The sequence below is a fragment of the Cynocephalus volans genome, chromosome 4 (assembly GCF_027409185.1).
Source record: "Cynocephalus volans isolate mCynVol1 chromosome 4, mCynVol1.pri, whole genome shotgun sequence".
Classification (NCBI taxonomy): domain Eukaryota; kingdom Metazoa; phylum Chordata; class Mammalia; order Dermoptera; family Cynocephalidae; genus Cynocephalus; species Cynocephalus volans.
This window is the reverse complement of record NC_084463.1, coordinates 149,017,618-149,089,706: the sequence shown is the minus strand read 5'-3', so window position 1 is coordinate 149,089,706 and position 72,089 is coordinate 149,017,618. Positions and strand designations below refer to the sequence as shown.

Below are 72,089 nucleotides of genomic sequence, written 5' to 3'. Positions count from 1 at the left end.
CATGACACTATTCACCAAGTAATATCAAGCATTTGAGTGTACCAGAGTTTACATGACTAAGTCCTCCACTTTCAGATATGTAGTTAATTTTCAAATTTGTGTAGTTATATGGAATGATGAGATAAAGATATTGGTTAATTGTCTGTTTATGTTCATTGGTCTATAAGTTCCCTGAAGTCAGGGAAGTTTACTGAATTATCTTTGTGCTCTCTGTTCCTTGTCCTATGACTGGGCATGGAATCCACTCCATAAACTTTGTCAGTTACTCATGTCCTTTAATTCTTGATGTATTGCAATCAGAATTTTTTCTGGTCAATTTTGATGAACTCTTTCTGTATTAAATATGTATATACCACTATTCTTTGATATTTGCCATAATTATTTACCTTATTTTTCATTTTAGTTATAATTCTGGGTGTTTCTATTACAGATATTTTATCTTAGTAATCTTTTACTTTTTAGTATTTCTTCTATCATGTCACACTTGGGAAACTTCCATTTCCCTGCAGTGATTTTACAAATTTTAATATCTTGTTTATTTAATAACATTTCAAAAAATTTGTTTTCTAACCTAACCCATGAATAATTTATTTTTGTTTTTTATAAGGAAATATCTAAGCCTATTTTCCCCAAACAGGTAAAATAATCTGTCGATGTAATTTATTAATTATTAATTATATTTGGTAATAATGTGAAATTTATCATGTGGCTTGTCTTGATTTATAAAATTTCTTTACATATTCTAGACATGAGGAAAAAAAATGTTGGCAAGGATGTGAAGGAAAGGGAACATTTGCACACTATTGGTGAGAGTGTAAACTAGTACAGCCTACATATACGTATTGCAAGTATTCCTTCATAGATTTAAAAAAAATTTTTATTTTTATTTTTTATTATACATACATGTGGGGTACAGCATTGATTTTCAATAATTGTGTAGAATATGTGGTGGTTAGATCAGTGTAGTTACCTTATTTATCATTACAATACACAATCAGTCGCTGTGTCTGTTGACCAAATCCTCATTAGCCCCCCCCTCCCTCTTCCCCTCCCCTCTCCTTAAGGTTTTTATTTTGATGAAGTCCAATTTATCAATTGCTTTGTTTTTGTATCCTGAGAAATTTTTGTCAACTCAAATTTGCAAAGATTTTTTAATGTTTTCTTATGGAAGCTTTTAAATAAATGTTAGTTTTTATTTTAGGTCTATGATTAATCTTGAATTACTTCTTGTGAATGATATGAGGTTGGGAATGTGATTCATTTTTTTCCATATGAAAATCTAGTTATTCCAGCACCTTTTTGTTAAAGACTTTTCTTCCTCTAATAAATTACATTAGAAACTTTGTTGAAAAAGATTAACATATATGTGTGGGTCTATTTCTGATATCTGTATTCTATTTTGTTCAACTATTTATCTAACTTTTCAACAGCACCACAGCCTTGATTATAATAGCTTTATAATAAATCTTAAAACCATGTAGTATGATCCTACAATATTTTTTCAAGATTATTTTAGCAGTTGTAGGAGCCTTTCATTTTTTAAAATTAATTTATTTTCATTGATGCATTGTAATTGTACATATTTATGTGGTGAAATCTATGTTTTGATACATGTATATGTTGTATAGCGATCTGGTCTGGGTAATTAGTGTATCCATCACCTCAAGTATTTATTATTTCTTTGTGGTGAGAACATTCAAAAGCCTCTTCTCTAGCTATTATGTAATATACAAACTTAACTGTTAACCATAGTCACCTTATTGTACAATAGAACACCAGAACTTATTCATCTATCTAATTGTAATTTTGTACCTGTTGACCAACATATCCTTGTTTTTTCTTCTCTTTTCTTTCCCTCCCCAGTCTTTGGGAATCACTGTTCTATTCTCTGCCTCTATAATACCAACTTTTTTTTTTTTTTTAATTTCACATATGAGTGAGATCATGTGGTATTTGTCTTTCTGTGCCTGGCTTACGTCACTTATCATAATGTCCTCCAGGTCCATCTATGTTGCAACAAATGACAGGATTTCATATTTTTTATGGCTGAATAGTATACCATTGTGCATATAAACCATATATTTTTTTCATCTGTTGTTGGACACAGGTTGATTCTATACCTTGCTTAGTGTAAATAGTGCTGCACTAAACATGGGAGTGCAGATATCTCTTTGACATACTGATATCATTTCCTTTGGGTTTATACCCAGTAGTGGGATTGCTGAATCTTATGGTCGTTCTGTTTTTAATTTTTTGAGGAACCTCTATTCTGTTCTTCATGATGGCTGTACTAGTTTACACTCTCACCAATAGTGTGCAAATGTTCCCTTTCCTTCACATCCTTGCCAACATTTGTTTTCCTTTGTCTTTTTGATAATAGACATTCTAACTGTAGTGAGGTGGTATCTTATCGTTGTTTTGATTTGCATTTTCTTAATGATTAATGATTTTGAAGATTTTTCCATATGCCTGTTGCCCATTTGTATATCATCTTTTGAGAAACATCTATTAAGATCTTTTGCCATTTCTTACTTGGGTTGTTGGATCTTTTCATTTTAAAATGATTTTAGAATCAGTTTGCCATTTCTCTTGTTCCTGTTATGTATTGGTGCATAACAAACGATCTCAAATCTAAGTACCTTAAAATAACCAGTATTTTATTACATCTTATAGTTTTTTGTGTTAGACATTTTGGCAGAAATTGAACCATTCTGCTCTGAATGGCATGGACTGAGGTCACTCTCTGGTATTCAGCTGATGGCTGGGCTTTTATGGAGGGTCCAAGATAATTTCACATAAATGATGCTTTGGCAGGGATGGATAGAAAGCTGGGCTCTGCTGGATCCCTTTTCCTCTCTATGTGGAAACAGAGGTATGTACACAAAGTCTTTCTAGTGAGTTTGCCAGACTTTTAAATGACAATTCAGGGATCCCAGAGTGGGGAGGCAAAATTTAGAAGCTTGCAGGCCAGTTAAGATCTTATCTCATTATGACATCAGTTTGAAGTCCAGGCTGCCTCCCATAACATGTTTCTGTATATACTATTTCCATTTTGTTAAAAGACTTTCTTGTGCTGCTCCGTTTTTTTGTGAATGGCCCTCTGACATCACCCACAACAAAGACGGCACTCCTGATGGCATTAAGTTGTGTCTCTGTGAAAGTCCAATAATTTCTCAGTAGTTTTCTTTCAAATGTGCTTTATCTGGTCAATGAGTCAGGGAGTTATTGAATCCCAAATCATAGAGTTCATCACAGGGTGGCAGTATTAGATTTCTGCCATTCTCCATTGTGCATATCTTCATATTGCGGTTGCTTCTGAAAACACCTAGACTTATTGGGTTCTGATAGCATTGCATGGTATGTTCCTAATATAAGTTTCCTACAGCCAGTGTCATTTCTGTCTTGTAACTAGGATGTGAAAGAAATAGTGGTATATTTGGTAAAGTTTGTGGAGTGTCCCTAATAGTCATGAGCCATGTTATTTCCAGAAACTTGCCTGATTGGTCCAGGCTCTGTACTTTGGCTAGATTATCAGCCATCCTTGACCAATAATATTTCCTGTAGCTCCCATATTCTTTCAAGCTTCTTTTTCTCAGGAAAAAACTATTACAATGTTATCAATGTAATGAGTTAACTTCCTTTGAGTATGGTCATGTCTACATTTCATTTCACCAAATTATGGCAGTATACTAAGCATATATTCTTGGGAAAAATGGTAAACATATGTTGTATTCCTTTCCACATAAATGTAAACTATTCCTGATATTCCTTTGATTGTTAATCTGGAAGATAAAGATATTGAAATTGCAATTAAAATTTAAAAGAATAATGAGCCATTTTGGATAAGATGGATTATAATGTCACAATGACTAAAATAATGTCCTATGTGTTCAAATACACACACGTGCACACACACACACATATATACACAAGGGTTACTTCAAAAAGTTCATGGAAAAATAGAATTGAAAGATAATACAAATCTGTCCATGAACTATTTGAAATACCCTCTTGCACATATATGGAAATGAAGAAAAATACTTATAAATTAATGTAATTTCATATATTTAAAATGAGGGTGTTTCAGTTAGGATGTTTTTGGTGCAAATGACAGAAAACTCAATTCAAAGTAATTTGAAATATAAGAATATTTATTGATTGGTTAACATAAGTGTAAACTTGAATGTTATGACAAGTTTCAGGAGTAGTTGATAAAATGGACCAATTATCTTATAAAGGACCCTTTTTCTTTGTTCACTGTGTCCCATTTGTTACAGTGTTGGATTTCTCTTAAATCTGGTTCTCCTATCACTAGAAGTACCGCTACCTATAGCAACTGGGAGAGGGCTGGTATCTCTAGTGAACTGTACCATATTAGGGAGTCAACAATGGGCTTGGCAAATGGCATTTTGGACAGACAGTGAGCAGTGACAGTAGCCTGATCAGGCTTGGTGAAAGGTAGATCATGTTGTTCATTGAGGCCATATAGAGCATTCATCTCTGTTAGTGACTACAGGGGTGACTGGGGAATGAGGCTGACTCATACCCAAAATACAGTGCATCTTGTTCAGATTTTTGAAAGCTTCCTCTGCAGTAGATTCTGTCTGATAGGCATTTATGTGGGCAGCTAACATTGTTGCATTTGGTGTCCATTCTGAAAGATTCATCTACATACTACTCTGCATGCTTAGTCATCATTTTTCCATCTTTTTATTTTTAATTCCCTCAATAGCTTATCAAATCTGTCAGCCACTGTCCATGAATCTGTATAGATACATAACTCATGCCATTTCTCCTTCCACCTGAAGTGGAAAAGCAGATGTTTTGCTCAAAATACTGCACACTGACGGGCCCAAGGCATTGACCGTGTGTCTGCATCAGAACTAATTTTTTGTCCTTTGCTTGCTTACTTCTAAAATTGGGGAACTTCCTATGGGGTCCAGTACATGAACTGTGTGGTTGAGCTAAATTGCTGATTTGCTGCTGATTCCCTAGGGAAGGCTTTTTGTGCAGCTCAGGTTTTAGTGGTTGACCTTGTAGGTACTTCTGGCTCTCCAGAGACCAGATGCATCTGTGCTGTGTAGAAACTTTGATCTGGGCCTGAGTCTTTTCATCAAACTTCACCCCATGTAGTTCTATATTCCTGACCAGTCTCCTCTGAGTGGTCCTTCACTGATTGGGATGCTGGTCAGCTGTCCTTGCTGTGCACAGTGTTCCCCCAGTGGACCTGTCTTCCCCACTGCCCGTGCTGCAAACACTTCCCATGGGATGGGATGTGCACTGGTCCCTTATGATGACTCACCAGCTTCTGAATGGCTCCTTTTTTTTAGTTGTTGTGGATCCTTGCTCCTATGTGGGTCCACAGGAGCCATATTAGTGGTTCTTGCTGGCCTAGGGACCACCAAGCTCTCTTCTCTGCTGCTGCTTCGAAGCAACTTCATCCAAAGGGCACAGCTGCAGTTTTTGCCAGCTCCTGTTCCATGCACTCAGCAGCTCCAGCCTTAAAGCGGCCATGGCATAAAATGGTTCTTCATTCCTTGTCAGTTTTTTAAAGCATTCAAGCACATGCATTTTACATTTTCTAGTTCTTTTTGTTGTTCTTATTTGGAGATTTGTTGCAAAACAAGCCATTTTTGCTTTTTTATAGGATAAATACATATTATAGCTCTAAATTTCTAGTTTGGCAATGTATATGGGTTATAGGGAATTACTGTAGACTGTGGAATATTTTGAGGCAACCTCTACAAGAGTTAATATTTTCAATGTATTTTTCTTATTGGAGCAAATAAATTTAGATTCTTGGCTGCTGTAGGTATCATCTGATCTAGCAAATACTTTTTCTGTATTTGGATAAGCAGGAACCATTAGTAGTTCTTTGAACTCAGCTGGAAGGGACATAGAGAATTATGCCTTATGCATATATTAGTGCTGCATCTTGGAGTAATAACTTAATCCACAGTAGCTTTGATCATATCAGCTAGTACTTCTGAATTAAAGATGATTGCGCATCTTTTACCACTAATCAGTAAGAAAGGCACCAGGCTTAGACATATTCTTTACATTTTAGAAGTAATATACATCACATTTGGGTTTCCTGGATTTAAACCATTTATTAGCTAAATTGAAAGTGCCAAATTTTAGTGGAGCTCATTACACCTTAAAGATCTACAGCTGGTTCAGATAAGTATTTATGTGACTCTTCATCTAAAGCCCTTTTGACATGGAAGATTCAGTATTAACTGAATATACGCCAACGAGATAAAGATGCTCAATGGAGCTGATGGAAAACCAAGTTAAAGAAATAACAGTGGAAGCCTTTAAACACTGTTCCCATGTTGGAAAATAACAAATTTTCCTTGTAGAAACTGTTTTTCAAGTTGTTATTGAACTAAAATTAAGGGATTGAATTAATGGACTAAAGATCATTATGGTTAATCTGATGCAGATTCACGCCTTGATAAAAACCCTCCACTCCAACCAAAACTGCAGAACTATAATTACCCATCTTTTCAAGAATTAGAATGGTAACTTCAATAATCTCCCAAGTTCCAAGGCTCTACATTTCTGAACCTTAGGGTTTTTTGGGCAGAGACTCTCTAGCAGTCCGAGTAAGGCCTTTTTTGCTAGGGATGTGGTTGGTTAAGGAAACCAGGGGCTGCTGCCTCTTCATTCTAGTTTAAATATTATTTGCCTTAAGTAAACATAATTATAATGTGAAACTCATAATTCATTACTCAATTTACTTTAGAATTGTTCTTTTGACATTAAAGGCTTTTCACATTACTTGCATTTATCTATTCTTTCTTGGCAAGACCTGAGTCTTTTTCCTCTAGGGATTGTTCTAGGGCAGAAAACTGTTGAGAGTTTACTTCATTTGAATTTATTCCAAGTATTCTAATAAACGTATCTATAATGATCTTACACTCTCTTTCATTTAAAATAGTGATGATACTAAAAGTCACAGACTGTGTCTGCACCTATAAATGGAAGAATTCCTGTCCAGATAGAATGACTCAAGAAATTTCTGAAAACTCAAAATTCTGCCCAAGCTGGTGTATGTCTTTAGTTGGGATCTAGTCCTCTGGGTGTGATGTTTTCTTGTTATACCCATCATTGCTTGTACAAATTTGTGGAAGATCTCAATTTACTGAGTTGAGATTGGGATGAAATAGGTACATGCTTTTAATGGGGAAAGAGGCAGTCTTAGGGATATGCTATTTGAATGACTAAATGAAGAGATCTGCTTCTACCTATGAGAAAGCTCTGTCATTGACTTTTCCATGAAATTAAATTCTTGCATTTGCCTTGTTAGGTACAGAGCTTAATAGCAAGGGGCATGAATGTGATAATAAATTCTCAAGGTAAAGTACTTTCTGTTTGCTTCACCATGTTGACTGAGAAGAGAAAAATTTCGGTAAATAATTTTAGTGTTCTTAAATTTTCAGTATGCTTATTTGTGCCACCAAATAATGGGTTTGGCCAGGTTAACTTTCATTAATTAGGTCACTTTTTACATAGTCATGCAAACATAACATGTATGTTTTTCTGTGAAGAAATTTTCTCAGCAGGTGGGAATATTCAACTACCTTGCATTACATTATTTTTAAAAAAAAATATTTTAGCCATCCATTTTGGATACTTCTACACTCCTCTGAAAGACTGAGATGATTGGAAACCTATGTGGAAATATGGACACTGTAGCCAATTGGAACTATTTTTAGATCCACTGATTGGTCATATATTATCATGTGTTCTATGATCACACATGGACACATGAGGTATCTACAGTTACCCTCGGTAAAAGAAGCATTGATTTTCTGGACAAAGGACAAGACCCAAAATGTGAGTTCTTGAAACAACTGACAAGAAGTACTTATTAAAAATTCCTTTAATATATTGATATATAGCTGTTTTAAATATCACGTATTTTTATTGGAAGCATCTGTACATGGAAAACTAAGTTCACACAACAGAGAAATAATCAGAATATGCAAAGTATATCTGGTTTTAGTATAAAGCCTGATGGATGTTTATTTCCATTTTGCCAAATAAGAGGAGGAACATATGGCATGTTACATGTATAACAGTAAAACAAAGTTTCTGGGATATTACATTTTATATGATATGTTAATAAAGATGTGTAACTACTTTTACGTATATTTGAATTAGAGAATTTAAAAGAAGTGAGTATATTACCAAGCGGAAAGTTACATGTCAAGTGGTAAAGCTGGTATCGCAACAGGCAGTGTGGTTGCAGGGGCCACGTTATTCACCACTGTTCTGTGCTCTTTCTTCATGAATGTCTTGGATTTTAAATAGGTACACACTGAATGAGAAACTAATACTCATTATTTGCTCGGTGTAATTTTTAAATATCATATATCACTGCCTACGATTTTTTCTTTTCTTTTCTTTTCTTTTTGGTCTTATTTGTGACTGGTAAGGGGATCGCACCCCTTGGCTTGGTGTCGCCCACACCACGCTCAGCCAGTGAGCACCGGCCATCCCTATATAGGATCCGAACCCGTGGCCGGAGCGCCGCTGAGCTCCCAGCGCTGCACTCTACCGAGTGAGCCACGGGGTTGGCCCACTGCCTACCATTTTTCAAGTAATGGAGGAAATTATTTTTTAATTATAAAATTATGAAATATGAAAAAATTTCAGCACAATAAAATAAGGTAGGGCTGCACTAACAGCATCATAAGTACTTTGACAGAGAAGGATTCTGAGACCATCTACTTCAGTCTCTTTATTTTCCAATGATAAAACTGAGACAGACTTGTAATCACATTTTAAAATGACTCAAACCCATGCCTTTTTATACTGAGCTTGGAAGTTTTCCTTGAGTATGCTTCTTTTTGGAATCTGGGCCCTACAGTTCTATTTCTGAACACTCTCATTATCTAAATAGCATTATATATGTTACATATATATAAAGAAACCAAACATGTCCCACTATCCTCTACCGCCGTTTTCAGTGTCGATTTTCCCATCCCATCTTATGTAGCTCACACCAAGAGTTTTGAAAAAAAGACTAGACGATAATGCAGCAATTGGTGATAGTCATGGGTAAGTTCAGTTCAGTTCAAAATTATTTGCTGGAAATCATTACAGTGTATGTAAGTGTGTTAGGAATTGTGCTATATACAAGGATAAAATGGAGAGAATTACAGGTTGTTCAAAATCTGACAGTCTGAAAACTAGACCAAGTAATTAATACAGGGAAAAATGTGCTAAACAATTTCGTAGTTATTTGATACAGTTCCAAGTCCAGTCTCTTGAAATTTAATGAGATTCATGTAGATTGAACATCCTTTGAGACATGAAGGACTGAACATCTAATATGCCATGACATTGAGTGAGAAAATTCAGAAGAGTTGTTATGTCCGGTTCTACACAGATCATACTGTAGTTACTCAGTAGAAATACTACAAGCTCAAAGGACTAACTCTCTGCCAATTTATTTATTTTGAGTATTTTTTTCTTTGCCAATCTGTTCTATTTTTATTTTAAAAAATAATTTAGTTTTTATTGAAACATAATTGATTGTACATATCTATGGGCTACAGCATTGAATATCAATAACCGTGTGCACTATGTGATGTTCAAATCAGGATAATTAGCATATTCTTCATTATAGAATGTAATTGGTTGTTGTGGCCTTTTACTGATTTCTCCCTTTCCCCCCTCTCCATTTCACACCTCTGTTAATTTCAGTTCTGTTCCCTTCTCTTGGAAGTTCAACATATTATTGTGATTGTTGTTTGTTTGTTTGTTTATTTATTTATTTTTATCTCCCACTTTTAAGTGCCTGGCTTATTTCACTTAACATAATATTCTCTTAGTTCATCCATGTTGCTGCGAATAGCAGTATTCCATTCTTTTTCATGTTTTGCCTGTCTTTTAACTGAGCTATTTATTTTTTTTTATTGACTTGTCTCTTTTTAAATTTATTTTTTAATTGAAACATAATTTATTAAACCCATTTATGGGGTTCAGAGTTGACCATCAGCACCTGTGTGCGATATATGATGATTAAATCAATATCATTAGCATGTTTGTTCTTATAAATCATAATTACTCTTTCTGTCTCTTACCCAATATCTTCTCAACTTCCCTCCCTGTCCCTCTTTCCCACCTCTAGTAACCATAGGTCTGTATTCTCCTTCTGGTAGTTCAACATTTTATTGTTGTCTTTCCTTTTCTTGTTTCTTTTTTTGTTTATTTCAAGTTTATCACCACCACCAGAGAGTAAGGTATTTTGAAAACAGGAGCCCCTTCCTTGTTTGTCATTGCTGACTTCTGTGCCAGATCACATTTTAAATAAGGAGTTATTAAATGTGTGAACGACTGTGGGGCCTTTGACTACTCTTCTCTTTAGAACACCCCCTAAGACTTGGAGATAGAACCTTTTAACTGCAGGCCCAACTAAATTATCTGAGGAGAAATAGAGTTGTCAAGGGAAGGTATACTGGGCTTTTTGGAAGAGGAACCCAATAGATATTTACTAAATGTTAATTTTGTGTGAAGCACTGTGCATGACATAACAGTGAAGATGGGCTCCATCATATAATGGAGATATCCATACTTCTATTGTCGATTTCATTATAGGTCCTGTTATCCTGAGCTCTCGTCTCTGATACAAGCCTTCCAAAAGAACAAATGGGACAGAGTAACAATGTCACCGAATTTGTCCTCCTGGGCCTCTCTCAGGACCCTGTCGTGCAAAAAGCATTATTTGTCCTGTTTTTATGCATATACATTGTGACGATGCTGGGAAATCTGCTCATTGTAGTAACTGTTATTGCCAGTCCCTCCCTGGGCTCCCCAATATACTTCTTCCTTGCCTGTCTGTCACTCATGGATGCTGTTTATTCCACTGCCATTTCACCCAAATTGAATATAGACTTCCTCTGTGAGAAAAAGACTATTTCCTTCCCAGCTTGCATGGGCCAGCTCTTCATAGAACACCTATTTGGGGGTGCTGAGGTTTTCCTTCTGCTGGTGATGGCCTATGATCGCTATGTGGCCATCTGTAAGCCACTGCACTATTTGACCATCATGAGTCGACAGGTGTGCATCCTGCTGTTGGTGGTGGCCTGGGTTGGAGGTTTTGTGCACTCTATGGTTCAACTTGTCTTTTTGTATAATCTCCTTTTCTGTGGCCCCAATGTCATGGACCACTTTGTCTGTGACATGCAACCATTATTAAACTTGCGTGCACTGACACCTCCGTTATTGGCGTCATTGTGGTAGCCAATGGTGGAGCAATCTGTGTGGTCGTCTTTACCCTTCTGCTAATCTCCTATGGGGTCATCCTAAACTCCCTTCAAACTTAGAGTCAGGAAGGGAGGCACAAAGCCCTGTCCACCTGCAGCTCTCACTTCACAGTGGTTGTCCTCTTTTTTGTTCCTTGTATTTTCATGTATGTTAGACCTGTTTCCAACTCTCTCATTGATAAATCTATGGCTGTGGTTTGTATGGTTATCACTCCCATTTTGAATCCTTTAATATACACCCTGAGAAATTCAGAGATGAAAAATGCTATGGACAAACTCTGGTGTAAAGAGTTAAGTATTGATAGATTAAGAATGTTTCCCACACTGAGTATGTTTGTTCCAAGCTCTAAAGCAACAAATAGTAAGTTCTAACAATGAATGATTCAGTATATTCAATGGATGCTTCTTTTTATTTGTGCAAAACCATCAAAAAATATTCTATGTTATTACTTGAGATTAAAATCAATCTAATGGAGAAATTCTGGAGGATGAATAAAAGGCACCGGTATTTGTCCTATTACAAGTAAAAATAGAACTAAGCTTACCTTATTACTTTATTTTTCTAGGTTTATATTTAAATAGTTTATCTTGGTTTATATATTAAATTTATATTCTTAGAAAAAAGAGGTTTATTCTTTTCCAAAGGGAAAAAAAAAGCTATTTTTGAAAGTTTTCTATCACCGATATTCATGAGGAAGCAATTTGGCTAAAACAACAAATTACTGGAACCAAAAAAGCTGTTTTAAAATTATAGTGTTCATTATGGCATCAGCAGAGTAGCTTCCTACAGCTGCATTATTCATTTTATCTTAAGATCACTTCTGTTCTTCAGATTAAAGTTTATGAATTTTCAGTTCAGGCTCTCTGGAGGGCATGTGACAATGTGTTTAGTGAAGGACATTATCAGTTAACAATTTTTTTAGGTGGGATGTGGTTGGTAACCCAAATAGATTCTAGTTCTTGATTGTAGGAAAGATACTTCAGTTTGGTTTTGGAAACCATAGTAATCCAAGTTGTAAGCATATTTTTTGATTTTCCTCACTATTGCACAGTTATCATATGCATTTTCACCATTTTTCAAAGAATAGGTAAATCTTATTTTGTCTTCATGATGCTACAGATATGGGTAAAGAAATGTGTAATTTTGCATAATCATTGCATTCCCTAAAAGTTGTAATCAATTTAAACACTTTGACTTAAAATTGATTTTGAACCTTCCCATTCATGAATATAACATGTTTCCATTAATTTAGGTCTTCATTAATGGTCTTAAACTTTTGAAAAATTCCAAATTTTTTTTATATCTTTCCATAGATTTCTGGACATATTTTCATTGTTTTTTCCCATAGCCTTACTGAACACAGATTTTTATCAAGATTTGTAATCTTTGCATTATGTAAGTAAAATGATATCTCACTATAAATCAACAATTTGCATTCATTTTGTTAATGGTAAGGTATTTCACCATTTACAATTTCTTTATGAATTGATATTTCATATACCTTACCTAAATTCATTGGCATATTCAGAATCTTTTTATGACCTAAAAAAGATTTTAAAAATTGTAATGTAAAACTTAATTTTTCACTAGATATTGTTTTTGTGGTGTCAAAGTGTTACACTTTTTATTTTAATGATGTTTGTCAATCCTATTCCATCAGTTTCTGACTTTTCTACTTCAAGACTATATAAGAATTTATAAATATTTTCTTCTAGTTAACTAATGTTTATTATATTTAAAGCTTTGAATTGTATACTTCTGCATGTATGTGTGTGGGAGGATTTAGAGAAAGAGATAATGTGTTTGTGCATGGATATGTTTATTTCTGTGTACATATGTGTAATCAATTAAGTCTCCTTTAAAAATGGTTTCCTGTTGTCCTAAAGATAATTTTTTTTCACACGTTTACACAAAAATCCAACCTTCTTCCCTAATCTGATGAGTCATGTTTATTATATTTTGTTCAGATATTTATGTATCTATTTCTAAACTCTGTTCTTTGATTAAATGATTATATCTAAAACACCCCATTATTTTAGTTTATGTAAGTAGGATATGATATCTGATATAAGGTCTGTAAGTTATACTCTTATTTAAACAACGTTTTCCTTTTTTTTAACTGAAACATAGCTGATAGCACATATCTGTGGAGTACTGAGTTGAATATCAATACCTGTGTGCGATACTGATGTCCAAATCAGTGTATTCAATATTATACAATGTAATCATTTTTTGTGGCCCTTTACCAATTCCTCCCTTCCACCCCTCCCCCTTACCCTTTTCAACCTGTGGTAACCCAATTTTGTTCTCTCCTTATGAAAGTTCAGTGTATCATTGTAATATCTTCTTTGCTTCATTCTTTCTTAGTTTCTTTCTATTTATTTACTTTTTTAGCTCCCATTTATGAGTGAGGACATGCAGCATTTCTCTTTCCATGCCTGGCTTATTTCACTTGACATAATTTTCTCTAAGTTCATCAATGTAATGCTGCTGCAAGTGGCAGTATCTCATTTTTTTTTTTAATATCAGAGTAGTATTCTGTTGTGTAATTATACCACATTTTCCTTATCCAGTCATCCAGTGATGGACATTTAGGTTGATTGCAACTCTTGGTTTTTGTAAATAGAGCTGCAGTAAGCATAGAAGTGCAGGTATCCATTCTACATGATGATTTTCATTCTTTTGGATACATATTCAGCAGTGGAGTTGCTGGATTGAATGGCAATTTAGTCTGTAGTTTAAAACAACATTTTCCAGCATTAGTATTAAAATCATTTTGGAAGGTTTCAAAACCCTACTAGGATTTTGACCAGTGATGTATTAAGCCTACTTTTCAAATCATTTCCTATTGTAAGAAAACCAGTGTTTTAAAGACATTTACAAAAAAATACTATCTTCCTCCCTAATCTGAAATGCCATGTTTATCATATTCAGTGTTGAAAAATTTATTTATTTCTATTTCTAAACTATCTCTTCTGATTAAAGGACCATTTCTAAAATACCCCATTATTTAATTCCTGTAAGTAGATTTTGATATCTGATAGAGGGCCTGTCACTCAATAGCCTTATTAAAACATCATTTTCCAATATTAGTACTGGAATAATTTTAGAAGATTTCAGAAACCTACTAGAATTTTGACTGGCAATGGATTAAATGTGTAAATAATTTGGAAAAGAATTGACATCTTGATCACATTGAATTATTCTACCTGGAAACATGAAAAATCTTTCTATTTGTTTAGGTCTTTGAGATTGGTAATTTTTTTGTTTTCTGTATATAAGTCCTGCACATTTTTTGATTGCATTTGTATTTTGTAATTCAGGTTGCATTAATAAAAACATTGTTTTCACATTATATTTTCTAAATAATTATGGATATTATTCAAGAAAGTTAATATTGAATTCCGGAAGTTTACTGAACTTCCTTATTTAATATAAAAATTTTCAGTTAACACTTTTGGATTTGCTAGATAAAAAATGGTATCATCTTAAATAGTGATTTTTCTTTTCAATATTTTCTTTCTAATTTTTTCTTTAATGTTTTTCCTTATGATATCAGTTTGTTGTCTGATATAAGGAAACATGGGATAATCAGATTGAGAAAACCGTGACTTATTCTTACCTTCAGTGGGGTTGCCTGTAATATTTCCATATAAAAATATGTGTTCATTAAAAATTATCATTCCCACTTATGTGTCGGTGTCTTGACAGAAATAAACACCACTCTTCAAAGGAACAACTGAAAACATTTATGAAGAGTTTGTGGGGTTAAAGAGTATAAAAAAAATGGGAAGTACTCAGAGCTAGCAACAGTGGGGTCATGACTATACCTGGATCTGAAGGCGCAAGAGGAGGAGGAATTTTTTTCTATAATGTAGTATTAGCTGTTGCTGATAATGAGAGGGTCACTTGACAGGAGCTGTCATTTGATTACAGAGAAACAGCCATTTCCTTTTTAAAAAAATTATTTATTATTTATTATTAGCATATTCATTATTACAAATCATGATTTTTCTTTATGCCCTTTACCTGACCTATCACTCCCCAAACCCCCTTCCTCCCTCACCCCGTCACTAGTACTAGGTTTGTTCTCTCCTTCTGTAAGTTCAATGTATTGTCATGGTGTTTTCTTTCTTACCTTGTTTTCTTTTTTCTTTCTTGTCTTCATTCTTAACACCCAGTTATGAGTAAGAACATGTGATATTTCTCTTTCCTTGTCTGGTTTATATCACTTAACATAATTTTCTCCAGACTCACCCATGTTGCTGGAAATGGCAGAATTTCATTCTTTTTCATGGATGCGTACTGTTCCATTGTGTATATATCCCACCACATTTTCCTTATCCAGTTTTACATTGATGGATACTTAGGTTGGCTCCATAATTTGGCTATTGTAAATACAGTTGCACTGAACATGGGACTGCAGTAATCCTTTGACATGATGATTTCCATTCCTTTGGATATATACCCAGTAGTGTGACTGCTGGATCATACAGTAGTTCTATCTGTAGTTGTTTGAGGAACCTCCATACTGTTTTCCATAATGACTGTACTAATTTATGGTCCCACCGACCATAACTCTTGTAGAAGAGTTCCCCTTTCCCTGCATCATTGCTAGGATTTGTTTTTCTGTCTTTTTGATAATGGCCAGTCTAACTGGGGTGAGATGATATCTCAACATGGTTTGATTTGCATTTCTCTGATGAGTAGTGAGGCTGAGCATTTTTTCAATTACCTGTTGGCCATTTCTGTGTCTCCCAAAAAGAAAGAGAGAAAGAAAGAAAAGAAAAACCACAACAATACATTGAACTTACAGAAGGAGAAAACAAACCTAAGGATACTAGAGATGGGGGGAGGAAGGGAGATGGTTTGGGGAGTGGCAGGTCAGTTAAAGGGCATAAAAAAATCATGATTTGTAATAATGAGTATGATAATAAAAATGATAAAAATTAGAAAAAAGAAGTTCTAAAAAAAATTGGTGTAGCCACTATGGAAAGCATTATGGAAGTTCCTCAAACTACAGATAGAACTGCCACAGGATCCAGCATTCCCATTGCTGGGTATATACGCAAAGGATTGGAAATCATCATGTCAAAGTTATGCCTGCACTCCTATGTTTATTGCAGCTATATTTACAATAGCCAGGAATTGGAACTACTCTAAATGTTCATCAGTGGATGACTGGATAAGGAAAATGTGATATATACACACTATGGAATACTACTCTGCCATACAAAAGAATGAAATTCTGCCTTTCATAGCATCATGGATGAACTTAGAGAAAATTATGTTAAGTGAAATAAGCCAGGCACAGACAGTGAAATACCACATGTCCCCACTCATAAGTGGGAACTGAAAAAATAAAGAAAAAGGAAGAAAAAAGGAATGATTTGTGTCCATATTACCACATCATAAGTATTAATTATTTTTAGTCATTGCTAATCTCAGGCAAAAATATATAATCATTTTACTTTGCTTTTTCTTCTTATTACTGAAGCCAAGTGTTTTCTCCTATTTGTTAAATATTTGCAATTGTCTTTTTTGTAAATTGCCTTTAAGATCTTGGTTTGTTTATCCACTGAGATCTCAGAGTTTTTGTATGTATTTCCATTATATCTTTATTTTTTTTTCTTCATCAGATTACAAATCAATTTATTAGACAAAACTTCCCATTCATCTGTAAGTGTGATAGAGTCCTCATAGACTGCACAGGTCTTCACAGAATTTATACTGTAATGATATTTTATGCTCTGATTTTCCTACCCATGCAATTGCAAAATATCCCTGAATAGCTAGCATTTATAATTTTTTGTTTGAAAGAAGCATAAGAAATCTATGTCTCATCTTAATTAATGAAAAAAAAGTTATTCTTAACCATGAACAATGTCAGAAGACATAGCCTCTCATAAGAAAATAAAGAAGCCTGTGGTTTCAAGATGGCGGTGGCTGCAGAGGTTGGCGCAGAGTAGCTGAGGTGGAAAAGTAGGCCACTTGGCCTCAGGCAGCCGAGAAACTTGTGGACCTTCCTCTGGCCATCTCTTAAGGGAGGACTGCTGCTGCTGGCCGGTCGTGGGGGGTGACCGCCACTCTGCCCCCGGCAGGAGAGGCTGCCTCACCCACAGGCAACAGCCCTGAAGTGTGGAGCAGGAAAAGAACTGTTTCTTAGCTGCAAAAGCGAGTCTCGAAACAGGGAACACGGCGCCAGGGCTGCTGTGGATGCAGCCAGGATCCCGGAGGCTGGGGCCGCGCTGAAGGCGGCCAGCTGCCCTATTCAGGATTCCATTATATCTTTAGAGGGTAAACAAATTAACCTTTTTATGTTTTCTGCAAATATTTCTCTGTTTTTTTGTTTGCGTTTTATTTTGGGCAACAATTTTATATAGTCACATCTATTGATCCTTTTTCTTTTGTGATTTCTACCATTGATTGTGTGCCTAAAATGTTAATCCATCCTGTTATTTTGAGACATTTTATAATATATATCGAAGAGGGTGCTTTTTAAACAGACAATTACCTCAACACTATTTATTGAATATTCCACTCCCTGCCCCACCCCCACTATTTGGCACTTTATTTATCCATATATTAAATTATTATAAATAAAAAAGAAAATTATATACAAACTGATGATGTATTATATTAATACATTAAAAAGAAACACTTTAAAAAATAGTCATTTTAAACATAGTCAAAGAACTAAAGGTAACCATGAGTAGGAGAGCTAAAGGAAAGAACTGTAGAATTGACTCAACAAATAAATGATTTACTTTAATGAGATGCAAATTATAAAAAAGAGCAAAAGGAAAAGTAGAGTTGAATGTACAATATCTGAATTCAAAAAATCCCACAAGGGCTGAATAGCAGATTTAAGCAAGTATAGGAAAGAATCAGTGAATTTGGAAATAAGTCACTGAGTTAATCCTGTCTGAGGGACAGAATGAAAAAAAGAAGGTGGAAAAACTATCAGAGTCTCAGAGACCTGTGGGACAAACCCAAGGACACCAACATGCACATAATGGGAGTCCCAAAGTAAGAGGAGACAGAGATATGAGAAAAAAGAATATTTAAATAATATAATGACTAAACTTTGAAAATTTGATGAAAAACATGCATCCACACATGAAAGAAGCTGAGCAAACTCCAGCCGGGGTGAGCTGAAGAGATACACAGCTAGATACATCACAATCAAACCATGGGGGCCAAAGACCTGCAATGCAGAAACAAAGAAGCAACTCCTTCCCTACAAAGAATTATTAATAAAATTAGCATCCAACATCCCATCAGAAACCATGGATGCCAGGAAGAAATGGGGTGACTTACTCAAAGTGCTGAAAAAAAAGCAACAACCCCCCCAAAAACTACTCTCATTAAGAATTATATATCATGTTAAATCATCCTTCAAAAACGAAGAAAACTATAAAATATTCTCAGATAAACAAAGTTGAGAGGAAGTATTGCTAGTCGAATTGCTTTATAAGGGATACTAAAGAGAGTCCTTTAGGCTGAAATAAAAGGGCACGAGACAGTATCTTGAATCTACATGAAGAAATAAGGAGCACAGTTAAGGTAACTACATAAGCAAATATAAAGGGCAGTATACATCTGTCTTTGTTTTCAACTCTTTTCTACTCTCTTCTGACTTAAAAGACAACTGCATAAATAATGAGTAGAAATATCTGTTAATGTTCTTATAATGTAGAAAGATGTCATGTGTATGACAGCAGCACAAAGGAGGAGAGAAGGAAATGGAGTGATATAAAAGCAAAATTTTATTTGACAGAAAATTCACATACCCTAAAATTAAACAGCTCAAAGTGTATAATTCAGTGATTTTCAGTATGTTTGCAAAGTTCTGCAGCTGGCACTGCTATCTAATTCTAGAACACTTCTTCATACCAAAAAGAAACTTGGTAGCAATTAGTGGTTACTCTGTGTGTCTCCCTCCCACTAGCCCCTGACAAACACTGGTCTGTTTTTTCTCTCTATGGATTTACCTATTTTGGATGTTTCATATGAATAGAATATTACATCGTGTTCTTTGTGTCTGTTTTTTTTTTTCCCACTTAGCATAACGTTTTCAAGGTTCATGAAAGTTTTTGAATGAAGCAATTTGCTTCCTTTTTATGCATAAATAACTTTCTATTTTGTTTACCCATTCATCAGTTGATGGGAATTTGGGCTGTTTTCATCTTTTGGCTATTGTGAATAATGCTGTAATAAACTTTTGTTTATAGTTTTGTTTGTGTGTGTGTGTGAACATGTATTTTCAATTCTCTTGTGTCTATACCTAGGAATGGAATTTCTGGATAACATATTAACTCTGTTTAACTTTTAAAATTATTTATCAGTTTTAACACTGACAAATAAATATATTTATGGTATACAACATGATTTTTGTATGTACATATAAACTGTGTAATGGCTAAATAAAGCTAATTAAATATATGTACTTTTTTTGGGTTGTGAGAACCCAAATCTACTCTCTCAGTATTTTCAAGTATATAATAAGTTGTTATTAACTATAGTCACCATGTTATACAGTAGATCTCCAGAACTTATTCCTCTTGTCTAACTAAAATATTGTATCAGTGTTTGAGAAACTGCCAAATTGTTTTCCAAAGCAACTGTAACATTGTACAGTCTCACCTGCACTGAGTATTCCCATCTCCCCCGCATCCTCAGAAACACTTATTATTGTCTGTATTTTTTATTTTAAGTACCCTAGTGGGTATGGAGTGGTGCTCATTATGGTCGTGATTTGCAATCCCCTAAAATATAGTAACGTTAAGCATCTTTTCATGTGCTTGTTGGTCATTTGTATATTTTTCTTGGAGAAATGTCTACTTAAACCGTTTCCTCACCTTTTATTTATTTGGGCTGTTTTTTTCCCTTAGATTTTTGAATTGTAAAACCTCCCTTATTATATGCAAATATTGTCTCCCAGTCTGGGGATTGCATTTATTTCCTTGATGGCATCCTTTGAAATACAACAGTTTTTAATTTTGAGGAAAATTTTAGTTCTATTTATATACTTATTCTTTTATTGTTTGTGATTTTGGTGTCATATGTGAGAATTCATTGCACAATCCAAGGTCATTAAGATTTACTCTATTTTATCCAGATATTCAGTGTTTTTATCTTTTAAATCTAGATTTTCATCCATTTGAAGTTAATTTTGTTTGTAGGGTTAGGTAAGGATCCAACTTCATTCCTTTCCATGTGATTATCCAATTGTTCTGTCATCATTTCTTGAAAAGACTATTCTTTCTCCCATTGACATGTCTTGGCACTCTTATAAAAAATAAACTGACAATAAATGTAAGGGTGTGTTTCCAGAGTTGATTCTATTCCAGTGACTCATTTGTCTGACCTTATGTCAATATCATACTCTCTTACTACTGTGATTTATAGTAGTAAATAAATCAGTTCTTTTTCAAGATTGTTTTGGATATTGTGAGCATCAGACATGACTCTTTACTCCTATATATTGGAACATGTGCATCCTACAAGAACAAAGGCACTTTTTTTGCATAAACCCAGAGAATTAATCAAATTAAGTAACATTCATACAATATCATTAACCAATAGCCATCCATATCCAAATAGCACCATCTGTTTGAGTAACAATATATATAGGTTTTTATTTTTTAGGTATTCAGGGTCAAATTCAGGATCATATATTGAATTTAGCTGTTATTTCTCTTTTGTTTATTGTAATCTAGAAAAGTTCATTAGTACTTCTTCGACTTTTTATTATATTAACATTTTGAGGAGTATCTCCTGTTTGCTTTGTAGAATATCCTCAATCTGAATATGATAATTTCCTTAGTATGAGATTTAAGTTATGCATATTTGAGAGGCATGCTACATCATAGCTCATCTTTGCCTGTATCTAATTACTAATTCAGCAGCAAAGCCATCTGGTCCTGGGCTTTTCTTTGTTGTGAGATATTTTATTACTGATTCTATCTTGTTACTTGTTATTGGTATATTTAGGTTTTCTATTTCTTCTTGATTCAGTCTTGGCAGGATTACTGTCTCCAGGAATTTATACATTTTCCCTTTGTTTTCATGTTTATTGGCATATACTTGTCCGTAATAGTCTCTGATGATCCTTTGCATTTCAGTGCTATCTGTCTTTTGTAACGTCAATATTTGCATTCTGACATTATTTATTTGGGTCTTTTCTCTTTTTTTCTTGGTTAACATGGCTAATGGTTCATCAATTTTGTTTATTTTTCAAAGAATCAAAGCTCCATTTGATGTTTTGTACTGTATTTTTAGTAGCAATTTTATTTATTACTGATCTTATGATTGCATTTCTTCCATTTTGGGGGTTTAGTTTGTTTTTGGTTTTGTAGTTCCTTGAAGTCAATTGTTAGGCTGTTTACTTCAGATCTTTCTATTTTCTTGATGTACGTTTTTATGGCTATAAACTTTTCTCTTAATATGGCCATGACATTGTCCCATATATTTTGGTATGCTGTTTTTTTGGTCTTCATTAGTTTCAAGAATTTTTTTTGATTTCCTTCTTAATCTCTTCTTTGACCTATTGGTTGTTCAGGAGCATGTTGTTTAATCTCCATGTATTTGTGTAGTTTCACAAGTTCCTCTTGTTCTTGATATCTAGTTTTTATTCATTTATGGTGAGAAAAAATGCTTAATATGATTCTGTTTTTTTGAACTTGTTGAGACTTATTTTGTGGCCTAAAATATGGTCAGTCCTGTACAATGTGCCACATGCTGATGAAAAGAATGAGCATTCTGCAGCTGCTGAATGAAATACTCAGCACATGTCTGTTAGGTCCATCTGGTTTATGGTGTCATTTAAATCTGATGTTTTCATGCTGATTTTCTGTCTGGATGATCTGTGCAATGTTTTAAATGGGGTCTTAAAGTCCCAGCTATTATTGTGTCAGTGTCCATCTCTCCTTTTAGATCTGGTAATATTTACTTTATATATGTGGGTATTCTGGTATTTGCATGTATTCTCTCTTTTTTAAATTTAGCATGTTAATTGTTAGAAATCATATTTATTGTTTATGCATCTTATATAATCTCCCTCCCCCCTTTTGCCCCCCCTCTCTGATCCTCTACTAACCACAGATTTGTTCTGTCCTTCTAATAGATTAACTGCTCCTCTGCTAGTTTGTTGCCTAGATGATCTGTCCAGTACTGATACAGGTGTGATCAAGTCCTCCCCTACTGTCATAAACCAGATGCTGCTTCTATTATTCTGGAGTGTGCCTTGTGGAGAAAGGGGACCTCCTCCTCCTCCTCCTCTTCTTCTTCTTTATTTTTTTGGTTTCCACAGGTGGTTCTCCTTGTGTCAATGCAGTTGAGAGTCTGGAGTGCCATCTGCATGGTGGCTGTGACAGCTGCTATAGAGACTAGCTGCTTTTTGGTCAGCCATGGCAGTTGTGGGCTACCCATGTGGAAATGGTGTCTTTGGTGTGCTCTTTACCTGGGCGTGGCTGTGTTTGGCTTTCCCTGCTCCATACCTCAGGACCCCAGCAGGACTCTGGGTGTCTGTATTCTCTTGTATCTCAGTGATTTTCTTAATATCATTAATTAGAATTTCTATTCTGGAAGGTCCACTTCTTTGAGATCAGTTACTGGAACATTATTATTTTTCGTGGGGTGTGTCAGCCCATTTCTGTTGCATATAACAGCATGCTTGGAAATGGGTAATTTATAAAGAAAATGAAATTTATTGTTTATGTTTCTGAGACTGGGAAGTCCAAAGTGCAGGCAACACAGCTGGTGAAGCCTTGGTGGTGGCAACAGTGATTGAGGTGTCTCACATCACAGAACATGGTAGAGCAGAGACAGCAAGACAGTTCCTCGTGCACTCTTCTTTTAAAGCCCTGATAACCAAGCGTATCAGCACCATTATTCATCCATTTACTAGACATGGTGCTTAGAATCTATTCACATCTTCATAGCCCCACCTTTCAATTACCATAATACAATTTCCTACCCTCCCAACAGTTACAGTGTGGATTAAGCCTCAATGAAGTTGGGGGTCATCCAATCTACAGCATGTCATTTTACCTTGTTTTTTGTGTTTCCCTGCATAGATATCTGTGCATGTGGTGGAACAGTCACCTCCTTGAGTGTTGTGGAGTGGTTTATGTGGGGAATAGGCTTACCTCTATTGGATAGAGTACAATGGCTTTGTTCAAGATGGATGCATAGTTTAAAATCTATGTAGCTTATTCAGCTGTAATCCACTTTTGTTATGTCCATGAGTAACTCAGCGATCTGTGCTTGGGAGGTTTGTGGTGGCAGTGGCACAGCTTTGTTGTGGGAGGGATTGCTATGTTGGTTCATGGGCTGGGATTGTGCACATGCACCCTTGGTATAGTCATCTCAGGAGCTGGCTTTCTAGGGATGTGGTTTCTGGATTGATTCTCAGTATGGGGGTGTGGGGATATATGATGTCAGGGTCTTCTGTGCTGCTTTTCTGACCAGGGGTGGGCCCACCAGGGGCACATCAGCCAACCTGTGCCTTACGAGTTACATGTGTGTATGATGACTCTAAGACTTGGTGGTGGGTCCTCCAGGGCATGACATCTGAAATGTGTCTCTGAGCCAGGGACACTGGTGTACTTTGGCTGAGATAGTTGAGTGGGGTCTGCTGGTGGCCCTTCTATGTGCCACTTCTTAGGGCTTGATCTGAGGTTCTGATTCTCTCAGTGGTCTGGAGCTGGTCTGCCAAGGGCAGAGCTGCTTAGCTGCTTCTCAGGAATTGGGCGAGGCCAGTTAATAGGACTGCAATGAGGGATCCACCTGCTTTTCCTGCTGTAGATGGGGCTGCTAGTCGAGCCTGCAGTGAAGTGCCTGTTCAGTTGCTTCTTGGACTGACTGCAAGGCCACTAGGCAGGCCTGTAGCAAGTGTCCCCAGCAGCCACTTCCTGGGTGGTGGTCAGTGCTGCTAGACAGATCTGTGATGAGTGGGCCCACCCAGTTGCTTATGGGTAGTGGGCAGGGCCACTAGCTGGGTTTGCAGTCAAGTGGCCCTTCAAGGTGCTGTTGGGCAATGGGCAGGGCTGCTAGGCAGGTCCATAGTAAAGGGGACAGTCCAGGTGTTTTTGTGTGTCAGAAGTTATAGAACCAATTCAAGACTTTTCATAATGTTCTCTTCTTTAAGAGAGGATTTCTGGTTTTTCTACCTGGCAGCTAGGACTGAAGGAGTAAAAATTCCTGAAAACCATAACCCAGTCAAAAAAATCAGATGATTCAAGCTTGGCTTGAGTTTCACTGAAGACTGCTCTATTATCTATTTCCCTACTCCACGAAGAAAACTCTTTGTGGTCTCAAATAAAAGCCTGGTTGTTTACAAAGGACTCTTCTCTTTGGTAGACCTTCAATTTCATTTGTTGTCCCTTAGGGTGAAGTGTTAATAGAAAGTTCCACCGAGGTTTTCAGGTTTCATTTGTGGCTATTAAAATTATTCCATATGTTTAGAGAAAAGAGACCCTGAATGCAGGGTTTAGCTCTCAGGCTTTTCTTCAAACTATTGGCTCCACAGTTCATTCCTTGTCAGTTTTTTAATGCTTTCAAGCACATGAATTTTACATTTTGTAGCTCTTTTTGTTGTTCTTATTTGGAGATTTGGTGCAAAACAAGCCATTTTTGCTTTTTTAGAAGATAAATGCATATTACATCTCTATCTAACTTTCCAGTGTGGCAATATGTATGGGTTATAGAGAATTACTATAGACTATGGCATATTTTGAGGCAATATATTCATCAGTTAATTTTTTCATTGTATTTTTCTAATGAGAGCAGATAAATTCAGATTCTCAGCTGCTGTGTAGGCATCACCTCATTTTTTCACATGCTTTTGCCTCATTCAGATAGAGAGAAAGCATTAGTAGTTCTTTGAATTCAGCCAGAAGAGACATAGAGAATTTTGCTTTATGCATGTATTAATTTTCCATCTTGGAGTTATAATTTAATTCGCAGTAGCTTTGATCATAACAGGTAGTTCTTCTGAATTAAAGATGTTTATGCACCTTTTACCACTTACCAATAATAGAGGCACAATGCTTAGGCATACTTGTAAATCTTAAAAGTGATATATATTACATTTGGAGTTGCTGGATTTAATCTATTCATTGGATAAACTGAAAATTTCTAGGCTGGCCAGGTAGCTCAGTTGGTTAGACTGCAGTGTTATAACCACAATCAAAGTCAAGGGTTCAGATTCCTGTACCAGCCATGCCACACACACACACACACACACACACACACACAAAAGTTCTTTAGCTGGTTCAGATAAGTATTTTTGTGACTCTTTTTCTAAGGCGTTTATGACACAGAAGATTCAGTGTTTGACTAAACATATGCCGATGAGATCATGATGCTTAATGGAGCTGGTGGCAAACCAAGGTAAGGAAATAAGAGTGGAAGCCTTAGACACTGTTCCCTTGGTAGAAAATAACAATTTCTTTCTTGTAGAAACTGTTATTGAATTGATATTGGACTGAGATTAAGGGATTGAATTAACAAACTAAAGATCATTATTGTTACATCTGACCTAGATTCAGGCCTTGATTGAAAGGCTCCAATCTAACTTAAAACCACAGAACTATGATTACCTAATCTCTGCAGTTCCAAGGCTCTCTGATTCTGAGCCTCCGGGCTGCTTGTGCAGAGACGCTCTAGCAGCCACAATAAGACCCTCCTTTGCCAGGGGTGCTGTTATGTAGTGGAACCTGGGGCTGCTTTGCCCTTCATTCTAGCTTAAATATTATTTGCCTTAGGTAAACAGAATTATAATGTGAAACTCATAATTCACCTCTCAATTTACTTTAGTAATGTTCTTTTCACATTACTAGGCATTTATTTCCTCTTTCTTGGCAAGAACTAAGTCTTTTTCCTCTAGGGATTATTCTAGGGCAGAAAATTGTTCAAGAGAGTTTACTTCATTTGAATTTGTTCCAGATATTCTAATATACTTATCTATAATGATCTTGCAGTCTCTTTCATTTAAAATAGTGTTGATGTAAAAAGCCACAGACTGTGTCTGCAACTACAAATGGAAGTATTACTGTCCAGATACCATGACCCAAAAGATTTCTGAAAACTCAGATTTCTGCCCAAGCCAGTGTATATCTTTAGTTGGGATCTAGTCCTCTATGTGTTATATTCTCTTGTTATACCCATCAATGCTTGTACAAATTTGTGGAAGATCTCAATTTACTGAGTTGATATTGGTATGAAATAGGAACATGCTTTTTTTTTTTTATTAAAAATATTATAGTATTTAATTATTAAGTAAATTAAATATTACAATATTTAACCATTACCATTTTCTTTAGTCCACCTGTAAAAGAAAAAGTACAATTTTATACATGTGGCTCCAATCTTATTTATTTATTTATTTATTTTGAGATTATAGATTCAAAATTTTATTTTTTTTATTTTTTATTTTTATTATTTATTTTTTTTGCGTCTGAATTTTTTTATTTTTATTTTATTTTATATTATTTTATTTTATTTTTTATTTTATTTTGTAGATATACATTGTGGCTGATTATTGCTCCCCATCACCAAAACCTCCCTCCCTTCTCCCTCCCCCTGCCGCCAACAATGTCCCTTCTGTTTGCTTGTCGTATCAAAGGAACATGCTTTTAATGAAGAAAGAAGTGGTCTTAGGGACATGCTATTTGAATGATTTGCATTAAAAATTATCTTCATTAGAAATGAAGAGATCTGCTTCTACCTGTGAGAAAGCTCTGTCATTGACTTTTCCATGAAGTTAAATTCTTGCATTTGCCTTGTTAGGTACTGAGCTTATAGGTGCATGAATGTGATAATAAATCTTCAAAGTAATGTGCTTTCTTTTTCTCACCATAATGACTGAGAAGAGAAAAATTCCAGTAAATAATTTTAGTGTCATTAAATTTTTAGTTTGTTTATTTGTGCCCCCAAATAATGAGTTTGGCCAGGTTAATTTTTACTAGTTAGGTCACTTTTTACGTAGTCATGCAAACATAACATCTTCGTTTTTCTGTGAAGAAATTTTCTCAGTGGGAGAGAATATTCAACTACCTTACATTATATTGAAGTTTTATTTTTTAATTATTTTTTATTTTTAGGCATTTCCTTTGGATACTTCTATACTCCTCTGAAAGACTGAGATGATGGGAAGCCTGTGTGGAAATACGGACACTGTAGCCACTTGGAACTATTTCTAGATCCACTGATAGGTCATATGTTATCACGTGTTCTGTGATCGTATATGGACACATGAGGTATCTACTCGCGGTTACTCGAGTTACTCGCGGTAAAAGAAGTATTGATTTTCTGGACCAAAGAGAAGACCCAAGATGTGAGTTCTTGAAACAACTGACAAGAAATATTTATTAAAAATTCCTTTAATATATTGATATATAGCTGTCTTAAATATCATGTATTTTTATTGGAAACATATGTACAGGGAAAACTAAGCTCAAATGACACAGAAAATAATCAGAATATGCAAAGTATATTTGGTTTTAATGTACAGCGTGATGGATGCTTATTTCCATGTTGCCAAATAAGAGGAGGAACATATGGCATGTTACATGTATAACAGTAAAACAATGGATTTATAATCTCAGTTTCTGGGATATTACATTTTATATGATATGTTAATAAAGATGTGTAACTACTTTGAGGTATATTTGAATTACAGAATTTTTAAAAGTGAGTATATTACCAAGCCAAAAGATACATGTCAAGTGGTAAAGCTGGTATCGCAACACAGACACTGTGATTGCAGGGGCCACGTTATTCACCACAGTTCTGTGCTCTTTCTTCAAGGATGTCTTGGATTTTAAATAGGTACACACTGAATGAGAAACTAATACTCATTATTTGTTTGGTGTGATTATTAAATATCATTTATCACTGCCTACCATTTTCCAATTAATGGAGGAACTTATTTTTTAATTATAAAATTATGAAAAATGAAAAAATTTCGGCACAATAAAATGAGGTAGGGCTGCACTAACAGCATCAAAAGTACTTTGACATAGAAGGATTCTGAGACCGTCTACTTCAGTCTCTTTATTTTCCAATGATAAAACTGAGACAGACTTGTAATCACATTTAGAAAATGACTCAAACCCATGCCTTTTTATACTGAGCTTGGAAGTTTTCCTTGAGTATGATTCTTTTTGAAATCTGAGCACCACAGTTTTATTTTTGAATACTCTCATTATCTAAATAGCATTATATATGTTATATATATATATATATGTATATATGTATATATATATGTATATATATATATATATATATATATATATATATATATGTATATATATATATATATATATATATATATATATATATATATATATATATATATATATATATATATATAAAGAAACCAAACATGTCCCACTATCCTCTACCTCCATTTTCAGTGTCTATTTTCTCATCCCATATTATCTACCTCACACCAAGAGTTTTGGAAAAAAGACTAGATGATAATGGAGCAGTTGGTGATAGTCATGGGTAAGTTCAGTTCAGTTCAAAATTATTTGCTGGAAATCATTACAGTGTATGTAAGTGTGTTAAGAATTGTGCTATATACAAGGATAAAGTGGGTAGAATTGCAGGTTGTTCAAAAGCTGACAATCTGAAAATTAGACCAAGTAATTAATACAGGGAAAAATGTGCTAAACAATTTTGTAGTTATTTGATACAGTTCCAAGTCCAGTCTCTTGAAATTTAATGAGATTCATGTAGATTTAACATCCTTTGAGACACGAAGGACTGAATATCTAATATGCCATGACACTGAGTGAGAAAATTCAGAAGAGTTGTTATGTCCAGTTCTACACAGATCACATTGTAGTTACTCAGTAGAAATATTACAAGCTCAAAGGACTAACTCTCTGCCAATTTATTTATTTTGAGTATTTTTTTTCTTTGCCAATCTGTTCTATTTTTATTTTAAAAAATAATTTAGTTTTTATTGAAACATAATTGATTGTACATATCTATGGGCTACAGCATTGAATATCAATACCCGTGTGCAATATGTGATGTTCAAATCAGGATAATTAGCATATTCTTCATTATGCAATGTAATTGGTTGTTGTGGCCCTTTACCGATTTCTCCCTTTCCTCCCTCTCCCTTTTCCACCTCTGGTAATTTCAGCCTAGTTCTCTTCTCTTGGAAGTTCAACATACAATTGTGATTGTTTATTTATTTATTTATTTATTTTTATCTCCCACTTTTAAGTGCCTGGCTTATTTCACTTAACATAACTTTTTCTTAGTTCATCCATGTTGCTGTGAATGGCAGTATTCAATTATTTTTCATGTTTTGCCTGTCTATTAACTGGGGTTTTTTTGTTGTTGACTTGTCTCTTTTTTAAATTTATTTTTTAATTAGAACATAATTGATTAAACCCATAGATGGGGTTCACAGTTGACCATCAGCACCTGTGTGCAATGTGTGATGATCAAATCAATATCATTAGAATGTTCATTATTACAAATCATAATTACTCTTTCTGTCCCTTACCCAATATCTTCTCAACTTCCCTCCCTGTCCCTCTTTCCCACCTCTAGTATGGGGTCTGTATTCTCCTTCTGGAAGTTCAACGTTTTATTGTTGTCTTTCCTTTTCTTGTTTCTTTTTTTGTTTATTTCAAGTTTATCACCACCGCCAGAGAGTAAGGTATTTTGAAAACAGGAGCCCCTTCCTTGTTTGTCATTGCTGACTTCTGTGCCGTAAATCACATTTTAAATAAGGAGTTATTCAATGTGTGAACGACTGTGGGGCCTTTGACTACTCTTCTCTTTAGAACACCCCCTAAGATTTGGAGATAGAACCTTTTAACTGCAGGCCCAACTAAATTATCTGAGGAGAAATAGAGTTGTCAAGGGAAGGTATACTGGGCTTTTTGGAAGAGGAACCCAATAAATATTTACTAAATGTTAATTGTGTGTGAAGCACTGTGCATGACATAACAGTGAAGATGGGCTCCATCATATAATGGACATATCTGTACGTCTGTTGTCAATTTCATTACAAGTCCTGTTCTCTGGAGCTCTATTTTCTGTTACAAGCCATCCAAAAGAACAAATGGGACAGAGTAACAATATCACAGAATTTGTCCTCCTGGGCCTCTCTCAGGACCTTGAGATGCAAAAAGCATTATTTGTCCTGTTTTTATTCAGATACGTTGTGATGATGCTGGGAAACCTGCTCATTGTGGTGACTGCTATTGCCAGTCCCTCCCTGGGCTCCCCAATATACTTCTTCCTTGCCTGTCTGTCACTCAGAGATTCTGTTTATTCCACTGTTATTTCACGTAAATTGATTATAGACTTCCTCCATGATAAAAAGACTATTTCCTTCCCAGCTTGCATGGGACAGCTCTTCATAGGGCACTTATTTGGGGATGCAGAGGTCTTCCTTCTGGTGGTGATGGCCTATGATCACTACATGGCCATCTGTAAGCCACTACACTACTTGACCATCATGAGTTGACAGGTGTACATCCTGCTGTTGGTGGTGGCCTGGGCTGGAGGTTTTGTTCAACCTATGGTTCAACTTGTCTTTGTGTACAATCTCCCTTTCTGTGGCCCCAATGTCATGGACCACTTTGCCTGTGACATGTACCCATTATTGGAACTTGCGTGCACTGACACCTCCGTTATTGCCCTCACTGTGGTGGCCAATGGTGGAGCAATCTGTGTGGTCGTCTTTATCTTTCTGCTTATCTCCTATGGGGTCACCCTAAGCTCCCTTCAAATTTACAGTCAGGAAGGGAGGCACAAAGCCCTGTCCACCTGCAGCTCTCACCTCACAGTGCTGGTCCTCTTTTTTGTTCCTTGTATTTTCATGTATGTCAGACCCGTTTCCAACGTTCCCATCGATAAATCCATGACTGTGGTTTATACAGTAATCACTCCCATGCTGAATCCTTTAATATACACCATGAGAAATTCAGAGATGAAAAACGCTATGGAAAAATGCTGGTGTGAAAAGTTTACTAGAGATAGAGGAAGAATGTTTCCCACACTGAACATGTTTGTCACTAGTTCTAAAGCAACAAATAGTAAATTCTAACAATAGATGATTCAGTCTATTCAATGGGTTCTCTAAGGATGCTTCTTTTATTTATACAAAACAATCAAAAAAGTAGAATAAGTTATCACTTGAGATTAAAATCAATCTAATGGCGAAATTCTGAAGGATGAATAAGAGGCACAGATATTTTTCCTATTACAAATAAAAATAGAAATAAGCTCACCTTATGACTTTATTTTTCTTGGTTTATATTTAAATGGGTCTTAGAAGAAAAGGGTTTATTCTTCTTAAAAGAGAAAAAACCAAGCTGTTTTTGAAAATTTTCTATCACTCAACTTCATGGGAAAGCAATTTGGCTAACACAACAAATTACTGGAACCAAAAGAGTGGTTTTTAAATTGTAGTGTTCATTATTTCATCAGCAGAGCAGCTTCCTACCTCTGCATTACTCATCTTAAGATCACTTCCGTTTTTTAGGTTAATGTCTATGCATTTTCAGTTCAGGCTATTTGGAGGGCACATGATAATGTGTTTAGTTAAGGACACTATCAGTTAAATTTTTTATGTGGGACGTGGTTGATAATACAAACAGATTCTAGTTCTTGACTGCAGGAAAGATACTTTAATTTGGCTTTGGAAACAACAGTAATCCAAGTTTTAAGCATATTTTTATGATTTTCCTCTCTATTGCACAGTTATTGTGTCCATTTTCACCATTTTTCAAAGAACAGATAAAGCCTCTTATTTTGTCTTCATGATGCTACACATATGGATAAAGAAATGTGTAATTTTACATCATCGTTGTGTTCCATAAAAGTTGTATTCAACTTAAAGACTTTGACTGAAAACTGATTTTGAACCTTCCTATTCATGAATATAATGTTTCCATTAATTTAGGTCTTCATTAATGGTCTTAAATTTTTGAAAAATTCCAAAAATTTTTTATATCTCTCCATAGATTTCTTGTACATATTTTTGTTGCTCTTTCCCATAGCCTTACTGAACACAGATTTTTATCAATATTGGTAATCTTTGCATTACATAAGTAAAATGATATCTCTCTATAAATCAACAGTTCGCATTCATTTTGTAAATGGTGAGGAATTTTTCCATTTACAATTTCTTTATGAATTGATCTTTCGTACACTTTACCTAAATTCATTGGCATATTCAAAATCTTTTTATGACCTAAAAGAAGTTTAATAAATTATATTGTAAAACTTAATTTTTTCCCTAGATGTTGTTTTTGTGGTGTCAAAGGGCTATACTTTTTATTTTAATGATGTTTGTCACTCCTATCCCATCAGAGTTTCTGGCTTTCCTACTTCAAGTTTATATAAGAATTGATGAATATTTTTCTTCTAGTCAACTAACGTTTATTATATTTAAAGCTTTGAATTGTAATCTTATGAATGTACATGTGTGGGATGATTTAGAGAAAAAGATAATGTGTTTTGGTGTGGATATGTTTATTTCTGTGTGTACCTATGTGTAATGAATTAAGTCTAATTTAAAAATTGTTTCCTGTTGTCCTAAAGACAATTTTTCACACATTTTCAAAAAATCCAAACTTCTTCCCTAATCTGAAGGATCATGTTTTTTAGGCTTAATGTTTAGACATTTATGTATGTATTTCTAAACTCTGTTCTTCAGTTAAATGATTATATCTTAAAAACTGCATTATTTTCGTTTATGTAAAACCCTTTGTGGTTTCAAATAAAAGCCTGGTTGTTAACAAAGGACTCTTCTCTTTGGTAGACCTTCAATTTCATTTGTTGTCCCCTAGGGTGAAGTGTCAATAGAAAGTTTTACCGAGGCTTTCAAGTTTCATTTGTGACTATTAAAATTATTCCATACCATTAGAGAAAAGAGACCCTGAATGCAGGTTTGAGCTCTCAGGCTTTCCTTCAAAATATTGGTCCCACAAATCCTTCATTTCTTGTCAAAATTTTAATGCTTTCAAGCACATGCATTTTACATTTTCTAGCTCTTTTTGCTGTTCTTATTTGGAGATTTGGTGCAAAAGAAGCCGTTTTTGCTTTTTTAGAAGATAAATGCATATTATATCTCTATCCAACTTTCCAGTGTGGCAATATGTATGGGTTATAGAAAATTACCATGACTATGGCATATTTTGAGGCAACATCTACATCAGTTAATATTTTCGATGTATTTTTCTAATGAGAGCAGATAAATTCATATTCTCAGCTCTGTAGGCATCACCTCATTTTCCACATGCTTTTGGAGTTGCTGGATTTAATCCAGTTGTTAGATAAACTGAAAACTTCTAGGCTGGCCAGGTAGCTCAGTTAGTTAGAATGTAGTGTTATAACCACAAGCAAAGTCAAGGGTTCAGATTCCTGTATGAGCCATGCCACACACACACACACACACACACACACACACACACACACACACACACACACACACACACACACACACACACACACTCTCTCTCTCTCTCTCTCTCTCTCTCTCTCTCTCTCTATCTATCTCTATCTCATGAAAACTGCCAAATTTTAGTGGAGCTCGTTACACAATAAAGTTCTTTAGCTGGTTCAGATAAGTATTTTTGTGACTCTTTTTCTAAGGCCCTTATGAACTAGAAGATTCAGTGTTTGACAAAACATATGCCGACGAGATCATGATGGTCAATGGAGCTGATGGTAAACCAAGCTAAGGAAATAAGATTGGAAACCTTAGACACTGTTCCCTTGGTAGAAAATAACAATTTCTTTCTTGAAGAAATTGTTATTGAATTGTTATCTGACTAAAATTAAGGGATTGAATTAACAAACTAAAGATTATGATGTTTACATCTGACCATATTCAGACATTGGTCGAAAGGCTCCAATCTAACCTAAAACCGCAGAACTATGATTACCTAATCTCTCCAGTTCCAAGGCTCTCTGATTCTGAGCCTTTGGGCTGCTTGTGCAGAAACTCTCTAGCAGCCACAATAAGACCCTCCTTTGCCAGGGGTGCCATTAAGTAATGGAACCTGGGGCTGCTTTGCCCTTCATTCTAGCTTAAATATTATTTGCTTTAGGTAAATAGAATTATAATGTGAAACATAATTTGTTACTCAGTTTACTTTAGAGTTGTTCTTTTCACATTACAGGGTTTTCACATTATTTGGCATTTATTTCCTCTTTCTTGGCAAGACCTAAGTCTTTTCCTCTAGGGATTGTCCTAGCGCAGAAAATTGTTCAGGAGAGTTTACTTCATTTGAATTTGTTCCAAATATTCTAATAAACATCTATAATGACCTTATAGTCTCTTTCATTTAAAATAGTGATGATGTAAAAAGTCATAGACTGTGTCTGCAGCTATAAATGGAAGAATTACTGTCTAGATAGAATGACCCCAGAGATTTCTGAAAACTCAAATTTCTGTCCAAGCTGGTGTTATGTCTTTAGTTGGGATCTAGTCCTCTACGTGCTATGTTTTCTTGTTATGTCCGTCATTGCTTGTACAAATTTGTGGAAGATCTCAATTTACTGAGTTGAGGTTGGGATAAAATAGGAACATGCTTTAAATGAGGAAAGAAGTGGTCTTAGGGACATGCTATTTGAATGACTTAAAGACTGAGGAGATCTGCTTCTGCCTCTGAGAATGCTCTGTCACTGACTTTTCTATGAAGTTAAATTCTTGCATTTGCCTTGTTAGGTACAGAGATAATAGCAAGGTGCATGAATGTTATTATACATCCTCCATCAAAGTAAAGTGCTTTATGGTTGCTTCACCATAATTTACTGAGAAGAGAAAAATTCAAGGAAATAATTTCAGTGTTCTTAAATTTTCCGTTTATGTGCCACCAAATAATGGGCTTGGCCTGGTTAATTTTTACTAGTTAGGTCCCTTTTTACGTGATCTTGCTAACATGTCGTTTCTGTTTTTCTGTGAAGAAATTTTCTCATCAGGTGAGAATATTTAATATAACCTTTTTTTATATTTCAGCGTTTTATATTTTAGGCATTTGCTTTGGAGACTTGTCCCTCTTCTGAGATGATGTGAAGCCTGTGTGGTAATATGGACACTGTAGCCACTTGGAACTATTTCTAGATCCAGTGATCAGTCACACTTTATCATGTGTTCTAGAATTGCACATAGATACATGAAGGATCTACAGTTATCCTCAGTGAAAGAAGCATTGATTTTCTGGACCAACACAAGACCCAAGATGTGAGTTCCTGAGACAACTGACAAGAAGTTCTCATTGAAAATTCCTTTAAAATATTGAAACATAGCTGTCTTAATTATAGCTGTCTTTACTGGAGAAATCTGTATTGGGAAAACTAAGCTTGAAGAACACAGAAAATAATAAGAATATACAAAGTATGTTTAGTTTTAGTGTACAGCCTGACAGTTGTTTATTTTCCATTTTGCCAAATAAGAGGAGAAATGAGACATTTTACATCTATAACAAATAAACCAATGGATTTATAATCACAGTTTATAGGATATTATGTTTTACATGATATGTTAATAAAGATGTGTAACTACTTTTAGATATATTTGGATTAGAAAATTTAAAATTGCAAATCATGCCAAGCATTTTATAGTGTAAAGGAACAAATGCCTGGTATATTCTAAAACTGCTAGTATATATGCATAAAAAAATCCATGTGCAGGGAAGTACCTTGTCTACTGTCATTTAGAGAGATTTTTAAAACTGTAATTATAAAATACTCTAGAGGTTATTTTTGTTACTATGAGATTTTACCTTTTATAACAGCTCCATTCTTAAGAGAATATTTTTTTTTCCATAGAGAAGTGTTAACTTAGTGATTTAATTTAAATACCTAGTAATACTATTTTTAGTTTTTATGGATATAAAACTTTGATAACATAGGTATAGAAGATAGCTTACAGACTCTATTTTTTAGAAGTATATATTAAAACTGCTCAATGGAAGATTTATCCTGGTGAAATCCATCATTGATGATTAAAGGGAGTAAGAGCCCTAAATGTTGCAGAAAGTAAGGTGTGGAAAAAAAGAAAATTAGATATAAACTACTGTATACCCTTATGTTCTTCAACAAGTTCTTCAGTCTATAGCTTCTATAATGACAGACTTCCTGAATCAGCTAGAAGCAGTATTGTGAATGAGACATGCAGAAAGTTAATCACAGCTGGCTCTAAAACAAGCTCCAACTCTTCCATACACAGATTCTCCTGCTGCCAAATCTAAGTGCATGAAATCATCTTTTCTACATTTGAGATTTTGTAATTATGTAATTTTTCTCTGCAGTGAATAATCAGAACGACCCTAGGAGGTAAGCATTACTGGTATTCCCACTCTAAAAAGGATGAAACTGAGGCACAGGGAGGTTTATGAAGTAGCCCAAAGTTGCATTGCAAGTGGTGAAGCTGGGATTGCAGCAGAGGCAGTGTGGCTCCAGAGGCCACAGTGTTCACCAGCGTGCTGTGCTCTTTCTCCAAGGATGTCTTGGATTGTCAATAGGTATACACAGAATGAGAAACTTAATGTCTTTATTGCTCATTGTAATGATCAAATTTTATTTGCCACAGGTTAGCAGTTTTCAATAACTGTGATGGCTGGAAACTGTATTTAATATAAAAGTACGAAAAATGAAACAAAATGTCAGCACAATAGAATAAGGTGGGGTTGCAGTAATAGTATCATAGATAATTTGACAGGAAAGAATTCTGAGATTATCTTCTTCAATCACTTTATTTTCCAATGGTCAAACTGAGACAGACTTGTAATTATGTTTAGAAAATGACTCAAACCCATGCCTTTTTACACGGAGCTTGGAATTTTTCCTTGAGTATGCTGCTTTTTGGAATCTGGGGACTGAAGTTCTATTTTTGAGCACTGTTGTCACCTGAACAACATTATAAATAAAAACCGTGTCCCTATATCTTCTGCCTCTTCTTTTCAGTGTCTATTTTTTTTCTCCCTTATTACTTAAGTCACCCAAAGAGTTTTGAAAAAAAATACTAGAAAATAAGGCCATAGTAGGTGATAGTGATGAGTTACTTCAGTTCAGTTCAAAAGTTTTGGCTGAAAATCAGGACAGTGTATGTAAGTGTTTAAGAATTGTGATATAGGCAAAAGATAGAATGGAGAGAATTGAATGTCATTAAAAAGCCGACTGTCTGAGAATCAGATCAAGTAATTACTACAGGGGAAAATGTGCTAAATAATTTTGTAGTTATTTGATACAGTTCAAAGTGCAGTCTGTTGAAATTTAATGAGAGATTCATGAAGACTGAACACCCTTTGAGACATGAAAAACTGAATGTCTAATAGTGGAATGCCATAATATTGAGTGAGAAATTTCAGAAGAACTGTTGTTTCTAGTTGTACACAAATCATGTTGTAGATGCTCAGTCCAATACTATAAACTCAAAGGACTGACTCTGCCATTTATTTTTTTAGAGTTTATCATCACCTCCACTGAGTAAGGATTTTTTGAGAGCAGAAACCCTTTCTCTGTCATTGCTGACTTCTGTTTCAAGAAGACACATATTAAGTAAGAAGTTATTCATTGTGTGAATTACTGTTGGCCCTTTGAGTACTCCTCACTTTAGCATATCCGCTAAGAATTATAGATAGAACCTTTAACCTGTAGGGCCACAGATTCGCTGAGGAGAAGTAGATTTGTCAAGGGAAGGTCTATTGAGCTCTTTGGAAGAGGAGTTCAATAGATACTACTAAATGTTCGTTGTGTACAAAGCAGTGTAGAACATAAAACAATGAAAATGTGCCCCATGGCATCAAGGATGTATTCATATTTCTGTTCACTTAAATTACAGGTCCTGTTCTCCTGAGCTCTCATCTCTGATACAAGCATTATAGAAGAATAAATGGGACTGAGAAACAATGTCACAGAATTTGTCCTCCTGGGACTCTCTCAGGACCCTGAGGTACAAAAGGCATTATGTGTCCTGTTTTTACTCATATACGTAGTGACAATGCTGGGCAACCTGCTCATTGTGGTGACTGTTATTGCCAGTCCCTCCCTGGGCTCCCCAATGTACTTCTTCCTTGCCTGTCTGTCACTCATGGATGCTGTTTATTCTACTGCCATTTCACCCAAATTGATTATAGACTTCCTCTGTGATCAAAAGACTATTTCCTTCCCAGCTTGCATGGGCCAGCTATTCATAGAACACTTACTGGGTGGTTCTGAGGTCTTCCTTCTGGTGGTGATGGCCTATGATCGCTACGTGGCCATCTGTAAGCCACTGCACTACTTGACCATCATGAATCCACAGGTGTGGATCCTGCTGTTGGTGGTGGCCTGGGTTGGAGGTTTTGTGCACTCTATGGTTCAACTTGTCTTTGTGTACAATCTCCCTTTCTGTGGCCCCAATGTCATGGACCACTTTGCCTGTGACATGTACCCATTATTGGAACTTGCGTGCACTGACACCTCCGTTATTGGCCTCACTGTGGTGGCCAATGGTGGAACAATCTGTGTGGTCGTCTTTATCCTTCTGCTTATCTCCTATGGGGTCACCCTAAGCTCCCTTCAAACTTACAGTCAGGAAGGGAGGCGCAAAGCCCTGTCCACCTGCAGCTCTCACCTCACAGTGGTTGTCCTCTTTTTTGTTCCTTGTATTTTCATGTATGTCAGACCTGTTTCCAACTTTCCCATTGATAAATCCATGACTGTGTTTTATACGGTTATCACTCCCATGCTGAATCCTTTAATATACACCCTGAGAAATTCAGAGATGAAAAACGCTATGGAAAAACTCTGGTGTGAAAAGTTTACTAGAGATAGAGGAAGAATGTCTCCAACACTGAACATGTTTGTTGCTAGTTCTAAAGGAACAAAGAGGCATTAAATTCTAACAATGCACAATTTAGTCAATTCAATGAATTCTCTAGGGGCGTTTCTCTATTTATACAAAACTATCAGAAAAAAAAGTAGAATAAATTATCATTTGAGATTAGAATCAATCTAATAGAGACATTCGGCAGGACAATTAAAAGGCACAGGTATATGTCCTATTACAAGTAAAAATAAAAGTAAGCTTGCTTTATAACTTTTTTTCTTGGTTTATATTTAAATGGGACTTGGAAGAAAGTGATTTATCCTTTTCCAAAGAGAAAACAAAAAACAAAAAACAAAGCAAGCTACTTCAGAAAATTTTCTGTATCCTAAATTCATGAGAAAGCAATCTGGCTAATACCACAAATGTCTGGAATCAAAGAGTGGTTTTTAAATTGTAGTATTCATTACTGTATCAGCAGAACAGCTTTCTAAAGCTGCATTATGCATTTTGTCTTAAGATTATTTCTGTTCCTTATGTTAATGTCTGTGCATTTTCAGTTCAGGCTTTGGATGGCAGATGATAAATTGTTTAGTTAAAGACACTATCTGAATTTTTTTTAGGTGGGATATGGTTGATAATACAAACAGATTCTAGTTCTTGATTGTGGGAAAGATACTTTAATTTGGTTTTGAAAACCATACTAATTCAAGATATAAACATATTTTTATGATTTTCCTCACTATTGCACAGTTATCATGTGCGTTTTCACAATTCTTCATAGAATAGGTAAAGCTTATTTTGACTTCATGGTGTTGAAGATATGGGTAAAGAAATATGCCATTTTGCATAAAGCATTGTGTTCTGTAAAAGTTATATTCAACTTAAATGCACTACTTGTAGACTTAAAAATGATGTGTTGTATTATAAATAAAATTTTGTTTTTCTATTTTATGTAAAAAACCAGTTTTTTTCTCAGTTTTCAGCCATCTTCCAACATCACAAACCAGATAAATGATAGGATTACTTTCATTGTAATATGGTCCCTCATGTATGCATTTATTTTACTTTTCTAATTGAAAAACATATTTTAGAACTTTTATTATTTAAAAACTTTATTAAGTAATATTCATGCATATCCAATAATATGTGCAATTTATTTAGAAAATTTGTAGCTTTTTATCTAGAGTACTGTCAGCATCATTGAAACCATCTGTGTGTATCTCCCTGATGCCATTACTTTGTTTCTCCCCAGAGGTAATTCCAACGTTAAACTTCTTGTTAAATGTAGTTAAAAACAGTTTAGCTATGTAGGTATTCATCCTTAAAATATATTGTTTAGATTTTCTTATTCCTTACCTTACCTTTCTTAAAATTACATAGTGTATAGTTGTCTTAATTTTACTTTTATTCACAATGGTAACTTTCTAAGATTTAAGCATGTTGCTGCATGTCACTTCTGCTGTACATTAATCTGTATGTGAATATGCCACGGTTTAGCTGTCCATTCAATCAGTGGCCATTTGGCTTGTTTCCAGTCCATTCAATCAGTGGCCATTTGGCTTGTTTCCAGTGTTTTTTATTGGACATAGTGCTGCTCTAAACATCCTGAAAGAAATTCTTTTGTGTTAAGCCGGGGGTTGTTTAACATGTTCTCCTTCACAGATGGTTGCATTTTTCACCTCATGGTGTGTTGTGACACTCCTAACAGCAGTGTATAACAGTTCCATTACTCTACATTCTTACCAACATATGATACTGTGAGATGTTTGTTATTTTTGCTATTGTAACAGATATGAGTGTGATTTCATGATTGTTTTAATTTGCAATCTTTATTGCTATATAGTTGAGTATACACTCATGTTTATTGGACATTCATTTTTTCCAATATTCTGTAAAATAGGTGTCTGTGTCTTGCCAATTTTTCTACTGGTTGATTTTCATCATTATTATTTTGTTGGAGTTCTTTAGAAATCCTGTGCACTAATTCTTTACTGTTTATATGTATTGCAAAGTCCTTTTTCAGTTTGTAGTTTTTCTTTCTTACACTGCTATTATTTCATTTGATAAATATCAACTTCATTTTTAAAATTTTATTTTTAAATTTTAAATCCTTCTTATTAATTTATTTTTTAATTGACAAACATTATATATTTTTATCATGTGTTATATATTGTTTTGAAGTATATATACATTGTGGAATGGTTAAATTGAGCTAATTAATATATATATTATCTCACACATTTTTTGGGTAATGATACTTAAAATTTACTCTCTGAGGAACTTTCAAGTTAATACATTGGTATTATCTATATTCACCATATATACAATAGATCTCTTGAGCTTATTCCTCCAGATTAACTGAAAATTTTTATCCTTTGACCAACATCTCCCCAACACCCCTTTCCCACAGGTTCTGGTAACCACTGTTGTACTCTCTACTGCTACGAGTTCAACTTTTTTAGATTTGTGAATAAGTTCCAGTGGTTTTGAGTTTCTGTGTCTGACTTATTTAACTTAATGTGATGCCCTTCAGGTTCATGCATATTTTCACAAGTGACAGGACTTCCTTTTTTTATGCCTGAATAGTATTCCACTGTGCATATATGCCACATTTTCTTTGTTCATTCATCTGCTGATGGACACTTAAGTTGATTCCATATCTTGACTATTGTGAATAATATTGAAATGAACATAAGAGTTCAGATATATCTTCAACACACTGATTTCATTTCTTTTGGGTATATATTTAATAGTGGGATTGCTGGATCACACGGTAGTTCTATTTAAAAAAAAATTAAGGGACCTCCATATAGTTTTCTATAATGGCTGCACACATCAACAGTGTGCAAGAGTTCCCTTTTCTCCACATCCTCAACAACACTTGGTATCTTTTTCTTTTTTGATAATAGCCATTCTGACAGCTGTGAGGTGATATCACCTCACACGATATCCTACTGTGATAAGATATCTTATTGTGCCTTTGCATTTCTCTGACGATCAGTAATTTTGAGCATTTTTCATATACCTGTTGGCCATTTGTATGTCTTCTTTAGAAAAATGTCTATTCATATCTTTTGCCCATTTTTTGATTGGGTTATTTGTTTTCTTACTATTGAGTTGTTTGAGTTCTTTATTTATTTTTGATATTAACCCCTTATGAGATATACAGTTTGTAGATATTTTTTCACATTCTCTATGTTGCATCTTCACTCTTGCTTATTTTCTTGGCAGTCCAGAAGGTTTTTTAGTTTGATGCAATCCTATTTATCTATTTTTGATTTTTGTTACCTGTGCTTTTGGGTTCATATCCCAAAATTATTGCCTAGACCAATGTCATGAAGCTTTTCTCCTATGTTTTCTTCTAATAGTTTTACAGTTTCAGGTATTACATTTCAGTCTTGCACTTTTGGCATTTTTGCCAATAATCCATTGACTGTATGAATGGATTGCTTTGTGGGCTTTTTACTCTGTTCCATTGGCCTATGTGTCTGTTTTTTTTTTTTTTTTGCCAGTATCATGCTGTTTTGATTATTATAGCTTTTTAGTATGTTTTAAGAATAGGAACATCTCAATGAGATAGTCAAGTTTCTCAGTTTTTAATATGTTTATGGTTAGCACTTCTATATTTTACTTAAGAAATTGTAAATATTTTCTTCTAGTTAACATATATTTTCACATTTAAGGTTTTGAATATACATAAATTCATGTATATTTGTGGGAAGTTTTAGAAAAAGAGATAATTTGTTTGTATGTGTGCATCTGTGTATATGGATAAAAAATTAAATCTACTTCTGAAATGGTTTCCTGTTGCTCTAAAGCCAATTTTTCAACACATTTACCAAAAAATGCAACCTTCTTCCCTAACTTGACATGCCATGTTTACTACATTTAATGTTCAAATACTTATGTATCTATTTCTAAACTCTCTCTTTTGATTAAGTGATCATTTCTAAAATACCCCCTTATTTTAGTTTTTGTAAGTAGACTTTGATATCTGATATAAAGCCTATAACTCAATACTTTCATTAAATCAACATTTTCCAAGATTAGTATTAGAATAATTTCAGAAGATTTCAGAACACTATTAGGATTTTGACTAGCGATGTATTAAATGTGTAATTAATTTGCAAAAGAACTGACATCTTAATCACATTGATGTATTCTATCAGGAAACATGAAAATTCTCTCTATTTAGGTCTTTGAGATCTTGGTAATTCTTTTTTTGTTTTCATCATATAAGATTTTTACATTTTTGTTTGCATTTATATTTTGTAATTGGGTTATATTAATGAAAGATATTCTTTTCACATTATATTTATAAATAATTGGGGCCAGTATTCAAGAAAGTTAATCTTCAATTCAATCACTGTACTGAACTCTCTTGTAAAATACAACAGATTTTTCAGTTAACTCTTTTGGATATGCTAGATAAAAATATATATCATCTTAAACAAGGACTTTCCTTTTCAATATTTTCTTTCCAATATTTTATTTCATATCTCTCCTTATTATGTTGTTGTATTACTTGATATAACAAAACATGGATAATAAATGAATAGAGAAAACCTTGACTTATTCTTAGCTTCAGTGGGTATGCCTGTGGCATTTCCCTATATAAACATGTTCATTAACAATTGTCTTACCCACCTGTATATCAGTGTCTCAACAAAAACAGACACCACCCTTCAAAGGAACAACTGAAAACTATTTATGAAGTTTGTAGGGTTATTAAACAAACTGCTGAAGTACCCAGAACTTGCAACAGTGGGGTCATGACTATCTCTGGATCTGAAGCGGCAAGAGGAGGAGATTTTTTTCGTGTGCTATGGTATTAGCTGTAGCTGATAATGAAGGGATCGCTTTATGGGAGCTATAGTTTGATTAGAGAGACACAGCCATTTCCAAATCATGGTCCTTGGGAGAAAATGCCAGGGGAATAAATATCTTGATGTCTTTTCTTTTCACTCTCTGATCTCCTGTTATATCCTCCTATTGGCCTGTCCTAAGCAACAGCTAAAGGACAGATTTGCTTGATGGATGCTCTGTAGGGTCAGCTTCCTAGAGTCCAGAATAAAATGGAAAGATTAGCATTAGATCTTTACAAGTAAATGCATTATATCTATAATCATCTATCATTTGTTCCTACCATTCACTTTTGGCTTTTCCCCAACACAGGGAACACACGAAGTCCCTTCACCTTCCAGATTATCAATTGATCTCAACTTATACATACCTCCACCTCAAGTCTAAGTTGAAATATAAACCACCAACACTCTTACGGGAAGTATCAGGGGGAAAAAAGGGAAAGGACTAAGGAAACATATATATAAATATAAATATATATATATGAAAAACACCTATTTCAGGCCAAGTGTAAAAGCTTGTCACGTGACCCAAATTAATAATCATAACTTCCTCTTAAAACATCCATTTTATATTCCTTCCACTTTCTTTTATTTTCTTTTTCTTTTTTTACAGTGCAAAGGTCTTGGTCTCTTATTTTATATTTTTTTCACCCATTATGCCATGAATTCATATGGAATAGGTTCCAACAGCTCAGGCTCTTTGCTATTAGTTCTCACAAAGTGTCCTTCTCTGCGGGGAGCAGGCTGGCACTTCAGTTGAACTCAGGTTCCTTTCTCTTTTGCTTCCTTCTTTTTCCTTGACACATTTCAGGAAGCTCTCTCAGCTCTTAGAGTGCTTATATGCTCAATATGCACGTTAATTCTCTAGGCAAGAATCTTGCCCTTGTTTACAATGCCAACAGCATGCTGGTAGCATTGTATACTCTTTCAGTATGTAGACTCTTTCAGTTACCAGGGTAACATTTGTGGGGCATTCCTTTTTGAACAGTACCCATTCCCTTGATGTTTACAATAATATTACCTTTCTTGTAGATTCGAATGTATGTGGCCAAAGCAACAATTCCATGTTTTCTAAAAGGCTTAAAGAAAATGTACCAGGCACCTCTCCTTTTCCCCTTTGTCTTCATTGTAGTGAATTACTGGAAGAGGGTGGTTCCAGCTGCAAGGAAGCATATTGCTTTTACTTTCTGCTAGTTCCTCAAAAGTTTGGAGTATTTTACCAAGTTGGGTTATATAAACTTTCATTACCATAGAATTCAAATTTATAGTGGTTCTGTTTTGTTAGTTTGCCTTAATTTCTCGTTGTCGTTGTGAGGAAAGTGGAGTTGGTTTGGTCGGGCCCTCCAGCCTCGCATCTGGCTGGGTATGATTCAGCACATCCATTGTAAACAAGTTACGTAAGAGCAGGGTTAGTGCCCATGTGTGCCCGTGTACCCCTATGGCTCGTTGCCACTATTGTGTACTTTGGTATGGAAGGCAGCAGCTCTGAACCGCTGGTCAGCAGAACTCGTGTCTGAAGAATAAAGCATGTCCACTTTGCAGGTGGCTACTCGTTTTTTTTTTTCGCTTACCTGACTCAGGACCTGCACAGGACAGAGCAGAATGGTCTGTGATCCAGCCCAACAGTCCTCTACTGGATATAGGGGTAAGAGGAGGATTCAGACATAGTTTTTTTTTTTTGTTTTTTTTTTTTGTCATTTTTTCGTGACTGGCACTCAGCCAGTGAGTGCACTGGTCAGTCCCATATAGGATCCGAACCCGCGGCGGGAGCGTCGCCGCGCTGCCAGCGCAGCACTCTACCAAGTGCGCCACGGGCTCGGCCCGATTCAGACATAGTTTACCATGCCTTCCTTTGTGTGCTGTAACCCAATTCCCCTGTGTTAATTAGGATCATTTACTCAGCTCAGGGCAGTGATCTTTCTTCCTGTTTCATCAGCGTAGGGAGCCAAATGTAATTATGGGACAGCTTCCATTTAAAATATAAAAGAACAATGACTGTGTTCATTGGTAGAAATGTTCATTCTTTGGGCACTAGGGCTTTTAAGCATTCTAAACTTCCAAGGGCATGAATAAAAAATACCCCAACTGGCTTAATTTGTGTATTCTGTGTAATAGTGACAGGGGCCACTCTGACCTCTGCATTAGGTTCACAGACTTGTTGACTCTGACTACAGGAGAGATGATCTTGATTTAGGTACAGCTCATGGCTTAAGACTATATTACATCCTGTAGGGTGGGAGACCAGTGTTGTTCCGCGTTGTCTCTTGTCTCCCAGGTAGCACTGTGACCTTTTAGCAGCCATCGTTTTATCATGTCAGATGCTTCTGGATAATGGGGAAAGTTATGAGATCAGTGGAGTTTTGACCACGAGACATTGCTTTAGTGCAATATAGGGTTCTTGGTTAGAGGCAATGTTGGGTTGGATTTCATGGTAAGGAACAAAAGGGATTTTATGAATTCATGTACAGTAGTGCTATAAACAGAATATGTCTATTCCTTTGAACAAATCATTGCCTTTTTCTCTGTTTGATTGGGTCTAACATAATAAGTCTGATATCAGATATCTGACTGGTCCCTGGTGACTGGTGCTTAATTGGGTTGTCTGCAAAGGCCTTCACTGATATTAGGTTATCATTATGTGGCCGAAGTTGCCAGAGCAGCCTTGGTGAGAACAAATCTATGTTACTGAGCCCAATATTCAACTGTTAATAGAGCAAGTTTGTACATGGATCCAATTAATAAACACTGAAGACTTGGATGAACTTGAAAGATGGGTCATCTTGTCAACTTGATTATCAGAGAAGTCTTTTCATTAATGTCTGGTGGGTACATATGTGGAACATCAGTAACTTCATGGATAGTGCCTGCTGTGAGAAGTGTATTCACTGACTTATCTTCCCTACCTTTTTGTCATGAAACTTTAAATCTTCCTTTTTTCAAGTTTCTGACCATCTGGCCAAGCCATAAATGAGGTATATCTATATCTCAGGCCATCTCTTCTTTGAAAAATTCACATCCAGCTGTAACTCCTGAAATAATGTCCACTGGGGCTATTTCCTTCACTTCTCCCTTCTAAGACTACCGTTGTGGGACTGTGATGTAATAATGTTCTGCTGGAAGCCAGCATACCATGTAAACTCATCCAAAGAAGTCATGTTTTCACCTTTATAGAAATCTGTTAATTCCCTTAGATTACTCCTCATGAGGCCCTAGGCATAAATGAGAGGAAGGTATGAAACAAAAGGAGCAGTTAATATGAGAATTTGAGCCCGATGTTCCAATTACTTCCATGTTCTGTACCTGCATGTGCATAGACTTATGTAAAACATTTCTATTCAAAAAGTGGAACTCAGTTCTTGATATAGATTGAATTGTGTCTCCCAAGTTTCATGTATTAGAAACTTCATCCCCACTGTGACTGTAAAGAGGGTGGGAAATCCTATTACAATAATTGAAGGTGAGGTTTTGAAGAGGTGATTAGATTGTGAGGACCATGCCATAGTGAATGGATTAATAATGGTTGTCACAGGCGTGATTCTGTGGGCTGTAAAAGGTGAGCATTTTGGAGTCTTTATCTCTCTGCTCTGCCATTCTGCCATATGAGAACTCTGCACCATTGTTGCCACCAGTAAAGCCTTTACCAGATGTGTTCCCTCTGGATTTCCAGCCTCCAAAACTGTAAGCAATAAATTTTGTTTTCTTACAAATTACCCATTTCCAAGTATTTTGTTCTAGCCACAGAAATGGATGAATACTCTCTCTCTCTCTCTCCCTCTCTCTCTCTCTCTATATATAATACCTTTTTTACAATGGATATTTTGGTTCTCATAGTCTCTTAGAATTCAATGGTTGAACTTAGATTTTATCAAGTCCTCTTAGCAAGTCTTGGATTGGTTTGCCAAAGAGAGATTATTTGTCAATAGAAGAGTATATGGGGTCATTAAACATTCTAGGGATCTGCACTGTGAATCTCCTACTGGGGCTTGCCAGATGTCCATATTATACCACTTTCTGCCACAAAAATATCCCAGCACAATCCTGCATGGTTATAAGACCCACTTGTCAGGAAAGAATATAGTATACCCAGGAACTTCTGTAGAGTCTTCTCTTACTTTGAGTTCACTCAAAAGTGACCACTTTATAGGTAATCCAATAAACAGTGGCACATGTCCAAATACATTATATGTTGATTCCAAAATATAAGAGATCAAGAGAAGCAGTTCCAAATGGTGAAGTAAGAGCCTCTGAAAATTCATTTTTTCATAAAAGCAGTGAGAACACTGGCAGAAACTGTCAAAACCAAATATTTGCAGATCTGTTCAAATTAACCAAAGGCTATCAACAATCCAAAGACTGTTTATTTAAGAAAAAAGAGCTGAATTTTATTAACAAAAGTGAGTTTTGTGGCATTTTAACTGTATTATCTAACACCGTCACCTGCATCACAGTAGTCTAGCAAATATAGTAGCCATAGAAACCAGCAGTCTGACATCCACTAGAGGTGGCAGAACGGGTTTGGAGGTTCCCCAAATTCTCCATCTCAGAGAATTGTCATTATTTGGCCCACCTTTCATTCTATAACCCCTACCAACAGAGACTGTCTTTATTTAATGTGAATCAGAGCTCATTCAGGGAGATCCTTTTCCATGGGGCATTTAAAAAAAAAATCAGCAGCAATTGTTTAATATTACACCTGCCTGAGATAAGAATACAGAAGACAAATATGAAGCTGCACAAAAATCTTAAAAGGAAAATCTGTGGAATAAGGTACCCATAAAGGGAATTGGAAAGCTCCAACATGTCTCTGGGGATCAAGAAAGCCATGTACGTGTCCAGGCTTCTGTGATTACACAGAAATAACCTAAGAAGGCTCCTACTTTTTACTCCTGACTATCCTCTAGGTTCTTCACAGTGAGAAAAAGGAGGAGGTAGAAGTATAAATTGTTTGCTGGAAGTTTGAAAGCATGCCTCAACAAACACACAAAAGCCCTAAAAAAGACTGGGAAACTTATTGGGTCCAGGCAGTTAAGGAAATTCTTATCCAAAAATTAGCTGATGACTGAGCTAGCTGAGCAAAGACTCCAGGAGCACGCATTACAAATGATGCAGACTAGAAAAATTAGTTCAGGAAAGTCAATAAAAGAACAAGTAACAACAATGAAAAACAGGATCTACAACCAGTCTTGGGTGGTGGTGGTAGGTTGAATATAATTCCCAGCATTACCACATCATATTATTTAAATTTCTGTTCTTTATCAAAATGTAAGAGACATGTCAAGAAGCAAGACAGTATGGCCCATACATGGGAAAAAATAAGTCAGTACAAATGGTGTCCCAGACATTGGACATACTAGATAAATACTTTAAATTAGTTATTTTAAACATATTCAAAGAACTAAAGGTAACCATGGGTAGAAGAGCTAAAGGAAAGGACTATAGAATAATGACTCAAACAGCAAACAGTAGATGATTTATAGTAATGAAATGATACAAATTATAAAAAAGAGCAAAAAATACAGAGGAGAAAGTACAATATATGAAATAAAAAAAATTCACTAAGGGGCCCAATAGCAGATTTGAGCAAGTATAAAGAAGAATCAAATGAAAGAAAGAATGAGAGAGAGAGAGAGAGAGAGAGAGAGAGAGAGAGAGAGAGAGAGAGAGAGAGAGAGAGAGAGAGAAAGAAAGAAAGAAAGAAAGAGAATAATCACAGTAATATGTTGAACTTTCAAAAGGAGAGAACAGAACTGAGGTTACCAGAGGTGGGAAAGGGTGAGGGGGAGGAGAGGTTAGCAAGAAACTGGTAAAGGGCCACAAAAAATGGTTACATTGTATAATGTTGAATATACTGTGTCATGAGCAAATGGAGGTTACAAGCAACCAAGGTCAAACACGTTTGTGTCTTTCCACAATGTTAGACTTTTATTAATGCAAGGATCATTAATATCAGCCACGGGCTACTATAGAGTTCCCCTAGGGGGCAATTCCGTTGGTCATAACCTGTTCCCTCGGTAGTCGGAGCTGCAAGCACACAGGCTCAAGCTATGCAGCACTGAATTCACTTATTATTCGAAGTACTAATAGCAATACAATTAAGTGAGGGTATCGAGGCAGATAGAATGCAACAGTCTGAGTTAACAAACTCGTCAATGCACAGAGAGGTCGGTGAGTTTGGTCGGACGTCTAGTCTCCTGGGAAAGGTTGACGTCTTTCTTGCAAGGAAGTCTCAGTTCAAGAGCCTTTCTGGCAGTGTCTTCTGCAGCAGATGGCAACCTGAGACTGTTGAGAGCAAAACTAGCTCTCGGCCAGACCATCTACATTCAGTTGACAAAGGCTTGGGCTTTTGTTTGTTTGTTTGAATATCTATTTTCATTTTTTCTTTTGACAGTTTTTTACTGAGAGATAAATGATTATATATATTTGTGGGGTACAGAATAGAATATCAATACATGTGTACAACATGAGGTGATCAAACCAGGATAATTAGTATACTCATGTTTATGAAATGTAATCAATCTTTGTGACTCTTAACTAGTCTCTCACCAACCTCTCTCTTCCTCTCCCTTTCCCACCACTAATAACCACAGTTCTGTTCTCTCCTTCTTTATTGAAAGTTAATGTATTATTGTGATTTTTTCCTTTCTCTCCTCTCCTTCTCTCCTTCTCTCTTTCTCTCTCCCTACCTTCCTTCCTTTCTTTTAGCTCCCACTTATGAGTGAGGAAATGTGGTATTTTTCTTTCTGTGCCTGGCCTATTTCACTTAACATAGTTTTCTCTAAGTTCATCCATGTTGCTGCAAAGGTCAGAATTTCACTCCTTTTAATGGCACAGTAGTATTTTATTGAGTATGTATACCACATTTTCTTTTTCCTGTCATCTATCAGTGGACATTTAGGATGACTCCAAGTCTTGGCTATTGTAAATAGAGCTGCAATAAACACGGAAGTGCAGATATTCCTTCAACATGATGATTTCCATTCCTTTGGGTATATACCCAGATGTGGGATCGCTGGATTGTAAGGTAGATCTATCTGTAGTTGTATGAGAAACCTCTATACTGTTTTCCATAGTGGCTGTACTAATTCAAAGACCCACCAACAGTGTAGAAATGTTCCCCTTTCTCTGTATCCTTGTCAGCATTTGTTCTCAGTCTTTTTGATTTTAGCCAGTGAAATGATATCTCAATGTGGTTTTGATTTGCATTTTCCTGATTATTAGTGATGTTGAGCATTTTTTCATGCACCTGTTGGCCATTTGTATTTCTTCCTTTGAAAAATGTCTATTCAGCTCCTTTGCCTGTTTTTAATTGGTTTTTTTTTATTGTGTGCTTGTTTGAGTTCCTTGTATATTCTCTTTATTAATCCCTTGCCAGTTGCATAGTTTGCAAATATTTTCTCTCATTTTGTGCGTTATCTTTTCACTCTCGATTGTTTCCTTTGCTGTGCAGAAGCTTTTTAGTTTGATATAATCCCAGTTATTTATTTTTTCTTTTGTTGCTGTGCTTTTGGGGTCTTATTCATAAAGTCTTTGCCCAGTTCTACTTCCTGAAGTGTTTCCCCTATGTTTTCCTTCAGTAGTTTTATAGTTTCAGGTCTTATATTTAAGTCTTTGATCCATTTGGAGTTGATTTTGGTATATGGTGAGAGGTACGGGTCTAGTTTCATTCTTCCACATATGGATATCCCGTTTTCCCAGCACCATTTATTGAAGAGGCAGTCTTTTTCCCAAGGTATGTTCCTGTTGCCTTTGTCAAAGATCAATAGTATGTAAGTACCTGGGTTGATTTCTGTGTTCTCTGTTCTGTTCCATTGGCCCATATGTCTATTTTTATGCCAGTACCATGCTTTTTTGATTACTATAGCTGTGTAATGTAATTTGAAGTCAGGGAGTGTTGTGCCTCTGGCTCTTTTTTTTTTTTTTTTTTTGCTCAGAATGCTTGTCTATTTGGGGTCTTTTGTTATTCCATATGAATGTTAGAATTGTTTTTTTTCTATTTCTGTGAAGAATATCATTGGTATTTTGATGGGATTTGCATTGAATCTGTAGATTGCTTTGGGTAGTATGGATATTTTCACAATGTTAACTATTCCAATCCAAAAGCATGGCATGTTTTACCATCTTTCTGTGTCCTCTTTAATTTCTTTTGGTAGTGATTTGTAGTTCTCATTGTAGTGATCATTTACCTCCTTGATTAAATTGATTCCTAGATATTTTATTTTTCTGGTGACTATTGTAATTGAGCTTACTTTCTTGACTTCTCTTTCTGTTAGTTCATTATTGGAGAATACAAACAACTGATTTTAGGATGTTGATTTCACATCCTGCAACATTACTGAAATTATTAATTAGCTCTAAGAATATTTTGGTAGAGTCTTCAGGTTTTTCTATATATAGGATCATGTCCTTTGCAGAAATGGGCAGTTTGGTTTCATCTTTTCCAGTCTGGATGCCCTTTATTTCTTCCTCTTGCCTGATTGCTCTGGCTAGTACTTCCAGCAGTTTGTTAAATAGGAGTGGTGAGAGTGGGTATCCTTGACTTGTTCCTGTTCCTAAGGGAAAGGCTTTCTGATTTTTTTCCTATTCAGGATGATATTGGTGATGGGTTTGTTATATTATATGGCCTTTATTGTGCTGAGGTACTTCCTTCTATACATAATTTTCTGAGAGCCATTATCATGAATAAGATGTTGAATTTTTTTGAATGCTTTTTCTGAATCTGTTGAGATAATCTTATTGCTTTTGTCCTCGATTTTGCTGTTGTGGTGTATCATTTATTAACTTATATATGTTGAACCATCCTTGTCTCCCTGGAATGAATTCCACTTGATCATGGTGTGTAATTTTTTTTATGTGTTGCTGTATTCTGATTGCTAGTATTTTGTTGAGGATTTTTGTGTCTATATTCATTAGAGATATTGGTCTGTAGTTTACTTTTTTGATTGTATTTTTGTCTGGTTTTAGTATCAAGGTGATGCTGACCTCATAAAATGAGTTTGGGAGAGTGTCCTCTGTTTCAATTCTTTGGATTAGTTTGAAGAGAATGGTATTAATTCCTCTTTAAGTGTTTGACAGAATTCAGCAGTAAAGCCATCTGATTCTGGGCTTTTCATTGTTGGGAAACTGATGGTTACTGTTTCAATTTCATTGCTTGTTATTGGTCTGTTCAGGTTTTTTATGTCTTCTTGGTTCAGTCTTGTAGTTTGTATGTGTCCATTTTCTCCAGGTTTTCAAATTTGCTGGCATATGGTTGTTTGTAATAGTCTGTAATGATTCTTTGTATTTCTGTGATATTGGCTGTAATGTCTCCCTTTTCATTTCTGATTTTTGCTATTTGGGTGTTCTGTCTACTTTATTTTTGTTAATTTAGCTACTGGCTCACCTTTTTAAAAAATCTTCTCCTCAAAAAACCCCCATATTTTTGTTTCATTGATCTATTGTATCATTTTGGGGGTCTCTATATCATTTAATTTTGATCTTATTTTTATTATTTCTTTCCATCTATTAACTTTGGATTGGATTGTTCTAGTTTTCCTAGTTCTTGAGGTGTAGCATTTGGTTGATTATTTGAAATCCTTCTATTTTTTGATATAATCATTAATTTCAATGAACTTCTTTTTCAGTACTGCTTTGCAATATCCCACAGGTTTTGTTATGATGTGCCTTTATTTTTGTTGTTTTCTAGAAAATTTTTGATTTCCTGTTTAATTTCTTCTTGGACACACAGTTGTTCATTAGTCTGTTGTTTAATGGCCATTGATTTGTATAATGTCTTGAGTTTCACTTGTTATTAATTTCTAGCTTTAATCTGTTCTTTTCTGAAAAGATATTTGAAATGATTTTAATTTTTAAAAATTTATTGAGACTTGGTTTGTGACCTACTATAGATCTATCCTGGAGAATGTTCCATGTGGATGAGAAGAACGTATATTCTATAGTTGTTGAATGAAATATTCTTAGTTGAGCCCATTACACAATAGAGATCTTTAGCTGGTTCAGATAATTATTTATGTGACTCTTTACCTAAGGCCCTTATGACATGGAAGATTCAGTATTTAGCTCATAATATGCCAATGACATCATGATATTCTGTAGAGCTAATGGCAAGCCAAGTTAAGGAAATAGCAGTGGAAGCCCTCGGACACTATTCATTCTTTGGAAAATAACAATTTCTTTCTTGTAGAAACTGTTCTTCAATTGATATTGGATTGGAATTAAGAGATTGAATTAATGGACTAAAGATCATTATGGTTACATCTGTCCCAGACTCAGGTCTTGATTGAAAGCCTCCACTCCAATGAAAAGTGCAGAACTATGATTACCTAACTTTCCAAGAATTAGAATGGCAACTTCAAAATTCTCCCAGGTTCCCATGTTGCTTTTGAGCCTCAGGGTTTCTTGGGCAGAGACTGTCTAATAGCCAGAGTAAAGCCTCCTTTGCTAGAGGTGTGGTTAGGAAAATGAACTACAGGCTGCTTCCACTGTCATTCTAGCTTAAATATTATTTGCCTTACATAAATATTTTATAATGTGAAAATCATATTTTGTTATTTAATTTACTTTAGAATTTTGCCTTTCATGTTACAGTCTTTTCATATTACTTGGCATTTATCTACTCTTTTTTGGCAAGACCTAAGTATTTTCCTCTAGGGATTGTTCTAGGGCAGAAAACAGTTCAGGAGAGATTAGTTCATTTGAATTTGTTCCAAATATTCTAATAAACTAATCTATAATGACCATACAGTCTCTTTCATTTAAAATAGGGATGATGCAAAAGGTCATAGATTGTGTCTGTACCTATAAATGGAAGACTTATGTTCCAGGTATAATGGCCTAAAAGATTTCTGAAAACTCAAATTTCTGTCCCAGCTAATGTATGTCTTCAATTAGTATCTAGTCCTCTAGGTGTGAGGTTTTCTTGTTATATCCATCATTGCTTGTAGAAATTGGTGGAAAGTTTTAATTTCCTGTGTGGAGACTGAGGGAAATAGGAACATGCTTTTAATAAGGAAAGGAGTGGTCTTAGGGACATGCTGTTTGAATGACTAAGAGACTGGAAAGTTCTGCTTCTACACGTGGGAAAACTGTCACCGTCTTTTCAATGAAGTTAAATTCCGGCATTCGACTTGTCAGGTGGGGAGCTTAATAACTAGGGACATAAATGTTTTCCTAAATTCTCAAAGTAAAATACTTTTTGATTGTTTCACCATATGGACTGAAAAGAGAAAAATCCAAGTACATAATTTCAGTATTTAAAAATTTTCAGTTTGTTTATGTGCCACCAAATAATGGATTTGGCTAGGTTAATTTTTACTAATTAGGTCTGAATTTACATAGACATGCACACATAGCATCTTTGTTTTTCTGTGAACAAACTGTTTAGCAGGTGATAATATTCAAGTACCTTACATTATATCTAAATGTTTTTTATATTATAGGCATTTGCTTTTGATTTTTTTACACTCCTCTGAAAGACGGAGATGATGGGAAGCCTGTGTGAAAATATGGAAATGTAGCCACTTGGAACTATTTCTAGATCCACTGACAACTCATACTTTATTGTATGTTCTGTGATCACAGGTGGATACGTGACATATTTACAGTTACCTTCAGTGAAAGAAGCATTGGTTTTCTGGATGAAGTACAAGACCCAAGATGTGAGTTTTGAAACAGCTGAAAAAAAATACTCATTAAAAAGTCCTTTAATATAGTGAAATATAGCTGTCTTAAATGTCATATGCTTTTATTGGAGGAATCTGAGTTTGGAAAACTAAGGTAGTACAACACAGAAAATAATCAGAACATACAAACTATTTTTGGTTTTAGTATATAACCTAATAGATGCTTATTTTCCATTTTTCCAAATAACAGGAGGAACATGCGGTATGTTACAGGTATAAGAAATAAACTAAAGGATTTATAATCTTAGTTTATGGTATATTACATTTAACATGACATGTTAATAAAGATGTGTGACTACTTTAGATGTATTTGAATTAGAGAATTTCAATTAGCAATAATCGCGCCTCAGATAAACCTCATTGGCTACGATACTGCCACTGCGCAAAGCTTGAATTAGAGAATTTAAAATTGCATTTCATACCAGGTGTGTTATAGTGTAAAGGAATTTTATCTTTAAAAAAAGCTGCATTCTTAAGAAAGTATGTTTTTTCCTAGAAAAGTGTCATTTATGGTTTAAGTTGAAAGACTAGTAATACTGCTTTTTAGTTTTTATAGATATCAAATATTTGATGATACAATATAGATGCTAGTTTGCATACCTTATTTTGTAGAAATAAATAATTAAACTTTCCAATAAAATATTTATTTAGTGAAGTACACTACTGATCATTAAGGGGATTAAGGGCACCAAACCTTGTAGAAAGTAAGGTGTTAAAAAAAGAAATAGACATAGATTAGTCTATATGCCTATGTTCTTCAACAGGTCACCTTTATCAGTCTATAGCTTCAGCAATGGCAGAACTCTTGACTCAACTGGAGGCAGCAGTGTGGATGAGACATGCAGAATGCTCATTACAGCTGGCTTCTAAAGAAAGCTCCAACTCTTCTGTAAACGTCTTCTCTGGCTGCCAAAACGCCATCTACATTTGAGGATTAGTAATTCTGTAATTTTACTCAGTAGTGAATAATCAGAAAGTTAGGTTTGTATCTGTTCTTGTCCCATTATTCTCTGTTATTTGAGTTTGTACTTAACCATCAAATCTAGAACCTTTCAGAAATAATTTTTAAAAATTAAAAAAAAATTCTTTACTGGGATGTGCTCTGTATTTATTTATTATGGGTCCCCAGGAAGACTCCTAAGTGTCTACCGCACAGACCCTCAGGAGGTTATGCTTCCAGTCCTTTCTCACAAAAGGAAACACTTATGGAGAAGATTTTGTAAAGAATTCTAGCCTCTTTGAATTTTTACATTAATATTCTTGTTACTTGTGGATATTCATTTATAAATGTAATTTTTCTGTTGCCTGATTTGATTCTTTTTTCTTTCATTTTCTACTATTTAGTTTCTTCTGTGATGCGGATTCAACGTTTTTCCTATTGTTCTGCTTGATACTCATCAAAATACATTTCGTCATAGGTAAATATTACCACTCATATATGGTAAAATAGATAATTCCTAAAACATAATTTTACCATGTGCCCCAAAAGGGGTTTGTGAATTGTAGGTATATTTACTTGTAGCCTGGACTATGTCTAAAATTCTTATCATGTTGACAAAGATCCAGATGACTTGTTGTGATGTAATGTTCATAGTGAATATTAAAGAACACTGATAATAGCTACCATTATTATTTATTTCATATTGAGCCTTTACCCGGTGTCTGGCAGTGTGCTAGGCACTTTTCTTTGTCATAATAAAACAGCAGCACTTAGAGGTAAGCAGTATTTGTAGCTCAAATCTAAAAATGGTGAAACTGAGGCACATACAGGTTTATTAAGTTGCCCAAAGTCACCTAGCAAGTGGTGAAGCTGGGATTGCAACAGAGGCAGTGTGGCTCCAGAGGTCACAGCATTCACCACTGTGTTCTGCTCTTTCTCCAAGGACGTCTTCGATTTTTAAGTAGCTCCACAGTGAATTTGAAAATTTAGTTAAATTTGCTCACTGAAATGATCTGATTTCATTTACCACTGGCTAGTGTTTTTCAATAACAGTGAGAAGCTTGGAAATCATTATCTAAGCATAAAAGCATGAAAAATGAAAGAGGAAATGTTAGCACAATAGAATAAGGTAGGTCTGCACTAATAGTATCATAGATAGTTTAGCAGGAAAGGATTCTGAGATTATCTACTTCAATCCCTTTATTTTCCAGTTATCAAAATGAGACAGACTTGTAGTTATATTTATAAAGTGACTGAAACCATGCCTTTTTACACTGAGCTTGTAAATTTTCCTTGAATATGTTTTTTTGCAATCTGGAAACTGAAGTTTTATTTTTGAGCACTGTCATTACCTAAATAGCATTATAAATAAAACAATGCCCCACTGTCTTCTACCTCTCTTTTTAGTGTCTATTTCCTCCTCCTTTATTACTTATCTCACCGAAAGAGTTTTGAAAAAAATTCTAGAAAATAAAGCAGAAGGTGGTGACAGTCAGGAGTTAATTCAGTTCAGTTCAAAATTATTTGCTGAAAATCAAGACAGTGTATATAAGTGAGCTAAGAATTGTGTGTGAGGAAAATAGAGTAGTTTAGTCAGGCCCCCTTGCCTCAGGTCTGGTTGGGGGTGGTGCAGCACATTCTTTGTAAACAAGTTGCGTGGGGGTGGTGTTAGTGCACATGTACACTTGTGTATTTTTAGCTTGTTGCTATTCTTCTGTGTTCTTCAGAGTGTGTGAGGCAGTACCCCTGAACTGCTGGTTGGCAGAGCTTGCATCTAGAAATAAAGATTATTCTTTCTTCAACCATGGCTCCAAGGACCTTTTCCTGTTACCTAGCTTGTGGACCCGCATGTGAGGGGTTTGTGAATGGGCTCAATGGGTCTGTGAGACCTAGCCTTAGCTGTAGATAAAATGGAGAGAATTATAGATCATTAAAAAGCTGTGAATCAGAGAGTTCAGCCAACTAATTGCTATCAGGAGCAATGTGCTAAATAATTTTGTAGTTATTAGATAAGTTCACAGTCCAGTCCCTTGAAATTTAATGAGCAATTTATATAGACTGAACATCTTTTGAGACATATAATAGTGGAATGCCATAGTAATGAGTGTGATATATCAGAAGAGCTATTATTTTTGGTGCTACCCAGATCATATTGTAAAGTTACTCACCACAATTATTACAAACTCAAAGTACTAACTCTGTGCCCATTTATTTACTTAGTGTTTTACTATAACCAGAGAGTAAGTTTCTTGAGGACAATAATATTTTCCTTGTGTGTAATTGCTGACTACAGAGCCAAAGAGTCATATATTTTAAATCAGGAGTTATTCAATGTGTGGCCTTTGAATACTCTTCTCTTTAGAACATCCCTTAAGACTTACAGATAGAATATTATACCAGTAGGCCCAGCCAAAATTATCTGATGAGAAATAGAGTTGTCACGGGAAGGTTTATTGGGTTCTTTGGAAAGGAGGTCAGTAGATATTTACTAAATGTTTATTGTGCGTAAAGCACTGTAGAAGATACGACAGTGAAGATAAGCTTCATGATATAATGGAGGTGCTCATAGTTCTGTTGTCAATTTCATTACAGGTACTATTCTCCTGAGCTCTCATCTCTGATACCAGCCTTATAGAAGAACAAATGGGACAGAGTAACAATGTCACAGAATTATTCCTGATGGGCCTCTCACAGAATCATGAGGTGCAAAAAGCATTATTTGTCCTGTTCTTACTCATATATGTTGGGACGATGGTGGGCAACCTGCTCATTGTGGTGACGGTTATTGCCAGTCCCTCCTTGGGCTCCCCAATGTACTTTTTCCTTGCCTGTCTGTCACTCATGGATGCTGTTTATTCCACTGCCATTTCACCCAAATTGATTACAGATTTACTCAGTGATAAAAAGACTATTTCCTTCCCAGCTTGCATGGGCCAGCTCTTCATAGAACACTTATTTGGGGGTGCTGAGGTTTTCCTTCTGCTGGTGATGGCCTATGATCGCTATGTGGCCATCTGTAAGCCACTGCACTACTTGACCATCATGAGTCGACAGGTGTGCATCCTGCTGTTGGTGGTGTCCTGGATTGGAGGTTTAGTTCACTCCACGGTTCAACTTGCCTCTGTGTACAATCTTCCCTTCTGTGGCCCCAATGTCATTGACCACTTTATCTGTGACATGTACCCATTATTGGAAATTGCGTGCACTGACACCTCTGTTATTGGCCTCACTGTGGTGGCCAATGGTGGAGCAATCTGTCTGGTCATCTTTATCCTTCTCCTAATCTCCTATGGGGTCATCATAAGCTCCCTTCACACTTACAGTCCGGAAGGGAGATGCAAAGCCCTGTCCACCTGCAGCTCTCACCTCACAGTGGTTGTCCTCTTTTTTGTTCCTTGTATTTTCATGTATGTTAGACCTGTCTCCACCTTTCCCATTGATAAATCCATGACTGTGGTTTATACGGTAATCACTCCCCTGTTGAATCCTTTAATATACACCCTGAGAAATTCAGAGATGAAAAATGCTATGGAAAAACTCTGGTGTAGAAAGTGTCGTATGGACACATAAAGAATGTGACCCTCACTGAGCATGTTAGGTACAAGTTCTAAAACAACAAAGAGGCAGTAAATTCAAACAATGGATGACTTAGTGATTCAATGAATTCTCTAGGGATTTGTGTCTTTATTTATACACAGCTATTAAAAAAGGAGAATAAATTATCATTTAAGATAAGGATCAATCAAATAGAGAAATTCTGGAGGATAAGTAAAAGGCACAGGTATTTGTCCTACTACAAGTAAAAATAAAATTAAGCTCACCTCATAACTTTATTTTTCTTGATGTATATTTAAATGGGACTTAGAAGAAAGTGGTTTATTCTTTTCCAAAAAAAAAAAAAAAAAAAAAGCAAGCTACTTCTGAAAATTTTCTATCACACAAATTCAGGAGAAAGCAATTTGATTAATCCATATAACACATTTCTGAGACCCAAATAGTGTTTTTAAGCTGTAGTGTTCATCATTGTACCAGCACAGAAGCTTTGTACAGATTCATTATGCATTTTGTCTTAAGATCACTTCCGTTCATAAGGTTAATGTCTATGCATTTTCAGTTCAGGATATCTGGATGACACATGATAATGTGTTTAGTTAAGGACACTATGAGTGAACAATTTTGTGGTTGATGATACAAACAGATTCTAATTTTCGGTGGAAAGAAAGATACGTATTTTTGGATTTGAGCATCATACTAGTCCAAGTTATAAGCATATTTTTATTATTTTACTCATCAGTTTTCATGTACATTTTTGCTATTTCATCAAAGAATAGGTAAAGCTTATTTTGTCTTTCTGATGCTGAAGATATGGGTAAAGAAATGTACAATTTTGGTTAGATATTGTGTTCCCTGAAAGTTGTATTCAACTTAAATACTTGACTTACAGACGTAGAAATGAATTGTTGTGGTATAAACAAAATTTTTTCAATTTTATTTTATGTAAAAAAAACAAGTTTTTCTCAGTTTGCAGTTGTCTTTAAACATCACAAACCAGCAAAAAGATCGTATTGCTTTCACTGTATTGCCATCATGCATGCACTTTGAGTTTATTTTTTTAACTGAAAAAATATTTTAGAACTTTCCCATTTAAAATATTTGTTGTAGCATTCCTTTTTTTCTCTCCAGAGGTAATCCCAGTGCTAAACTTTTTGTTAATCATAGTTAAAAACAGGTTAACTACATATGTGTATATCTTTAAAATATATTGTTTAGTTTTTCTTATTGCTTCCCTTTCTCAAAATTGTATAGTGCATAGTTCTCTGAATTTTACTTTTATTTACACTGGTAAATTTCTGTGCTGTAATCATGATGGTGCTTGTCACTTTCATCACATCAGTTCCCCTGCTGTATATTATTCCATATGGCAATACACCACAGTTTGTTTTCTCATTCAATCAGTGGCCATTTGGGTTGTTCCTAGTGTTTCATATTGCACATAATGCTGCTGTGAACATCCTGAGAGAAATTCTTTTGCATTAAGTAAGATGTTTACATGTTCACCTTTACAGATGAGTGCATTTCCCCCCAATGCTGTATTGTAATTTGCCAGCAGTGCATAACAGTTCCATTATAGTATATACTTACCAATAGCTGGTAATATGAGATGTTTGATATTTTTGCTAATGTAATATGTTTAAGACGGTGACTTCACTGTGGTTTGCATTTGCAATTTTTATTGCTAACAAAATTGAGCATATACTCATATGTTTATTCAATATTCTTTTTTTTCAATATTTTATGAAATGTGTATCTCTTTTATCACTTTTTCTACTGGTTGTTTTTTCCATTATGATTAGTTTGTTGAGGTTCTTTAGGAATCATGTGTACTAATTTTTTATTGATTTTATGTATTGCAAAGTCTTTTCTCAGTATGTGGTTTTCCTTTTTCACACTTATTTCATTTGATAAATATCACCTTCCTTTTTTATTGTATATTTAAATTTTTAAAATCTTATTCATTTCTTTTTTAATTGACAAAAATTGCAAATATTCATCATGTATGACATATTGTTTTGAAATATCTATATATTGTGGAATGGCTAAATTAAATTAACTAACATATGCATTATCTCAGACTTGTTTGTGGTGAGAATAGTTAAAAATCTACTCTCTTAGGAACTTTCAAGACTACAAAACATAGTTATTAACTGCAGTCACCATAGTCACCATATATACAATAGATCTCTTGAAATTATTCTACTTGGATAACTGAAATTTTTTGTCCTTTGGCCATCATCTTCCCAATACCTCCCACCCAGAGACCCTGGTTACCACCATTATACTCTCTACTTCTATGAGTTCAACTTTTTAACATTCATGTATAAGGGACGTCATATAGTATTTGTCTTCCTGTGTCTAGCTTAATTTACTTAATATGATGTCCTCCAGGATCATACTTGTTTTCATAAATGACAAATTTCCTTATTTATGCCTGAATAGCATTCCGTTGTGTATATACACCACATTTTCCTTTTCCACTCATCGAATGATGGACCCTTAGGTTGATTCTATTTTCTTGGCTATTGTGAATAATGCTGCAGTCACCATAAGAGTTCATATATCTCTTCAACACTAATTTCATTTCCTGTGGCTATATACCCAGTAGTGGGATTTGCTGGTTCATATGTTAGTACTATTTTTAATTTTTTGAGGAACTTCCATACAGTTTTGTATAATGGCTGTAGTAATTTATATTCCACCAGCAGTGTCAAGGGTTCTCTCTTCTCCACATCTTCAGCAACATTTGTTATCATTCATCTTTTGAATAATAGCCATTCTAACAAGTATGAAGTGATATCTAATTGTGGTTTTAATTTGCATCTCTTTGATGATTAGTGATTTTGGTTATTTTCATACACCTATTGGCCATTAGTATGTATTCTTCAGAAAAAAATCTATTCATATCTTTTGCTTATTTTTTGATCAGGTTATTTGTTTTTTTACTACCTAGTTGTTGAGCTCCTTATTTATTTTGCATATTAGCCCCTTGTGAGATGTATGGTTTGCAAATATTTTCTTACATTCTCTAGATTGTGTTTCATTCTGTTGATTGTTTCCTTAGTAAAGCAAAATCTTTTTAGTTCGATGTACTCCCATCAGTCAGTTTTTGTTTTTTATTAACTGTGCTGTTGGTTCCATTTACAAAAAGTTTATTGCCATGACTGATGTCATAGAGATTTCCCCCAAGTTTTCTTCTAATAGTTTTACAGTTTCAGGTGTCACATTTAAGTATTTAATCTATTTTGAGTTTATTTTTATATATGGTGTGAGATCTAATTTTATTCTCCTGCATGTAGATATCCAGTTGTCCCAACACTATTTGTTGAAGACACTGTTCTTTCCCCATTGTGTACACCTTTGGCACCTTTGTCAAGAATCCGTTGACTGTTTGAGTGAATTACTTAATGGGCTCTCTATTCTGTTCATTGGTCTATGTTTGCTTTTATGCCAGTATCATGCTGTTTGGATTATGATACCTTTACAGTATATTTTAAGAACAGGACATTTGTAATGTAGTCAAATCTCTCAGTCTTTTATGTGAATGGTTAGGACTTCTACATCTTACTTAAGAAATCATTATATGTTTGTTATTTTTGTTTTTAGTAATTCAGCTATTGTTTCTTACCATAACTCTTAATTTGCTTTTGATATTAAAACAAAGCTGTTGAGATTTTTATTGGAATTGCATTGATGTTATTGGTAAATTTGGAAAGAATTGACATTTTTGTAGTATTGAATCTTCCTATTCATCAATATAACATGTTGGCATATATTTAAGTCTTCATTAATTCTCTGAAACTCTTGAAAAATTCCATAAAATCTTTAAATATCTTTGTATACATTTCTTCCAAAAATATTTTTGTTGCTCTCTCCCCTAAAGTTACTGAACATAGATTTTTGTCACTATTTGTAGTCTGTACATTATTTAAGTAAAATTATATCTCAATATAAATCAACAGTTTGCATTCATTTTGTTAATAGTGAGATATTTTGCCATTGGTAATTTTATGACCTGATTTTTCATACACATTACCTAATTTCATTGACATAGTCAAAATATTTCTATTGACTTAAAAGAGATTTTATAAATTATAATAAAAACATTTTTTCATAGATGTTGTTTTTGTAGAGTCATAATTTTATACAATTTATTTCAATGGTGTTTCTGAATGATACTCTGAGTTTCTGCTTTTTGTACTTCAAAATTATATAACAGCATATTAATATTTTCTTCAGGTTAACTTACATTTGTTCACATTTAAAGCTTTAAGTATGCATATATGCATGCATGTGTGTGGGAGGTGTTAGAGAAAGAGATAATATATGTTCATATGTGTATGTGTGTTTCTGTGTGTACATGTGTATAAAGAATTAAACCTACTTTTCAAATCATTTCCTATTGTACAAAAACCAGTGTTTTAAAGACATTTACAAAAAAATACGATCTTCCTCCCTAATCTGAATTACATTATATTGTATGGATATGCCTAATTTTGTTCACCTATTTATAAGTTGATGGGCATTTGGGTTGTTTCATCTTTCAGCAATAGTGAATAATGCTACAATAAACTTTTGTTTATAGCTTTATTTTTATTTTTTTGATGTGAACATATACCTTCTCAGGTGGTACGCAGAACCACTCAGCAGGCCTGCAGTGAGGGGGCTTGTCTAGTCACTTCTCTGGTGATAGGTGGGGTCAATAGGCAGGGCTGCATTGATGAGCCCATTCAGCCCCTTCTCAGACTGTTGGCAAGGCCATTAGGCAGGTCTGTAGTGAAGTAGCCCTGCAAGGTGCTTTTGAGAGATGGTCAGGGCTGCAAGGCAGGTCTGCTGTGGAAAGGCCCATCCTGATGGTCTGAGCAGTTGTCTGGGTTACTAGACAGGTCTGCAGTGAATGGGCCAATCCAGGTTCTTTTGTACATGAAAACTTGTAGAAACAATTCAAGACTTTTTATGTTGTTCTCTTCTTTAAGAGAGTATTTCCTGTGTTTCTAGCTAGCAGTTTTGACTGAAGAAGTAAAAATTCCAGATGACCTTAAATCCATCAAGAAATTAGATGCTTCAAGCTGGGCTTGAGTTTCTTTGAGCATTACTTTACTGTGTATTCACACCTACTGCAAGAAGAAAGCCCTTTGTTATAGAGGCTTAGAAATCTTGATTCTTATTTGTTTATTAGTTATGGTTTTTAGGTAATGCGTGTATGGGACAAAATACCTTAGCTAGGAGGTAATGGCTTACAGCTAGCAGGCAAAAGCCCATCTAACCAACTCTAATCAAGTGTATGTTGATTCTCAGTTGATTTTTAGTATAGGGTTTATAGGTAATGCATGTCTAGGACAAATGTCTTTAGTTAGGAGGCAACGGCCTACAGCTAGTGGGCAAAAGCCCATCAATCAATTCTAATCACTGTTTAGGGATGGGATTATGTACTTTTATTATTTAACATACTGATGGGTGTTAAAAGATGTTGAAAGAATTGCTGTGGGGAAAAATGTGAAATATGTTTGCTAAGGGCAAGCTGTTGGGTGAAGCCTTTAGACACAATTATACTTTGATTTAATCATAAGAATGTAACACTTGCTTCAATCATTTAAGGAGAGATTATATTATAGTTTAGATAATGATCACAGTTTGATCAACTTTGCTTTTTAGGAATTGTGCTTTGGAATGTCGTGTTGTTAATTTAAGTGATGTTACGAGTTTCTACTGTTTAAGCTACACTTAGCTGTAGATACCTTTTGTCACATTGTCCATGTTGTGTTAGCTACTCTTTCCTGGCAAGACCCAAGGCATTTTTCTCGAGGGATTGTTCTAGGGCAGAAAACTGTTCGGGAGAGATTAGTTCATTTGAATTTGTTCCAAATATACTAATAAACTAATCTATAATGATCTTACAGTCTCTTTCATGTACAAGAGTGATGATGTAAAAAGTCACAGACTCTGTCTACACATAAAATCGAAGAGTTATCTCACAGATAGAATGACCCAAGAGGTTTCTGAAAACTCAAATTTCTGCCCAAGCTGGAGTCTGTCTTTAAATGGTATCTAGTCCTCTGGGTGTGATGTTTTCTTGTAATATCCATCATTGTCTGTAGAAATTGTGGAAGCTCTCAATTTCGTGAGTTTAGACTGGGGAGAGATAGGAATATTCTTTTAATGACAAAAGATGTAGTCTTAGGGTTATGCTATTTGAATGACTGAAAGACTGAAGTGTTCTGCATCTATCTACCTGTGAGAGAGCTCCAGCATTGAATTTTCCGTGAAGTTAATATCTAGCATTTGGCTTGTTAGGTGCAGAGCTTAATAGCTAGGCACAGGAATGTTATAAAAAATTTCAAACTAAAGTGCTTTTCGTTTGTTTCACCATAATGAGAAGAAAAAAATTCAAATAAATAATTTCAGTTTTGTTTTGTTTTCTGTTCATTTATTTGTGCTTCTAAATAATGGGCCAGGCCAGGTCAATTTTCACTAATTAGGTCACTTTTCACATAGTCAGGCAAACATAGCATCTTTGTTTTTCTATGAAGAAATTTTCTTAGCAGGTGAGAATATTCAATTGCCTCACAGTATATTTCAGTTTTTTTTTTTTTTTGTATTTTAGGAATCCACTTTGGATACTTCTACACTTCTCTGAAAGACTGAGCTTATGGGAGGCCTATGTGGAAATATGGACACTGTAGCCACTGGGAACTATTTCTAGATCTACCGATCGGTCATATATTATCATTTGTTCAGTGATCGCACATGGATACATGAGGTATCTACAGTTACCTCGAGTGAAGGAAGCATGGATTTTCTGGACCAAGGACAAGACACAAGATGTGAGTTCCTGAAACAACTGACAAGAAATACACATTGAAAGTTCCATAAATATATTGAAATATAGCTGTCTTAAATATCATTTGATTTAATTGGAGGAATCCGAGTTGGGAAAATTAAACTAGCACAACAAAGAAATTAATCAGAATGTATGAAGTATATTTGGTTTTATTAAAGAACCTGATAGGTGTTTATTTTTCATTTTGCCAAATAAGAGGAGGAATATGTGGCATGTTACTTGTATAACAAATAAACCAATGGATTTATAAAGTTAGTTTAGGGCATATTATATTTTACATGATATGTTGATAAAGATGTGTAACTACATTTAGATATATTTGATTTAGAGAATTTGAGATTGCATAGTATACCAAGCATGTTATAGTGTAAAGGAAGAAATGCCTATTTTGTCCTAGAAGCTTGATATGAGCTTTTGTGTATGAATCTTAAAATTATCCTAATAAACATTCTAGTATATACACATAAAGAAACCCATTCTTAGGGATGTACCTTGTCTACTATGATGTAGAGAGATTTTTAAAACTATAATTGTAAAGTACTGTAGAGGGTATTTTTGTTATTATAGAATTTTATCTTTTAAAATGTCATGTTCTTAGGAATTTTTTTTTCTAGAAAAGTGTTAACTTAGTGGTTTAAGTTGAAAGCTTAGTGATAGTATCTTTTAGTTTTTCAAGGTATCACACATCTTTGAAGATGTAAACTATAGAGGATAGTTTACAAACTTCATTTCTTTATAAGTAAACAATTCAACTTTCTAATAGAAGAAACATTTTATCCTGGTAAAATATATCATTGATGATTAAAGGTAGTAAGGGCAGTAAACCCTACAGAATGTAAAGTGTGGAAAAGAGAAAAGAATTAGATATTGACTACTTTATCCTCTTACGCTCTTCAATAGGTATGTCTTTTCTAGTCTATAGCTCTATATGACAGATCTCTTGAATAAGCTGCAAGCAGTAATCTGAATGAGCCATGCAGCTGGCTCCTCACAGCTGGCTTCTAAAGAAAACTCCAACTCTTCTGCAAATGTGCTCTTCTGCTGCCAAATCTAAGTGAATGAAATCATCTCGTGTACATTTGAGGTTTAGTAATTTTGCAATTTTCGTCAGTAGAGAGTAATCAGAAAATTGGTTTTTTGTCTATACTTGTCTCATTCTTCTCTGTTGTTTAAGTTTATCCTTAACCATCAGATCTACAGACTTTAAGAAAGCATTTTTTTAAAAATTAAGAAATATTTTTCTATGATTTAGATGTGCTCTGTATTTATTTGTTATGGTTCCCCAAGAAGTGTCCTGAAGCTACACTTCATAGACCTTCAGGAAGAGATCTTTCTGGGGAAGATATTATAAAGAATACATAGTCTTACTGAACTATTGCATTCATATTCTTCTTACTTGTGATTATTTGTGTATTAACTATAGATTATTTTTCCTGATTTGATTTTTCTTTCTCTCATTTCCTACTATTTAGCTCCTCTCTGATATGGATTCAACTTCTTTCCTATTATTCTGCTTGCTTCTCATCAAAATAAATTTCATCATAAGTAATATTATTCCTCATATGTAGTAAAATAGATTATCCCTAAGACATATAATTTTATACTAAGTACAGAAAGGGGTCAGTGAATTATAGGTACACTGTTTATTTTTATCCTGAACTATGTCTATGATTCTCATTAGGTTGATAAACATCCAGATGAATTGTTCTGATCCGATGTTCACAGTGAAGTATTACTGAACACTGATAATAGTTCATTAGCATTCAGATAGTAAGCCTTTTGCCAGGTGCCAGGCAGAGTTCTAGGCACTTTACTTTGTTGTAATAAAACAACAACCCTAAGAGGTAAGCAATATTGGTAACTCCATTCTAAACATGATGAAATGGAGGCATATATAGGTTTATTAAGCTGTCCAAAGTAACATAGCAAGTGGCGAAGCTCGGCCTGGAACAGAGGCACTGTGGCTCCACAGGCCACAGTATCCATCAGTGTGTTGCGCTCTTTCCCAAAGGACATCTTGGATTTTTAAGTAACTACACATTAAAGGTGAAAAATTAGTCATTATTGCTCTTTTTAATGATCAAATTTCACTTACCACTGGCTAGCATTTTTTCAAGTAACACTGATAATCTTGGAAATTATTTAATTTTAAAAGTGTGAAAATGAAAAAAAATGTCAGCAGAATAGAATAAGGTAGTTTGGCACTAATTGTATCATAGATAGTTGAACAGGAAAGGGTTCTGAGATTGTGCACTTCAGTCCCTTGGTTTTCCAATGATCAAACTGAGACAGACTTGTAATTATATTTTGAAAATGCCTCAAACCCATGCCTTTTTACATTGAGCTTGGAATTTCTACATGAGTATGTTTCTTTTTGGAACGTAGGAATTGAAGTTCTATTTTGGAATACTGTTATTGCTGAAATAGCATCATCAATCAAACATGTTTCACTATGTTCTCCTTCTCTTTTCAGTGTCTATTTTCTCTCCTTTGATTACCTAAGTCATCTCAAGAGTTTTGAGAAATATAGTAAAGGATAAAGCTGTGGCTGGTGATAGTGATGAGTTAATTTAGTTCAGTTCAAAATTATTTGCTGAAAATCAGGATAGTGTATTTAAGTGCATAAAGTATCGTGTTATAGGCAAGGACAAAATGGAGAGAATTATAGTCCCTCAAAAAGTTGACAGAGAATCAGACCCAGTAATTGTTGCAGGGAAAAGTGTGCTAAATAATTCTGAAGTTATTTGACACAGTTCAAATTCCTGTTGCTTGAAATTTAATGAGAGATTCATGAAGATGAAACATCCTTTGAGACATGAAGAATTGAATATCAAATAGTGGAGTTTCATCATATTGAATGAGAAATTTAGAAGAGCTGTTTTTTCTGGGTCTACAGGGATCATAACAGTTATTCAGCACAAATACTAAAAACTGAAACGACTGACTTTTCACCAATGTTCTTTATTAAGAGTTTATCGCTAAGCCCAAACAGCAAGTTTCTTTGAAAGCAGAAACTCTTTGCCTGTTTGTCATTGCTCACTACTGTGCCAGGAAGTCACATAGTTTAAATCGGGAGTTATTCAATGTGTGGTCATTGACTATTCTTCCCTTTGGAATATTCTCTAAGACTTACAGATAGAACCTTTTACCCATAGGCCCAACAAAAATTTTCTGACGAGAAATAGATTTGTCAAGGAAGGTATATTGGGCTCCTTGGAAGAGGAGCTTGATAGATGTTTAATAAATGTTTATTGTGTGTGAAGCACTGTGGAAGATGTAACAATGTACTTCATGTTATAATGGACGTATTCATAGTTCAGTTTTCAATTTCATTTTAGGTATTGTTCTCTGGAGCTCTCATCTCTAATACAAACGTTATAGAACAATAAATGGGACGGAGTAACAATGTCACAGCATTTGTCCTCCTGGGCCTCTCTCAGGATCCTGAGCTGCAAAAAGCATTATTTTTCCTGTTCTTTCTCATCTATGTTGTGACGATGATGGGAAACCTGCTCATTGTGGTGACTGTTATTGCCAGTCCCTCCCTGGGCGCCCCAATGTACTTATTCCTTGCCTGTCTGTCACTCATGGATGCTGTTTATTCCACTGCCATTTCACCCAAATTGATTATAGATTTACTCAGTGATAAAAAGACTATTTCCTTCCCAGCTTGCATGGGGCAGCTCTTCATAGAACACTTATTTGGGGGTGCTGAGGTTTTCCTTCTGCTGGTGATGGCCTATGATCGCTATGTGGCCATCTGTAAGCCACTGCACTACTTGACCATCATGAGTCAACAGGTGTGCATCCTGCTGTTGGTGGTGTCCTGGGTTGGAGGTTTAGTTCACTCCACAGTTCAACTTGTCTTTGTGTACAATCTCCCTTTCTGTGGCCCCAATGTCATTGACCACTTTGCCTGTGACATGTACCCATTATTGGAACTTGCATGCACTGACACCTCTATTATTGGCCTCACTGTGGTGGCCAATGGTGGAGCAATCTGTGTTGTTGTCTTTATCCTTCTGCTAATCTCCTATGGGGTCATCCTAAACTCCCTTCAAACTTACAGTCAGGAAGGGAGGCGCAAAGCCCTGTCCACCTGCAGCTCTCACCTCACAGTGGTTGTCCTCTTTTTTGTTCCTTGTATTTTCATGTATGTGAGACCTGTCTCCACTTTTCCCATTGACAAATCCATGGCTGTTGTTTACACGGTAATCACTCCCATGTTGAATCCTTTAATATACACCCTGAGAAATTCAGAGATGAAAAATGCTATGGAAAAACTCTGGTGTAGAAAGTTGAATATAGTTGGATAAAGTATGTCTTCCTCACTGAGCATGTTAGTTACAAGTTCTAAAACAACCAAGAGGCAGTAAGTTCTAACAACGGATGATTTAGTGAATTCAACAAATTCTCTAGGGATTTTTGTCTTTATTTAAACAAAGCCATCAAAAAATGGCAAATACGTTATCATTTAAGGTAAGAATGAATCTAATAGAGAAATTCTGGAGGATAAGTAAAAGGCACAGGTATTTGTCCTACGACAAGTAAAAATGAAATTAAGCTCACCTCGTAACTTTATTTTTCTTGATGTATATTTAAATGGGACTTAGAAGAAAGTGGTTTATTCTTTTCAAAAGAAACACAAAAGGTGCTTCTTAAAATTTTCTATCACCCAAACTCATGAGAAAGCAATTCAATGAATCCATATAACACATTTCTGGGACCCAAATAGTTTTTTTAAACTGCAGTGTTCATCATTGTACCAGTACAGCAGCTTTGTACAGCTCATTATGCATTTAGTCTTAAGATCACTTCCATTCATAAGGTTAATGTCTGTGCATTTTCAGCTGAGGATATTTGGATGGCACATGATAATGTGTTTAGTTAAGGACAGTATCAGTGAACAATTTTGTTTCGTGGAATGTGGTTGATGATACAGTTATTCTAGTTTTTGATGAAAGGAAAAATACTTATTTTTGGATTTGAACATCATACTAGTCCAAGTTATAAGCATATTTTTACGATTTTACTCATCAGTTACCATGTGCATTTTCACCCTTTCATCAAAGAATATGTAAACTTATTTTGTCTTCGTGAGGTTGAAGAATATGAGTAAAGAAATGTG

General features: G+C 35.0%; 3 protein-coding genes and 3 pseudogenes across 3 annotated transcripts; 5 read left to right on the top strand and 1 right to left on the bottom strand.

Moving 5' to 3' along the window:
- The first annotated feature begins 10,662 nt into the window (after positions 1 to 10,662).
- Positions 10,663 to 11,651, top strand: LOC134376514 (olfactory receptor 4A16-like; annotated as a pseudogene).
- An 18,725-nt stretch (positions 11,652 to 30,376) lies between these two features.
- On the top strand, positions 30,377 to 34,007 carry LOC134376513 (olfactory receptor 4A5-like; annotated as a pseudogene).
- A 4,157-nt stretch (positions 34,008 to 38,164) lies between these two features.
- On the top strand, positions 38,165 to 39,151 carry LOC134376512 (olfactory receptor 4A16-like). The gene has a single exon (XM_063095033.1). It carries the CDS (start codon positions 38,165 to 38,167, stop codon positions 39,149 to 39,151), a length of 987 nt encoding a protein of 328 aa, XP_062951103.1.
- A 16,732-nt stretch (positions 39,152 to 55,883) lies between these two features.
- LOC134377389 (U4 spliceosomal RNA) lies at positions 55,884 to 56,015 on the bottom strand (annotated as a pseudogene).
- Positions 56,016 to 59,208: 3,193 nt separating this feature from the next.
- LOC134375168 (olfactory receptor 4A5-like) lies at positions 59,209 to 60,135 on the top strand. Its single transcript, XM_063093390.1, has one exon. The coding sequence runs from the start codon at positions 59,209 to 59,211 to the stop codon at positions 60,133 to 60,135; it is 927 nt and encodes a 308-aa protein (XP_062949460.1).
- Positions 60,136 to 70,350: 10,215 nt separating this feature from the next.
- Positions 70,351 to 71,277, top strand: LOC134374888 (olfactory receptor 4A5-like). The gene has a single exon (XM_063092972.1). It carries the CDS (start codon positions 70,351 to 70,353, stop codon positions 71,275 to 71,277), a length of 927 nt encoding a protein of 308 aa, XP_062949042.1.
- Positions 71,278 to 72,089: the final 812 nt, after the last annotated feature.

Excerpts from the sequence above, each read along its gene's own strand:
- LOC134376512 (XM_063095033.1), top strand. The coding sequence starts at position 38,165 with ATGGGACTGAGAAACAATGTCACAGAATTTGTCCTCCTGGGACTCTCT.
- LOC134375168 (XM_063093390.1), top strand. The coding sequence starts at position 59,209 with ATGGGACAGAGTAACAATGTCACAGAATTATTCCTGATGGGCCTCTCA.
- LOC134374888 (XM_063092972.1), top strand. The coding sequence starts at position 70,351 with ATGGGACGGAGTAACAATGTCACAGCATTTGTCCTCCTGGGCCTCTCT.